Source organism: Paramormyrops kingsleyae, chromosome 13, assembly GCF_048594095.1.
Source record: "Paramormyrops kingsleyae isolate MSU_618 chromosome 13, PKINGS_0.4, whole genome shotgun sequence".
NCBI classification, from domain to species: Eukaryota; Metazoa; Chordata; class Actinopteri; order Osteoglossiformes; family Mormyridae; genus Paramormyrops; species Paramormyrops kingsleyae.
The window spans coordinates 15640804-15711465 of NC_132809.1; the positions used below are offsets into that span (position 1 = coordinate 15640804).

Below are 70662 nucleotides of genomic sequence, written 5' to 3' on the forward strand. Positions count from 1 at the left end.
TGAGGAACATAGAGAGTGTAGGTTTAGTTTAGCTGGCTGCTATACAAACTTCTTCATTAAATAAAGCTCTGCCATAACCCGTCCATTTTGAATTTAAGCTGTAAAGTTCATTAGCTTCATCAAACTCTTTCGGCTGCCCTGGTTGGCTGAATAGTTGGCAGCGACTTCATCGAGAGCTAATCCTTCTGGAACAAAACGTTAAATGCACAAGCATTACTGAATGAGGATTGTGTGACCCGATCTGCACTGTATCTGATGCATGCTAATTAAAAGTGTGAGTCGGAAAGCTTCGTTGGCCCCTGAAAGTGTCCTTCCGCCATGGCCTGCTACAGCCACCAGAGGTGCCATAGTGCACCCATGAACATAACACGCTCCTTCATGAAAGTACGGTATAAAACTTAAGATGGTAGAATGGTTACATGAAGCGGCTGATGAGACCAAATCTGTACAAACCGTTTTTCATTACCGGGGACGGGGAACTAATGACATTAAATCTGTTTTATACATCTGCAGACTGAATAACTGACAGCAGTATTTATTTTGTTTAAAGAAGATATACTAAAAAGAACAACACTCTCTTTACACAGGAGGCTCCCACACCTCTAGAGAAGCGAGTCGGAGTCTCTTTTGCGTATATGTCCATGTTCCACTTTGGCTTCTTCCCACCGTCCTGTAGTTTGAAGAAATTACTGTCTTATATTAACTGTTGGTGCGCATATTCCTTGCAAGAGATTGGCAGGACGCCCCCCTGTATCGTGTTCCCTATACAGACACCGGGCTGACCGAGACCCTGTACTGCTTCATTAAGAAGATGAGTGCTTCGTAGCTACCGCGAATAAACGGTACTTTCCTTAGTGAGATGTTATATGACATTAGTGGCGGCAGATGGCAGCATTATCACGTAAATCTTTTTTTAAATGTTCCGAAATGCTATCATCATTTCAGTGTCATGGTGGACAAGCATACTGCTTTTACTGATATTCACAAACAAGTCCCATCTGTTGGATACAACATTCTGGAAAAAGAAAAAAAAAACTAATTTTCCAGTTCCTTCTTTCCAAACTGCCGTTTTATACTGCGTGCCATTGACAGTGAGCCATCTATAGTGTCTGTGAAGAAAATTCGCGAGAAGAATGTTCTACAGCCTTTTGTATCTTCAGACCGGTTTGCAGGGTGCAGGGCATCAGTGAGTTTAATGAGCGTGGAGGTGCATTCTGCCCCATGCAGCCCATTTTACAGACTGTGATATTAGCCCTGTGCACGAAGCATACCTGGTGTCGAAGGCTGGCTGGCTCAAGGTACTTAAGAGTATATTTGTTTTCATACGCACTTAACCCGGTACCTTAAAACAAATTAGATTCCAGAGATGTGAATCCTCTTCTTGTTGCTCTGCGTTGCGAAATATCATACCTTGCAGTAGAGATTTATAACCTAGACGCTCGAATTTGTATAGACACGAAGCATTCACGGGCAAAACGTGTATTGCTTCATATTAATATATATTTATTTGACTCAAACTGCTGCACTAATGGAGTTTTTATTGACGTTATCTTCGCAATTCTTACCCTGATTATAACAGCAGTATGACTTCGGATATTCGGCTTCACAGAAATGCGCGTCTTTAAAGGCGACATGAAAAATGCATTTAAATACAGGTATGATATTCATTGCCTGCTCCCTCACTGCTGGCAGTATCATCATGAAACTCTGCAAAGTGCGCAATAGGTGCAGTTGGATTTGCAATGATCGGCTTCATACAACCATGACGAAATCTAAGGTTTTACGAGGCACTTCCAGTTGGTATATGCAGAGTTGGGCTGCGGGTTGTTATTGGTTGTCTTATTGGGAGAGTCGCCACTGGCTATTACTTTACAGTTCATTTTACTGTTTTGTACAGTATTTCGGTTTTTTCGCGAATAGTAAACGGGTACTATATATATAGATGTCAAGAAACACAAAATTCAGAAACTGCGTGATATTTTCTTATATGTAAAATACATATTTTGCTTCTGAAAACCATTTTATAATTTGATTATAAAGACTCTATTAATACGGTCTCTTATTTGGCCAATATAGTAGGCTAACAGTATGTATTCGGGTGTATTAGTTTTATTTTTAACTTTTCTGGTCTGCCAGTCGTTACCTTTTCGAGACGTTTACACAAACCACTGGGCTTTGCGGATTTCAGGGGGACATGAAGAAGCAGATAAACTTGCCTCAAAATATGGATATAACAATTTGGGTCAGGTAAGAGAATTCATTTATCTAGAAGTTAAACTTTTTGGCAGCGACAACTGAGACTGTCCGCTTTAACGCAAATCATATCGCCAAATGTTCAGACAGTTAGTCCAGAAATTATTTACGAGAAGAGATACTGGCTCAGGTTTCAATGTCTCGTTTTTGTAAGAGCAGCAAATAAAACAGTGTTTTCTGAGCGATTTATTGTTAGAGAGATACAATACTTGTTATAATAAAGAAGAAAACCAGAAAAAAACTTACAAAAATAGTACGTTGTTTTGATGAAGGACTTTGTTAATCGACAATGTCTAATTTTAAAGTAATTAATACCTTCTACCCTTAAAAGTTTGCTCATTACGTAACCGGTCTCAGGCACACGTGCGCGTGTGTATTTCTGTTAGAAAGGCGGTGATTGTGCGGTGCATGCGGGCATGTATGTGTATCCTTAAAATATTAATTTCGAACGGTTGAGGTGTTTTTTTTGGAGGGGGGGGGCGCTACTCAATCTTCATGCATTACATCGATCCTTCTAGTCATTTTTTACACCAAAACAAGTTAGATATTGTGGTTATATATAGATTCTCTGCACTACCATTCGGTGCTGGTGTGTCTACAGTATGACGTTGCTGCAGGGCGCCGGATAAATGGCCTGACCCTGCAATCGGACCCAAAGCTACGTCTCACCTGTACGTGTGTATGTGTCTGTGTGTGTGTGCCTCAAAGGACCCCAACATGGGATATGGGAAGAGAAGCATTCCAATGGAACTATACGCCTACTTGTACTAATGACAAATAATGTATCATATTAATTATTGAATTATAATTGAATTTCATGGAAACACATCACATCATATTATCGTTGTCAATAATTGCACAAGATAATATCAAATTTTGATTAAAGCACAAAGTCAAAATTAGGAAATATGAAAATGATGGCAGATAAATTTATACAATGGTGAAGGAGTCTGGAGTTCGTTTATTTATTTATGAATGGGTTTGATTAGCCCAGAATAACAGCAGTAGCTGCTGTTATTCCGAATACCATCGCCAAAAGATGGTCGATCTAAGAGTGACAAAGAAATTTCAGAAACTCTTTGGATTAAAGTCATGAAAAGTCACCGAGCAGAGCATACAGAAATCCACTATCCAGACCATCCTTAAGAATTGGAAGGCATCATGGCCATAGGAGTAGATTTGGGGAGGGGGGGCACGTCCCCCCAGTGTTGAGATGGAGGGGGACTATCCCACTCAGTATTATCACATATAAAATAGACTTAATGCTTGGTTCACAAAAACAACACACACGATCAATAAATCTCATAATTGAAAGTTTTTTTCTGACAGCTTACACGTAGATAATCCCTTCCCTCCGTTAAAATGGTTTAGTCTGAACTCCCGCTCCGGGATATGTTTGCCATACTCATATGTGCTAACATCAAGTAACGTAAATTCAGTTACCAAGAGCTCAGGATCAATTAGTTTATAAACAGTGCTGGCAGAAAGTCCCATTTATCGCTTAGAAGAGATTCAATAAATCCCCTGTATTTAGTTCTATGTGTCTGCAGGAGGAGATCTCCTAGTCCTAGCTGTTTTATGTGGGTTGTGTTTCTTTCCGGAAAGTTAGGATGTGTTTGTGAGAGAGACAGGCTGCAGGAGAGTGACAGGGGTATCATAGTGGACCCTGAGGTGAGGTCATTCTTCCACAATGCATGGCCTGACATTCGTGGCGGAATCTCGCGATTTGTGCATAAATGTAAATAATTCCCGCAAAATCAGCGCACATGATGTGGGACAGTACCGCACTTAATATTAGAGAAGATGAATATCGTTTTATATATTGTAACTGGAGCACCAATAGCTGACGAATAAAAACAACTAACTGTACATAGCGCGACAACAAAATCGCCCAATAATACGACGTGACGTCACACCTCTGACCCGGTATATAAAGTATAGTACAACCGAAATGATCCCACCAATCCTGCACTGAGTGAGGTTAGACCCGCCCAACTTGTTAACATACAGAAACAGAAATAAATAAATAAATGTAGAAATACAGAAATGTAGAAACAGATAAAATACACCCTGACAGTGTCTAGATCAGTGTTTCTCAACCCAGTCCTCAGCGAACCCCAGCCAGTCCACGTTTTTGCTCCCTCCCAGCTCCCAGCGCACCTGTACCAGCTATTCGGTGTTCCCGATTGGCTGGGAGCTGGGTCCTGCAATAATTTTTGTCAGACATTCTAGGGGTTTTGGACCTTTGTAGTAAAAGGTTTTGTGTCCTGATGGAATGAGGTGTTTTTTTAGTGTCAATGCAAAACACATCTGGCAAAAACAGCATGTCACTCTGATCGCAATCCCTGCTGTAAACGTTCTTTTCTGGGAGCGTGTCTCTGCATCAGACACTGGAGCACTTGTGAGGATAGATGGGAATCTGGATGGTGCCAAATGAAGGTTGATTCTTCAAGAGAACCTGCAGTTGTTTGCCAGAATACTGAAACTGGGGGGAAAAAAGTTAACCTTTGCACACAGTGACCGAAAACACAGTGCCACAGTGAGAGGGGAGTGCCTAAAGAACAGGTAAACATTCCGGAGCAGCCTGGGCAAAACCCTGACCTCAGTAGGATTTAAAATCCCCATGAAGAGGGCAGCCCACCAGCGGTCTCACCAACATGTGATGATGCCTGAATGGCGTCTTAAAGAGGAATGGGGAAAAAATCCCAAATCTAGTGCACTGTACAGTTGGACACCTACCCAAAGTTCAAGAAAAAGCTGCTTCTGCCGAGTACTAATTCAGGGGTGTGAACACTTACCTGAGATAGTATTTTCCAATTTGGTCTTCGGAGACCCCCAGACAGTCCACTTTTACTGGGAGCTGGGAGGGAGCAAAAACATGGACCGTCTGTGGGTCCCCAAGGACTGGGGTGGGAAACAGTGTTCTAGGGAGCTTAGCTGTATGTTAAACTGTGTGAATAAGGGCAGAAAATAATACAGTGTAGCGCCGAGCTTTGTATATCCCAGTATGCTTGTGGGCAATTGTAAATAGCCCCTGTCTGTGCACTGTAAATAGCCCTTGTTGTACTGTTGTTAATAGTTGTATTTCCTGATTGTGGCATGAATGTTTGCCCATGTCTTTTGTGCACCCTGTCCGATCCCTGTCATAGTCCTGTTGAAGACTGTAATAAAAGAGTGTGTTCTTCTTGGCAAGCAAGTGTCCTCGTTCTTTGTTGCTCTCGCGATGCCTCAGTCTGCCCAGTGCTACAATGTATTTTTGTCTTGAAGATGTCAATTTGAAAGAGGTTCATAGAGTTTACAGTGCATATAAAAATGCTTGAACAACAAAACCTACATATTTCAATGCAGACACTTAGAAAAAAAAAACAAACTTTGGCAAATTCTTGACCAGGGTGCATTGATTGACTTGTTGCTTTTAAGAGGGAAGGTCAATTAAAACACTTTTACCTCACTCACAGAGGTAATCGGATCTCTTATTGTTACCTGTGTGCATTTCTGCTTATGTTTCAGATAGGAGCCTTGAAGGACTATTATCATTTTCATCACAGCAAGGTGGTCAGAAGGTCAGCCTTCACTGCAAGGGGCGATCACACCTTTATCCGCATGAACCCCAAGGTGAGTCCAGCTAGTCCCCAGCCATAGGCTGCCTGTGTGCTATTGCTGCAGTAAAGAGCCTTTAAAGAATGCAGAGTGAAAAGCTCAGTACCGCAGCTTATTGATGTGTGCTGAGCTCATGTGAAGGTAAAATCTCTATCCTCTCTGTATGGGGGTGGGGCGCGGGGAGGGGGTGTGGTTTTGTCATTTGTTTTGTTTGATAGGGTATTGATAGATTGCTAGGCCAAACCACCCAGGTTTGATGCCTTAAATCTCACCTTTGCTCATATATTTGTTCACTCTGTGCCGCTTGGTTTTCCGCTGTGTAATCCGGATTCCTTTTGGAATATGTGCAGTTAGTGTAACTGCTGTCTCTAAGTTGCCTGTACTGTGTGCGCTCTGTGGCTGACTGGCCTTCTCCATGCTCTTCCCCTGCTGTCTGTCCTCTGCCACCTCATACCAGCTCCATGCCCCCGTGACACTGCTCAGGTTAAGCAGCTGGAAGACGGACTTTTATAGATAGAGGATTTTTATTCAAAAATGCATTTAATAATTGTGCATTTTACTGCAAGTGGAAAACGTCAGAGTATATCCAGCCTTTTTTCTTAGATAAACTCAGCTTGCGTATGAGTGTGGTTTTCTGTAACACGAAACAATTGTTTCTGTTGGCCTGTAGTGAAGATTCCCATTGCAGTGGGCACTGTACATCTCTTTGCAGGTCAACTGGATTCAGCAACAGGTGATTAAGAAGCGAGTGAAGAGGAATGCTGCGAGCGATCAAGACTATTTCACCTTTAATGACCCTAAGTGGCCCAACATGTGGTACTTTGTAAGTACAGGTAGCTGAGCAGCCTTAGCTTCTTGATTTAGGATCCAAACCCCTCTTTGGTAACAGTTCAGTTAATTTAGGGTACTTTACCACTGCACCAGGTGCCAAATTTTTGGTACCAAAGTCAATGGTTCTTCTTGTGATCATTTTCCACTGGTTTGAAAAACTGGTACCAGCACAAAAGGAAATCATCACAGCGTGAGGCAGGGTGTTTTGTACCAAACTGGCTAAACTGGCCGTAGTATATTATATGACTGGGCAATGTGCGATGTTAATATCAACATTGCCTGTTATACACCTGCAGTTCTCCCTTTGCAAGGATTGTCATAGCTGGGTTGAGATCCTTCATATTGAAACATACTTTCATATTGTCTCGACATTATAACATGGGGGATTTAAGTTTCGCCAAAACATTTGCACCCTCTCATCGGAAACAAAACTTACTCAGCTTTGCCGTTTTATGCACCTGAGGGATCTGGGTTCGAGTCTCTGCCAGGGTTCCTTGTGTGTGTAGTTTGTATGTTCTCCCTGTGTCATCGTGGGGTTTCCTCCAGTTACTCTGCCCCCCGCAGTCAAAAAACATGTTAAGGCTAGTGGAAGTTACCAAATTGCCCGTAGGAGTGAGTGTGTGAGTGTGCCCTGCGATGGGTTGGTGCCCCATCCTGTTCCCTGCCTTGTGCCCGTAGCCTTCAGGATAGGCTCTGGACCCCCAGCAACCCTAAACAGGATAAGCGGTTTAAGGAAATGGATGGATGAAAATATCGAATATTTATTGCAACAAAATCACACAGCAATTTTGACATTTTTTTCTATATGGTGCAGTCCTAGGAGATCTTGTCGTCATCATTTGTTCTTCTGACCTGATGGCAATTAAAACCTGGATCTCTCCATTTGTCCATGCATCCATTATTATTACTATTGTTGCAAGGCTGATTCAGGGTTTTGTGAGAAGGTTATGCTCTCGCTGACCAACAGCAATGTGAAAATACGAGTCACCAGTGCAGCTCGGAGATGAACATTCTGGGAGCATGGCGGAGAGGCTTCACGGGCAAGAACGTGGTGGTCACCATCCTGGATGACGGCATTGAGAAAAATCACCCTGACCTCGCTGCAAATTATGTAAGTATTGGTCGAACTTATAATGGAGGCTATGGTCACGTGAATTATACTGCGAACCTGGGCTCCGAAGATAAACAGGGATCATGCTGGGCCTTTGTATGGCATACTGGATGAATTTACTGAATTGTAGTAGGTAAACTTTTAGAGGGGTTGGGTTTGCTGCAGTAGATGAATGTGGCTCTGAATGATAGGTGGCTGGACCTTATTTGTGGCTTGGAGCTCCTCAGGGGTGGGGGAGTCACCAGGGCTGAACATTTCATGTCCAGAAAGTAAAAATCCAGACCAAGATTTTGTTTCAACTCAACTGGTTGACTCTGGGAGTCACAGCAGGTTGGCTGCTTGGCTCTCACCAGTTATCTCGATTCCATCCAGGACCCACTGGCCAGTTATGACATCAACGGGAACGACCGCGACCCCACACCACGCTATGACGCCAGCAACGAGAACAAGTGGGTGCCACTTAATGGAATGGTTGGGTTGCTTAACTGGGGTTTTCTTGACTTGGGGGGGGGGGTGGTCTCCTAGATCTTATTCTACTAGTAGTCCTGTTTACACTTGGTTTTAAAATGCGTCTTGGGCGATAGGAGCCCAAGTGGACAACCGAGACACATCACTGCACAGATCTGCACAGTCATGTATCTCTAAGGTATCCAGCTGTCCAGTTGTGTTCAGGTTTTGGTACTGCCTACATCACTTCCACTAGAAGGTCAAATGTCCACACGCACAGTTATTGTGATGGCCTTCTCGGAGATGCTTCCGGGCTAATTAACATTTACACCACAAAAGATATGTTATCAAATGCATCCCGGACCACCCCGACAAGTGGTTAGAGTGATCAGATCAGAATTCATCTTGGTGGTTGTTTTCACTTGTCTTTAGCGCTGTCTACTTATGATCCGATTGCCCAAACTGCATTTTAAAACCAAGCGGGCTACCTTAATTTATTATTGGTAGGTCTCTGTTTCATTCCATTTGCAGTAAATCCACAGTTTAACATATGGCGATTTAAAGGATTTCAGATGTAATGGGTGTTTGTGAGGAATGTTTGGTGGAGAAACAAACTGTCAGATATCCAGAAGCAAACGTTTTTTGTTTTTTCTTTAAATTATGTGCAAAATTATTTTAATGTGCAAAGCGGATGCTTCATGGAAGCTAAGGACACTTATGGAAATGGCACTTGCGAGCATACGGAGAGATTATCATCCATACACAACAATCTTCCGAAACACAACTGAGACTGGGTACCTTCTTCGAGCCAGTTATCAGGCCCAAACCTCACCCCACGCAGGCACCTCCACGCAAAATGGAGGCAGTCGCTCATCAGACAGGACCAGACCCTCCAGAGGAGACTACAGAATGTTCAGTTTGGTCTTCCTCTTAATGGAGGCTCGTAATTTTATCATTTATTGCTGTCTTTTAATGTATGATATGATATATAAGAAAACTTAAATGCAGCTGTCAATGTGTTTCAATATGTTTATTATTTAACAGACTATTCGTTTTATGTAGGCCCTACTTTATGGATTTCCGCATTCAGCAGACATATGGCGATATCAGACGCCCCTTCCCCTGATTTGCCAGTGAAATGTAGGATTCAGTATGAGGTCCTGTATATTTTTCTTGCAGCAGAGGTATTTGTGCAGTAACACTGCTCTGACATGTGATAAGGGACCTCTATATAGAAGAATCAAATTATGCTTGGCTGACTGCACTATGGATGCCAGGACTCCTGGACTTGTAGGACTGTAGGTCTCGACTTTTCTTCTCTGTCCCTCCCAATCACACATACAGGGATATCAAATGTGAGCGGCAGACTCTCAGATATGGGCACCAACCCTATCCTCCTCTCTGCCCGCCCCTAGGCACGGCACCCGCTGCGCAGGCGAAGTGGCAGCCGTGGCCAACAACTCCCATTGCATTGTGGGCATCGCGTACCACGCTCGTATCGGAGGTAGGGCGCTGCTCCTCTGTACATATTCGTGATGTGGGTGGACTCTGCTGATAAGGGGTAATCCGTGCATGTGGCGCATGCCCAGTCTACTCAGAGGTTTTCCAGTCCGCAGCTGTGCCTTTGAGACCACAAGGAATCTTTCCTGTTCCTCTCCAAAGCTGGAATGACTTTGGCTTGATGCAGCCGTGTTCCAATGGGATCTTCTGCAAAGCCCTGCATAAATGGGGGGAAGGTCCCTCGTGCTTCCCCCGCCTCGAAGATCACATCTGTCTGACCTTTGAACCGGCCGCCACCTCCTCAGTATCCCTGTATCCATGCTGTGACTGCGTTCAGGCTGAGATCTGTCCAGACTGCACAGCTCTGCAGATTGAATCGCACTCCTCTTCTTTTATTGCTTTAGGCATTCACAGACTGCAAGGGCAGTTGGATATCCAAATGATTGCCAGTAATTTATTTTATTTTTTTACCATTTTATTACCGAATACACAGTCTGGTGAAGTTTAATATGAGTTAAATAGAAACATTCTAAATGAGCTCAAGATATTCTGCATCTTGTGTTTTTTTAATTTTTTTATCACATTTCCCCTCTGTGCCTTTGATATCTGCCCTTGAATGTGAGTGCAGTGCAGGATAGCTGCAGAGTTTTTGTGAGCCACTGTGAAACAGTTAACCTGCAGATCCCTCTGTTGGGCACAGGGACTGATCTCTCTCTCGATGAATTTGCCTCTTGTACAGTCCCTGACATCCAGCAGATGTGTACTGTGTTAACCACTGGGCCTCAGACTTCATTCTGAGCAGAAGCAGCCTGGGTTTTTTCACGATGTCTTTAGGCTCTTGAAAAATGCAGAGAATGTTTCCCAATATGCATGCATATTGTGTAACAGGGACTGGCAGTCTGTGTGGGGTTTTTACAGGAATTTTAGAGTTGTGGGGAACATGAGATATTACACAATACAATGCTTATAGGATTTAACAGCGGGAAGCCGAAGTAAACAAAGACAAAAGACTAGGTTCCTGGGTGACAACGTCATGCTTGTCAGTGGTTTAGATTTAGGGTCTCTGCATGCGGAATACTAAGAGTGCCACAGCTTACATATATATTTGTTTAATTTTTTCTTCCACACATGCAAAACAATCTGCATTCAGGTGGACTAATTTTCAGGATTTCCCGCTTAATGAATTACTTACTTAATTAGTTAAAACCCAGCAGGAAAGATGCTGTAAAGTAATGCATTTGCTTTTCTGAGTGACTGCTACGTGATCAGAACGCCCCACCTGATACCCACGAGCTCGCAAGCTCTGCTTTGGTCAGTCTCTCAGCCTTTCAGAGCTCTGATTCGGGCTCAGTTTCAAATGCTCAAGCAGAACAGGCAATCACTCGCCTCGATGGCGGCCCAGGAATTCGGAGCACCTGCCTGCTGCTCAATGCCTCATTAGGTTTGTTTCAGTGTATCACAAATTTCTTCCTGACGTGAACTATTTTGAGAGAAACGCGAGATGGACTCTGGGAGTAAATGGTTGTAATTTGGCCAACTTTCCTGTAGAACAGTGTGTGTTTTTTTCACCTGGCTAGATTTCCGGCAAGATTGCCACTGTGCAGATGCAGACATCCGCAGGATTCTATCAGCCTGGTCTGACAAATAGATTCGTAATAAGCTACAGATGGCAGAATGCTCCTCGCCTTGCCTCTTGAATATTGCTAACAGCGAAATGTTGCATTCCTGTTCCAGCATTTTAAAGGCCCCACGTCCCAGGGCGGTAGCTAGGTTAGACGTTCTGGCTTCTGCATTTTCCACTCCCAGGTGTTCGGATGCTGGACGGGGATGTGACGGATTTGGTGGAAGCCAAGTCTTTGGGAGTCAGGCCGAACCACATTGACATCTACAGCGCCAGCTGGGGGCCAGATGATGATGGGAAGACAGTGGACGGGCCCGGCCCTCTCACCAAGCACGCCTTCAGGGAGGCCATTAAGAAGGTACGGCCCATGGGAAGCTTTGGTCACTGCTGAATTCGAAAGTATCTTTGGGTCTACGATGGTCAACAACATATCTGGTAGTGATGGACAAAATTACACTTCATGAACCATTTGCTGTATTTTTTGACTCCACTAGATGGTGCTCTGTTCAAAACAGGACACAAAGCATGCCCCAAAGCAAACCAAGACCACCATCTAGTGGGGTCAAAAAATATAGCAAGCAGTTCATGAAGCGTCGTTTTGTCCATCACTAATATCTGGGTAGGAGTGTGGGTGGATTATGCACGTTATGTGGTACACTTAGAGCTTCTCTCCTGGACTGGCAGCAGATAGGGGATTGTTTTTCTTGGTTACACAGGGTCGTAAAGGGCGGGGCTCCATATTCGTATGGGCATCGGGCAACGGGGGCAGGGCTGGCGACCATTGCTCCTGCGACGGCTACACCAACAGCATCTACACCATCTCCGTCAGCAGCGCCACAGAAGCCGGCACCATGCCCTGGTACTTGGAGCCCTGCGCTTCTACGTTTACCACTACCTACAGCAGCGGGGAGAGCTACCACGGGAAGATTGTAAGTGCTGGTTCACTGCGTTTAGCCGGGTCACTCGCTCACGTGGACATCTGGGCCTCATGCACTCTTCCTGTCAGGTGACCACTGACCTTCGACACCGCTGCACAGAAGGGCACACCGGCACCTCAGTCTCCGCCCCTATGTTGGCAGGGATCATTGCTTTGGCACTGGAGGCCAAGTGAGTACAGTTTCTGTAACTCAGTCTTGCCGTATAGGAGCTTTAGGCCTGTCCTCACTGTACTTAAAATGGCCTCTACCCATCCACTGATTCCCATTTATGTCCAGTAAGGGTCTCAAATTTGTACTTCCAGCCTCCACTAGATGTCACTAGATGTTCCAGCGCACTTCCCCAGCCTTGCATTCTCACATGTTTCAGACACACATCCCAGCCTGTACACATCTTTTCAGACTATGCTCTCTGTGCCAGAGGTCTTAGCGTGCATGCTGTGATTCTGCAGGCTGATCAGTGCGTAGTCTGATGCAGACTCCCTAAAGATACTAAAAAAATGTTCTGCTACAATAGTAGTGTAACTTTAAGTTCAAGGTTTGCCCAGGTTCCATTTGGTTTCGAAGGTTTCAGAATGGAGCTAGCCTCAGAGAAACCGAATTTATGTAGGTAAAAAACAGTTGAGGTATAAAACCATATATTCCATATATCATTTATTATGGAAAACGTCTTGTGTTGCCAAGAAAACAAAGTTAATTCCCAAAGAGATGCTTTATGAAAACAGATCATAAGCATAATAGAACTGTTTTCGCAATTTGTTGTTTGTACTCCTTCATAGTGCTGTCATGAAATACCAGAGTTATTGAGCTGTGATTAGATAACAAGCCTGTGAACAGAGGAGTGAGTCACTGCTATTCCTGTCAGCCACAGGAAACACTATTTTCTGTAAATATTTCACTTGGAGAAAAGAACACATTTTGGCTCGATATTCTATTTCGAAATGTTGTGTAAACAGATTTGAATTTGAAGTGGAACAAATACACACAGTGGATCATCTGTTCCGCTTTGAATTAGTACAAGCAGTATCGTTTTTGGAAATGTACCTTTGTGTACAGTATTGTGCAAAAGTCTTAGGCAGTTAGAGAAAATAATGTTTAAATGATCTTCATATTGATGTAAATCTCCTAAAGTCACTCCAGAATGTGCAGCAACCATCCAATACACCCATGTATTTTTTGATTCTATATATTAATATAATTCCCACCATTTCCTTTTACTAAATTAACGGTAAATTCAAAGAATGTTAACTGTTGTTTATTTGTGAAAGTGGCATGTCTTCTGTGTTGTATACGCTGTTGTATTGTATGATATGATTGTATAGTATAGTGTATAATCTAGCTCCTTCAATATTTTATATCCCTTTGAGTTAATACTGTGCATTATGTCATAACCTCTCCTGGAGCTGACACCTTATCGTGGTGGAGGGGTTTGCGTGTTCCAACGATCCCAGGAGCTAAGTTGCCCAGGGCTTTAAGCCCCTGGTAGGGTCACCCAAGGCGAACAGGTCCTGGGTGAGGAACCAGACAAAGTGCGGCTCACAAGACCCCTAATGATGAGTAAAAACATTGATCCACGATTTCCCTTGCCCGGACGCGGGTCACCGGGGCCCCCCCCTGGAGCCAGGCCTGGGGGTGGGGCTTGATGGCGAGTGCCTGGTGGCCAGGCCTGCACCCATGGGGCCTGGTCAGGCACAGCCCGAACGAGGCACGTGGGTCCCCCTCAAATGGGCTCACCACCTATAGGGTCCATTGTTGTTTTGCAGACCGCTGCTCACCTGGAGAGACGTGCAGCACCTCCTGGTGAGAACATCACGTCCAGTCCACTTGAAGGCCAATGACTGGAAGACCAATGCTGCAGGCCACAGAGGTCAGCTGTGCGTAGGCTTTCAAAAAGGAGAAGCTGTGTCTCAGGCCCAGCTGTGCAGTGTCAGAAAGTTCCATGGAGCGATGACTGATTTAATATTCGCCAGCCTTCCTTCCGCTTATGGAGTCATAGCAAGGCGGTGCGGGCCGCGGGGCAGAGGGACACAGGGCGCACTCCGACACACGATGCAGAGTCACAGCAAGGCAGTGCGGGGCAGAGGGACACAGGGCACACACCGACACACGATGCAGAGTCACAGCAAGGCGGTGCGGGCCGCGGGGCAGAGGGACACAGGGCGCACACCGACACACGATGCAGAGTCACAGCAAGGCGGTGCGGGCCGCGGGGCAGAGGGACACAGGACGCACACCGACACACGATCCAGAGTCACAGCAAGGCGGTGCGGGGCAGAGGGACACAGGGCGCACACCGACACACGATGCAGAGTCACAGCAAGGCGGTGCGGGCCGCGGGGCAGAGGGACACAGGGCGCACACCGACACACGATCCAGAGTCACAGCAAGGCGGTGCGGGGCAGAGGGACACAGGGCGCACACCGACACACGATGCAGAGTCACAGCAAGGCGGTGCGGGCCGCGGGGCAGAGGGACACAGGGCGCACACCGACACACGATGCAGAGTCACAGCAAGGCGGTGCGGGCCGCGGGGCAGAGGGACACAGGACGCACACCGACACACGATCCAGAGTCACAGCAAGGCGGTGCGGGGCAGAGGGACACAGGGCGCACACCGACACACGATGCAGAGTCACAGCAAGGCGGTGCGGGGCAGAGGGACACAGGGCGCACACCGACACACGATGCAGAGTCACAGCAAGGCGGTGCGGGGCAGAGGGACACAGGGCGCACACCGACACACGATGCAGAGTCACAGCAAGGCGGTGCGGGCCGCGGGGCAGAGGGACACAGGGCGCACACCGACACACGATGCAGAGTCACAGCAAGGCGGTGCGGGCCGCGGGGCAGAGGGACACAGGACGCACACCGACACACGATCCAGAGTCACAGCAAGGCGGTGCGGGGCAGAGGGACACAGGGCGCACACCGACACACGATGCAGAGTCACAGCAAGGCGGTGCGGGGCAGAGGGACACAGGGCGCACACCGACACACGATGCAGAGTCACAGCAAGGCGGTGCGGGGCAGAGGGACACAGGGCGCACACCGACACACGATGCAGAGTCACAGCAAGGCGGTGCGGGGCAGAGGGACACAGGGCGCACACCGACACACGATGCAGAGTCACAGCAAGGCGGTGCGGGGCAGAGGGACACAGGGCGCACACCGACACACGATGCAGAGTCACAGCAAGGCGGTGCAGGCCGCGGGGCAGAACTATTAGAGATAATCAGAGTCCCCACAGGAAGTCCAGACAAGTAGAGGGAATGTGCAAATTTCAAATTTACATCGCAGGGGATTCAGGATTCAGACCCTCAACACTTATCCAGTTGTCAACCAGGTTTAATATATTGGTATCAAGATGATTGGTTTCCATTGCAACTTAGTGTCTTCCTCAGAATGGCTGTTTTTGATAAGCAGATACTGCCAGCTGCAGTGCAGTCACACATGTGGTGCCCTAGGCAAGCCTCACCGCTGGCGCCCCCCCCCCCGCCCCCAGCAAACTTTACCATCCAGTTTCATTTTATGTCTTACCTTGTGCACTGGGGGGGGTGGTAAGCCGCTGGTGGTGAAACTGTCCTGTGTGACGGGGTGGGTGGGGTTGGTGGTTTGCCCTGGGTGGCCATCATGGATGGTCCTGTCTAGTGATGGACAAAATGATGCTTCAAGAATCATGTAGTGTTTTTTTTGGCCCCATTAGCTGGTGCTCTCTTTAAAAAAAAAAGAAGGTACAAAGCATGCCCCAAAGCAAGCCAAGAGCACCATCTAGTGGGGGCAAAAAATACAGCAAATGATTCATGAAGCGTCATCACTAGTCCTATCTGAATCTAGGGATCCATGCTACTTTTTAGTCCAGCCTATTTGGGGAAGGGATTATGCGGCTAATTTACATGATGGGGTAGCTTGCTTCTATAGGAGTTATGGGGTGTTTCTCAATATATGTACTTGACCGTACTTGTGTTCTCAGTTGTATCCTTGCCAAATGAGACCAATCCCATGATTCACTGCACCCCAATCTTGGGAGGGAAGAAAGAAAGACCACAAGAATGATCTTTGCATCCTTGGTATTGAGCAACACTCATGGAGGTATCTTTGCCTTTGTAGTCAGCCATCTATATGGTTTCGGGCTGGTGAATGCAGAGGCTTTGGTCCTGGAAGCTCAGACATGGAAGAATGTTCCCCCCCAGCACGTCTGCATCGAGACCCCCGACAACATGACCAGGTGAGAGGTGGCCACACTGAATCCCACTTCTTCCAGCACCACTCCCTTCTCCGGCCTTGGAGTGTCTGTCCATTCCAGGTAGTGGATGTCAAATGTTCTGTTGCCTAAAATGGTCACATTAAAATTAAACATGGCACCAAGTGTAGGCAGGTCTCATGGGGTGGCCCTGTAGAGCAGGTCTCATGGGGTGGCCCTGTAGAGCAGGTGTCATGGGGTGGCCCTGTAGAGCAGGTCTCATGGGGTGGCCTTGTAGGCAGGCCTTGTGGGGTAGCCCTGTGGAGCAGGCCTCATGGGGTGGCATTGTAGAGCAGGCTTCATAGGGTGGCCCTGTAGGCAAGCCTCATGGGGTGGCTTTGTAGGCAGGCCTCGTGGGGTAGCCCTGTGGAGCAGGCCTCATGGGGTGGCATTGTAGAGCAGGCTTCATAGGGTGGCCCTGTAGGCAAGCCTCATGGGGTGGCTTTGTAGGCAGGCCTCGTGGGGTAGCCCTGTGGAGCAGGCCTCATGGGGTGGCATTGTAGGCAGGTCTCATGGGGTGTCGCCTGTAAGCAGGCCTCGTGGGATGGCCCTGTAAGCAGGCCTCATGGGTTGGCCTTGTAGGCAGGACTCATGGGGTGGTTCTATAAGCAGGTCTCGTGGGGTAAAGGAAATAATGGAACATCGCCATAAAACTTTTTTTCTGATACATTCAGGACTTACTCCCGCCATTTTACATTTCTGAAAGCTTGTGTTCTGTTTGAATATGAAAGGGTCTATGGTCTGATCGAGAGGACTGACTAACATGTGAAATCTGCCATAACAAGGTCACCTCTGATCTTCAGTGTTATCAGCGTCTAACTCAGATCCTGTCCAAACCACAACTCAGCTCGTTTGATATTGTGGGAGCCGAATTTGGCCCGGTGTGGGGGGGTTAAGATGTATATTGCAACATTGCACACATTCAACAGCCATATTGTGAAAGGATGTGATGTAACATTTTTAAAAATCATTTTAATCATAATTTAAAATGAGAAAAGGGTGTAGATCCATATGATAAAATGAATCTGTCTAATGCAGGACTATGATCTGCACCGAATTTGCCTCAGTAACATGTGGATTTATAACTAAAGATCAGGAACGCGCTCTTCATTTGTTTTATCTGTTTCATCTGTATCATGACAGGAATGCATTAAATAGCAAAAGGTGCCATTATGAACGGTGATCACAGACCATAAAAATATCACATTATGATTTTTTCTCCAGTATTGTTCAGCCCTAAACGGATATCTGTTCATGTAATATTGTGCAGGATGTGGTGAAAGCTGTAGAGGGCAGAGGTCAAACTGAAGCTTCGTGGAGAATAATATGTGGTTTTAACTGAGTGGCAGGATGGGGAGGGGTGCCCCCCCTCCCCACTTCTGATGCACCTAGAACCAGCTTCTTGCGGATAAGGACAAGCTGACTGAAATATTATTATGACTGAACAGGTTATCATTTTATGCCTTTTAAGTGAAGGATCTGCAGAGATGATGGAATAAATGTTTTTAACGTTAATATTCATTTAATGTCCAGCGTGTATAAGAGAGAGGCTGTTCTCTGCCCCTCTGTGATCGGCCCATAAATATTTATGCACTTTGAGCTACTTTCCCCCTCAGCTATGAACATGACAAAAAAAGGGAATTTTAGGATGTATTTTGAAGACAGGGAAAACTCTATTTTATAAAAATCGGTGACTGCTATGAAAAAACAAAAGAATCTTGTATTTTGTTTGGTTACTTATGGTTATGGTTAGGGCAGGGTAGGGGTTAAGGTTGTCATAGTTAGCGTTAGCATTTTCCCCATAGAAATGAATGAGCAGTCCCCATAAGGATATGTTTACCCTACATGTGCGTGTGTGTGTGATTAAGTTTATATTACATTATGCAGGGTACTCGTTGTCTACCTGCAGGTTATTCATTAGCTCCCTGTAGCTCAAGGTCGATGCGTGGACGACCAGTCCGTCAGTGTGTCTGGCATGGTGCTCACCCAGTACTCATCAGCATGTTGAGCTCAGCGCAGAAGACTTCCACTTTCAGACAGAGGCTTCAGTCTCACAGCGAGATTTTCATTGTCAGAGAGTGTGGAGGATACAACCTTTACTCCATCCTGACAAAACAGTCACTGTCTAAGTCTAGAAGACAGGTTAAGTATGTATGGCTCTTTATTAAACATTGGGATTTGCTTATTATACCTGAATATAATTTGTCTGCTCTAATACTGTGTGATGAATGACATGGACCTTGCTCTCAGTAGCTGATGGAGATGCCTCTCCCTCTGGGCTTTATCTGCAGGTACATCCATACTGACCAGCTCCTGAATGTCAGCATTACCTCCACAGCCTGTATGCAGCAGCCAAACCACCAAGTGCAGTACCTGGAACATGTGATAGTAAAGGTCACAATTCTGCACCCACGGCGAGGAGACCTGGATATCAGCCTGGTGTCACCGTCGGGAACGCGCTCGCAGCTGCTGGTCAATCGGTATGCAGCCGGACACTGCGGCCTCAGGCTCCCACACCTGCTTCTCTAAGATTCTCCAGCCTAAAACCTTCTGGTCCCAGATCCCATCTCCCAGATTTCTCCTCCTCCAGACTCCCTGGTTTCAGGTACCCTGCTCTCAGGGCGTTTTTCCATAAAGTGCCAAAAGTATGGTACTTCTTTCGTGTCGGTTTTCCACTGGCGTAAAGAATGGTACCGGCGCCAAATGACATCATCAGTGACCGCCCCTGACTGACATCGTCACAAAAGCGCAGCTTAAATCATAATTAAAAAAAAAAAAAAACAGCCCAAAATTAAAACTAACAGTTTAGGCTGGAAAATGCCGTTTGTTGTTATGTCATGTTATGTCAGCTTCTATCACAGTATAAGATTCAGTAATATCCAAATTGTATGAATGCTGCCATCATTTACGTTTACGTAGGTACACGTACTTTGGCTAAGCCGATCAAAGCAGTAAGAATTAGCTTACTGCTAATTCAGTCTTTTGAAAGCAAACAAATTATTTAATTATGTTTTTTGATTTTCAAGCGGCATTGTTCGGTGTTTCGCGTGTGCCCCATTTCTTCCAAGCGGCTTGGTATTACGGTGTTCTGGGCAATTCAGTTTCCCTATGTTAACTCCTGTCTATCAGGAAATAATGTTTCCTCTAATATTAAAGCATAGAGGTATGTGAAATGTCTGAAAATCACTCAGGTACATTATTACATGTGAATACAGTATTAGTATTAGTACCGAGGCCCAGAGTTGCTGTATACCTGTTTTAACAGGGGGGAACCAAATATCCTGGATGTCAGGAAATAATGTTTCTCCTAATATTTAGGCAAATATGTATGTGAGATGTCTGAAAATCACTCAGGTACAGTATTACATGTGAATACAGTAGATCGTCACACATAATATAGTCTTATAAGCAATGCTATACCGTTTTCATCAAGAAATATCTCTATCCAGTGAATCAATTTCATTTATTATCTGTAAAAACAAAAAACATCGAAAAGGCATGTGATGTTTTAAAATATATGGCTTGTTTACCTCAAAAGCTTTGTAAAAAGACATGAAAACAACAGCGAAACTGTGTACAAATCAGCGCGCGACAGAGGAAACATGGGGAAACTGAATTTTCGAGTCGTACCATCCAAATCCCGCTGGATCTGTTCATCCGACCATATGGCGATTAAAGCCTGTGTTTCCTCGTTTGTCCATCCTTTAATTTTACTTTTTTATATTTTTGTTTCTCGCTGTTTGCTGTGTGTTTCAAAAGATGGTGGTTGTATTTTATGTTTCAGCGGCAGGCTATTTGCATAACCAATCAACAGCAAATACTTTTGCAAGTCCCACCGAAGTACTAAAGAAGTACCCCAGCTGGTTTGGCACTTTCGGTACTGGAACTTTAGGTACTGGTACTCGACCGGAAGTCAATGGAAAAGCGAAAGTACAATACCGAAAGTACCGTACTTTGTGCGGTGGAAAAGCGCCCTCAGATTTCTCCATCTCCAGACTCCCTGGATACAGAATGTCCCCTGTAATAAGAACTAAGACCAGATCTACCAGGTAGTACTTCCATCATAAACAGAACCAGAACCTATATAAAATATAACATTTAGACCACTAGCTTATGTCTCTCTGAGAGCACGTGTGTACAAGTCCACAGCTCACAATCCTCAGACTGGAAGGACTGCAGGCTGATATGGCCCCAGCTTTAAGGAACAAAACCGTTCGTTTTCATGAATAAAAGAAAGAAGGATTTTTTTGTTTTGGGATAAAATAATTTCAGGTTATTTCATTTTTATTAGGGGAAGCTGACAGACAGGGGCTACTAGAGAACAAAAAAGAAGTTTAAATCTCATATTAAGTTCACTAGGCTCCTGAGTCATCATCCATGGAGCCTGATGTCTCCCCGACATCTGTGCAGTTTGCAGGGTCGGATGGAGCTGAGGAAGGGTTAGGGTCAGCAGCAGGTGTCTGCAGGCAGTGCTGGATGTGAATTAGCGACAGGGGAGCAGTAATGAGAAACTCACAGAGCCCATTCACTGCCACTGTGACCACAAACTAGATTTATAGGTTAATCTTTTTCCAGAATGGGACAATATTCTATAAAGGAAAGACTGGCAGTGTGTACTACTGTAGGGACTGTGTGACAGGTCACCACGAGTGCTAATTTTCGGCAAGGGCCTGGTTCCTGAAAATGTTATTACAGACGTGATTGTCTTTTTTAGCAGGGTGTGAGTTCAGAGCAATGGTTTCTTCATACCTCCAGCTGTTTGCAAACAGAAAACAAAACTCTTTAAATGTCATTTGGGGGGGGGGGGGGGACAATCTTTATTTGCATATTTGAGTGAATCAGAGAGTGTGAAAGGGCCGGTTTGGCATTCCGCAGATCCTAAACATTACCTGTCCCTGTGAATGTGTCCAAACCTGCAGGCAACAAGACTGGTCCAAAAATGGCTTCAGGAACTGGGAGTTCATGACAGTCCACTGCTGGGGGGAGAAGGCAGAGGGTCTGTGGACACTGGAAATCAGAGACTCACCTTCACAGCAGCGTACCACAAAGAGTCTGGGTAAAGGAGCCTGCTCTGCCTGCTGGAAGATGTGACATAGTTTCCAGTATTATTACCAAATGCGTCTGAGTAAATGCAGATGGCCATTGCTGACCTCATGAGCAGAACCACATTAAATCGCGGCATAATTAAATCTACCACTGATTTTGTGAATTATCTACAGTGCTTGTTGATGTTAAGTTATTTCATGTGAAGCCTTGAGAAGAGTGGATTGTACATTTTTTATTCTTTGAGAGGATATATAGACATTCAAATTGTTGCTAACTGTTGGAGAAGTTTCATTTGAAGGAAACCTGACCTCCTTTCCTCCTGCCAGGTAAACTGATGGAATGGACACTGATCCTTTTTGGAACCTCAGAGCACCCTTACCGCTCCATATCCTCACTCCAAGCCATACCGGAGACACCCATCCCAGAGCAGCAGGGGGGGAACGAAGGGGAGGATGAGTATGACGGTAACCGTCGAGGCTAAGAAAATGATGAGCGACACCTTCCCGGAACCGGAGCCTGCTGCCCTGTGTGTGGCCTGCCCTAGGGCCCCGCTGACCTGTGTGCGGCCTGCCCTAGGGCCCCGCTGACCTGTGTGCGGCCTGCCCTAGGGCCCCGTTGACCTGTGTGCGGCCTGCCCTAGGGCCCCGCTGACCTGTGTGCGGCCTGCCCTAGGGCCCCGCTGACCTGTGTGCGGCCTGCCCTAGGGCCCCGCTGACCTGTGTGCGGCCTGCCCTAGGGCCCCGCTGACCTGTGTGCGGCCTGCCCTAGGGCCCTGCTGACCAGTGTGTGGCCTGCCCTAGGACCCTGCCACCCGGAGTGTGGGGAGAGCGGCTGCGATGGGCCCTCCGTCAACCACTGCCTCAACTGTGTGCATTTCAGCCTGGGCAGCCTGCAGACAGGCAGGTAAAGGAAGAGCGTGTGATGCGGATGTATCCCTCATGCAGTCCCTGCCTCACACACACACTACAGGCATTCCCTGCCTCACACACACACTACAGGCATTCCCTGCCTCACACACACACTAAAGGCAGTCCCTGCCTCACACACACACTACAGGCAGTTCCTACCTCACACACACACTACAGGCAGTTCCTACCTCACACACACACTACTGGCAGTTCCTACCTCACACACACACTACAGGCATTCCCTGCCTCACACACACACTAGAGGCAGTCCCTGCCTCACACACACACTACAGGCTGTCCCTACCTCACACACACACTACAGGCATTCCCTGCCTCACACACACACTACAGGCATTCCCTGCCTCACACACACTACAGGCTGTCCCTACCTCACACACACACTAAAGGCAGTCCCTGCCTCACACACACACTACAGGCTGTCCCTACCTCACACACACACTACAGGCAGTTCCTACCTCACACACACACTACAGGCAGTTCCTACCTCACACACACACTACAGGCAGTTCCTACCTCACACACACACTACAGGCATTCCCTGCCTCACACACACACTAGAGGCAGTCCCTACCTCACACACACACTACAGGCATTCCCTGCCTCACACACACACTACAGGCATTCCCTACCTCACACACACACTACAGGCATTCCCTGCCTCACACACACACTACAGGCATTCCCTGCCTCACACACACACTACAGGCTGTCCCTACCTCACACACACACTACAGGCATTCCCTGCCTCACACACACACTAAAGGCAGTCCCTGCCTCACACACACACTACAGGCAGTCCCTGCCTCACACACACACTACAGGCTGTCCCTGCCTCACACACACACTACAGGCTGTCCCTACCTCACACACACACTACAGGCTGTCCCTACCTCACACACACACTACAGGCAGTCCCTACCTCACATACACACTACAGGCATTCCCTGCCACACACACACAACACAGGCAGTCCCTGCCTCACACACACACTACAGGCAGTCCCTACCTCACACACACACTACAGGCAGTCCCTGCCTCACACACACACTACAGGCAGTCCCTGCCTCACACACACACTACAGGCTGTCCCTGCCTCACACACACTAAAGGCAGTCCCTGCCTCACACACACACTACAGGCTGTCCCTACCTCACACACACACTACAGGCAGTCCCTACCTCACATACACACTACAGGCATTCCCTGCCACACACACACAACACAGGCAGTCCCTGCCTCACACACACACTACAGGCAGTCCCTGCCTCACACACACTAAAGGCAGTCCCTGCCTCACACACACACTACAGGCAGTTCCTACCTCACACACACACTACAGGCTGTCCCTACCTGTTATTATAGGTATGTACTGCATTATTATTTTTCCTTGTAATCATATCTTTGTGGGGACTGTCCATTCATTTCTGTGGGAAAACCCTAATCCCACTGATGAGACCCTTAACGCCTACCCAGCCCTAACCATAAGCATAAGCAACCAAACAAAATACAGTGGTACCTCGGTTCTCGAACTCACTAGAACTCGAATTTATTGAATGTCGAGCAAACCAGTTTGACCTAGAACTCGATCTGAATATCAGAAGTCGAACCGTGAACGCTGACCTAATATAAATTGTACGCGCCAGGAAATGAGTCATACTACAATGCAATTCTTACTTGAATGCCTTCTTCACAGACTGGACGATTAACCAAATAAAGCAGCGCAACATTACAGTAACTAACAATAAATAAACCACTAACTTACGTGTACTATTACAGCATTTACGTCATTTATTTAAACTTTATTTTACCAGGTAAATTAACTGAAAACCAGTTCTCACTGCTTTACGTGATATTCGGGAGAAAGAGCAGATTACGCATCGGAACTGCCTGGGATACAAACGTCATGCGTGTAACTAAACTCTTCAGCCAATATGGGCAAAGGTGTGTCGTCACGGAGGTCGTTCCAGTTTGTGCAGCCGGGTGAGAGGTCACAATGCATCTAACCGTAATGCATTGCGTCAGGATCAGAATGCGTTGCTTTAAGCCAGTGCTGTAAGCAAGTCGAACGCACCCAATGACCGGACTGGGGAAACAAACTGAAATGCGGACTTAATACAGAGGACTAATGACAACAACCAGAAACAGCTGATCGCATGGGGATCCCACACGAGGTTAACGAGGGGGTGTGGCACACGGAAGGAACGGACGATCGGGGCAGGACAGGGGTGATGTTGAGATAAGATCTTTATCGTTTTGGAAGCCATTAAGAAAAAAATTCTCTTCTTGTTTTATCCTGTTCATTTTGTGTTTAAATGCTAAAAAAAAGAGAAAAAAAACATATTTAGGTGTAATTTTGGGGGGCCGGGAACCAATTAATTGGTTTTCCATTATTTCTTATGGGAAAAATTCGATCAGAACTTGAACTTTTTAGGATCCGGAACGGATTAAGTTCGAGAACCGAGGTACCACTGTGCAAGACTTTTGGCATTTTTACTTTTTTGATTGCATTTACAGGTTTTTTTTTAATTGAGGTTATCCAAGTGGGGACCTGAAGAAGTGTTTCAGGTTTTACTATACTTTGCCACACACACACACACACACACACACAACTTAATGATATAATCTGTAATCAGTTACATTCATATGGCTGAAGCTCTCTGCTGCACCTGGGATAATGCAGGGAGACTCTTTCGGGCTGATATGTGGGTAATAGGCCCAGGTTCTGCTACCTCACACATGTGGGGGTGTATTGCTCTGTCAGACTGCCCCACCATCAGAGCAGCACCTGCTTCTCGTACACAGGACGTGTGTCAGCCACTGTCCCGTGGGCTTCTATGAGGACAAAGCGGCCCGGAGATGCAGACGCTGCAGGCATGGCTGCGAGCGGTGCCAGGGCGGGGCGCCTGACCACTGTCACTCCTGCCGCAAAGGACTCTACCTGCAGCCCGAGAGCCACACCTGCGTGCTCAGCTGTCCCCTCGGTCATTACGTGAACTACGGTTAGTGGGCCTCACTGCCTTCTGGAAGCTGGGGTGCTAAGCTATTCTATTGTGCTGGACTCCATTATGATTGGATCTGCTGTGGTAGTGACAGAGTGATCATTTGTGATACATTGCATTGTGTTGGTGACAGTCCCGTTGTGACAGATCCCATTATGTTAGTGACAGACAGACAGTCACAGCATTGTGTTGGTGACAGTCCCGTTATGACAGATTCTGTTCTGACAGATTCCATTGTTATAGATTCCATTGAGATAGTGACAGACTCCATTATGATAAATTCCATTTGGATAGTGATAGAATCCATGGTGATTGATTCCATTGTAGTAGTACCAGATTCCATTAAGATAGATTCCATTGTGACAGTAGCAGACTCTTAGTAACACATGTACCATGATAGCTCATAGCCTGCTCTCTATACATGTGTGTGTGTGGCTTTTGAGTTCAAACCATGGTGTCCCTGACTCTCTGTCACCAGTCCACAGGCAGTGTGAAAGATGCCACGATAACTGCAGGACATGTTGGCATGATTTTGACACGTGTACAAGCTGCAAAGAGGGCTACAGGTAAACCGAAGAAAGAATCTTTAATAACACGCTATGTTGGCTTTGAATTTAAACCCAATTCATTCAGTTAACACAGAGGTAAAATGTATCCAAAATCTGTGTGAATGTTGGTCTTTTGTAGTTTCTTAATTAATTACTGACATAAACACTGACTTATTTAATTTCTGTGTGTTCAGGCTGTCACGTACCACCTGTGTGCTTGAGTGTGCTGATGGGACATTCTTAAGCCCAGAGGAGAAATGTAATTCTTGCCACCAGTCCTGTTCCACCTGCAAAGGTAAATACTTCTGTATTTCAGAGCACATCAGTCTCCCTCACTGTTCCACAAACCTAAAGACAGATACTCTATGTCTTTATGACTTTTAATGGATCATTAATGCATGAGTTCACAGGTGGCTGAGTAAGTGTTATTGTTGAGTGTTAGCAGTAATGTGTTAATTGGGTGGGTTGGGAACACGTTAATCTAGTAGGGCAAAGGTAGGGCAGGTTGAGTATGAGTAAGAGCATGTTAATTATGAGAAGTAAAGAACAGACCAACCCAGTGTATACAGTGCTGGAGTACTTCAAAATCCAGCTATGGAGATGAATAATGGCAGTAAGGGACGTGTTTGCCCAGTTCTAGCTGTTGGCTTCTTCCTCAGGACCAGGAAAAGAAGGTTGTATTCTGTGCGCCCCAGGCTTTCTGAAGGAGGAGTTGCTGTGTGTGTCCTCGTGCAGCCAAGGCTACTACACTCAGAGCACCGCTACAGGTTCAACGATATGCAAAAAGTGAGCATCTGTAACTCAAAAGTCCCTAGATCGAGTAGAAAGAGCAGAAATGATCATTGTAGCCAGTGATAATGGTAGTTATAGGTGCTGTTCTAATGGCAGTGATGGGAGTAAATGTGGGTGGGATTCCCTGATTCACAAAATTCTATTTCATATTAGTTACATTGTTTCCATTTCAGTTGAAGCAAGAGGTGATTGGTAGTACACAGCAGCCCCACCCATCATGCAGTTCATTGTTTATTATAAGCTGTAAGTTATGAACAATAGCGGTGACAGTGAGATTTAATGAGATTTTGTGATTTCTGCTCAAGCCTGAGCCCAAAGGCAGTTTAAAGAAAACTGTTTTCCAGTTCCACCTGCACACAGCACAGTGTGCCGGGACCACAGCTGAAAACCACATCTGGAAAAGCAGTAGAGATAGACCTGCTGTTATTTACCCACAGAGCACTTGTGCCAGTGGATGCCAGCTTTGAGATGGAGCTCACAGCGGGTGATGGTCCCTTTAGGATCCTGTGCAGCTGAATGTCACTGATGAGCTGTTTTCTTCAAAGTGTTCACTCTGCTTCCCTCACCGTCTCCTGTCTGCTTTTCTAGTTTCATTGTTTCTCCATTTTTGTTTGCTCTTCTTCCATTTTCCATTTCCATAATTTCCTATAAATCAGGGCTATTCCAGCAGAAAGGACTCATCTGAATCTCTCACCTGCACTGCGTGCATTGCATAATTTAGGGATGCCCTGAAGCACAGTACATCGCGGTGAATAAGTCCTAGATTTCATTTTTCCAAAAAAGCGTTTAATTTTTTATTAACAATAATATCATAAATTATTATTCTGATATTCCCTGCAAACGTACTACAGCAGTGAGGTTTGTGCCCGTTTCTCTATGTTTTACAAATTCAGAGGCAGCTCACAGGGCTTCAGGACAAGTCTGCACTCACATACACATACATTTACACTCGTCAAAAGCATCCATGCTGATATTTTCAGTGGACGCTAGCAAATCGATCATGTTCAGTGTGTCTGCAGACACAAATTTGCAGTGCAGCAGGCGTTCGTCTGCAGAGGCGCACAATGACGTCAAACACGTCATAAACGTTTGAGCGGACACGTCCGCTGGTACCTGTGCGGAGAAGTGTGAACCATACCTGCCATTTGTGAGAGCCTTGTGATACAGAGACGGAGAATGTTTGCCAAAGGTTTGTTGAATATGAAAATTTTGAACTTCAGAAGATACTTGACATAGTGAACATGACAACTCAAAAAAATTTGATGGATGTTATTAGCGCATGACAAAAAATTATATGGATCTACACCTAATTTCATTTTGAGACAAATCCCCCCCAAAACTGAAGCAAAGCCACTAGGTGGCACATAGTTGGCAACTGCAGAAGACACTTTTCCAAATGAGCAACTCTAATAGTATTTGCTGGTTCTTTTTCAAATTTCCCAGGAGCATTGTATTGGTGATGATCTGTGACCTATTTCATATTGAGACAATATGCACCAAAATTGAAGCAGTGTCACTTAGTCTTGATGATCTGATGAGCCTGATTATATTGAGACAAGCCATACAAAGTTTGACTTTTAATAAAGATTTTTTGGAGAGGTGGGGAGATTGTAGGGGGGTCAGAGACTGTAGAGGTTGGGGAGTGTGGAAGGTGTAGGAATTAGATGGGGGGAGGGATGACGACGCCATTCCGGGAATGAATTGTTGTGTCATTCCGAGAGCGTCTAGTTTATAGATGTCCATACGCTGCTCTTCTATTTTGTGGTATTATTTTTTTTTAACAAACTTGGATTGCATTTGTCATGCAGTAATCCAGAGAAGTACGAGCAGAGGTGGCAAGTCAGGGAATACGGGGTTTAATCATAGATAAGGCAAGCAAAACATAGACAGACAATACAATGACCGGACTGGGGAAACAAACTGAAATGTGGACTAAATACAGAGGACTAATGACAACAACCAGAAACAGCTGATCACATGGGGATCCCACACAAGGTTAACGAGGGAAAAGCAACAACATCAACGGGGCACAGGGAACAGCACGGACACACAGAACTGGCACAAGGAAGACAACTCAAACAAGCTACAAACCACGGGGAAGGTGGACAAATACAAAGACACCAAAATCGGAAACACAGGACCGGGGAACACTAAAGGGGACAATGGAGGAACCACACCAGAGAACGAAGGCACGGAAGGATGAAGAGGAAACACGGGGCAAATAGGGACCAGCAGGGGACAACGGCACGGAAGGATGAAGAGGAAACATGGGGCAAATAGGGACCAGCAGGGGACAACGGCACGGAAGGACGTGGAGCAAACACAGGGGGCACAAGAGGACTAGAAAGGAACAATGGTGGAGCAGGATGGGGAATAAACACAGGGGGTACAAAGGGATTAGGAGGGAACGATGGTGGAGCAGGATGGCGAGTGAACACAGGGGGCAAGGAAGCCAAGGGCAAGGGGTAACGTGGAGCTGAAGGAACCCACGGCAGGTGTAAGGCGGGGCCGCCGGAGCAGCAGGCGACCGGAACAGAGGCTGAAGGGGACGTCAAGAGTGGCGAGGAAGCAGGTAAAGGGGCTGGTGGAGATGGCGAGGAGGGAGCCGAAGGGGACTGTGTTGGAGGGGAGAAGGGAACCATGACAGGCGGAGGCGCAGCCACGAGTTGCAGGTGGGAGACCCGCAGGCGATCGACGAAGCGCCGGAGGCAGGGCCGGCTCCAGCTGACGAGGCGACATGGGTGAAGCAGAGGGCGATTGCCGACCTGAAGCCTGGGAGCCCACAGGTGACCACCGATCAGGAGCTGGAGGGCCTGCTGGTGACCGTTGAGTCGACGCCTGGTGACTGAGAGGTAGGGCGTTGACCCCGACGCCAGTGTCCTCTCCCTCTCTGGGAGACCGAAAGATGGGACCCTGGCTGGAATTTGCCATGATGAGGTAGCAGTCGGGGTGACCCACCAGAGGGGTGCAATGGGACAGTGAGGGTTATCCCCAAGGGGTCCCACTCAAGCTTCTCTGCCAGCTCCATCAAGGAGGAAGGAGCGATGGTCAGACCATCAGGCACGGGAACCGCTGGGGGTAGCGCGTTAACCGCCGGGACTGGAGCCGCTGGAGGTGGCGAGTCGGCCGCCGGGACTGGAACCATTGGGGGCAGTGTGCCGGCTGCCTGGAACTGAGGTCTCACCGGGCGCCGCTTCAGTCGCTGGGTCTGGGGCCTCGCAGGGCGGCGTGTCAGGGACCACGGGTGAGGGAACCTTGGAGGTGGGCACCTCGTCAGCCACTGGGACCGGAAACTCAAAGGACGGCACGTCAGCTGGCGGGACTAGGGCCTCAGGCACGGGCATCACGGGGATAGGAATCTCAGGAGCGGGCACCACAAGAACTGGCTCCTCACAGGGCGGCACATCAGCCACCGGGACTGGAACCACTGGGGGCGAAGCAAGAACTGGAGCCATGGGGGACAGAGCAGGAACTGGAGCCATGGAGAATGAAGCAGGGACTGGAACCACGGAGGATGAAGCTGTAGCCAGCGAAACAGGAACCCCAGGGGGCGTTGCAGGATCCGTCTGCGCAGGAACTTCAGTTGAGTGCTGCAGGAACCGCCAACACCGGCATGTCGAGGGGTGCTGATGGAACCGCCGGCACAAGAACCATGGGGAGTGCTGCAGGCACCGCCGGCACAGGAACGATGGGGGGTGCTATAGGCACTGCCGGCACAGGAACCACAAGTGGCGCTGCAGGCACCACCGGCACTGGAACCATGGGGGGTGCTGCAGACACCACCAGCACAGGAACCTCAGGGGGGCGCTGTAGGCACAGGAACCACGGGGTACTGAGCAGGAGGCACAGGAACCATGGGGGACTGAGCAGGAGACATAGGAAACTAGGGGGGCGAAGCAGGAACCTTGGGGGCGCTGCGTGCACCTCAGGCGCAGCGGTATCTCCTGCAGATATACCCTGAAGGGCGAAGAATCGCTGGGCCAGGGTCTCAGATGCAGATGGCAATGAAGCTGCAGGCAGACTATCCTGAAACGCAGGCGAAGCAGCAGCTGTGCAGGCTTTGAGCCCCGACTCGAGGAGGATGGCGGCAATGGAGACGTCAGGTGTCTGCAGCGAAGCGTCAGATCCTGGAAGGGCTTCTAACACGACCCCCCGTTTGCGATTCTTACGTGGCGGAGAGTTCGGGCTGCGTGGACAGCAGGGAAAGAGGCAGTCCACTATCCAGGGCCACCTGCCTGAGCATAGCCTCAGCTACCCCGCTCCGCAGCTGTAGCAGGTTCTGCCGAACTTCATCCATAAGGTTTGGGTTGGTAGATGGGGATATTGATTCCAGGAGGTTCCTTGTCCGGATGGCAAGAGCTCGGGTAGCGGGATCCTCCTGAATATCTGGCTGGTTGAACCAGTATAACACCTCAGCTGCCAAACCGAGATACTCAGCCTCAGTTAGGCGAGGCGTCTTTTTTGCGCGTCTGGTCATTCTGTCATGCAGTAATCCAGAGAAGCACAAGCAGAGATGGCAAGTCAGGGAATACAGGGTTTAATTATAGATAAGGCAAGCAAAACATAGACGGACAATACAATGACCGGACTGGGGAAACAAACTGAAACGCGGACTAAATACAGAGGACTAATGGCAACAACCAGAAACAGCTAATCACACAGGGATCCCACACGAGGTTAACGAGGGGGACGTGGCACACGGAAGGAGCAGACGATCGGGGCAGGACAGCATGTTAGTAGCAACATATAGTCTTTGCTTTTGTGCAGCAGGTTTGTGTACAGGGCTGCTCGCTTGATGAACAGCAAAGTTCTCAAACTAACCTGGACCCTGTGCTAAGCCCGAGGCTCAGAACAGGATGTCTGGAAAGAAGCTGTTAGTCGGTGAGCCAGCCGTGATTGTTATTCTCCGTAGTACCTCACAAATGCCTGAATGGGTAGGGATGACCCCATAGCACAGCAGTGCTCCGCAATGGTTCACCAAGTCTGTGCAGGTTGACCAGGAGGAAGAAGCCAGTGTGCCAGGTGAACAGTGTTATCTGTGGTTGCCAGGTGTCAGGACCAGTGCCTGAGCTGCAGCTCACCTGGGATTGCCTGTTCCAGGTGCAAAGAGGGCTACAGCCTCCTGGGTGGAATCTGCATTATCAGTAACATCTGTAGCAATGGTAAGATCAGTGAGAGCAAGCTTCCTGGTGTGCAGGAGTACTGCTCTAACAGTGGAGTTCTGAGGGGGGATACCTGGGCTGGGGGGTGTACAGAGGCCATAGGTTGTGAGAGGACTATTGAGAAAGCTCAATGGACCTTACGGTTTGGTATTCAGGCCACAATGAAGGTCACCCTGAGGCATCAGTGCAGCAATAATGGAGTGACAGAAGCTTTGCTTGGTATCTTAACCTTTTAAGGATCTTCTGCTGCTTCTTGCTGGGCGTATTTGCATGCTATAGGCTGCCATTGCCCAGTACTTTCCCAGGGGAAGAATTTGGGTCCAGCAGGCTGGGGCTGGGGTCTTAGCAGATGAGGGGCCCATATCTCATTTGCACCTAACCAACCATGTTTCACCCCTGCTCTGCAGCGGACGAGGTCTTTTGCGAGATGGTGAGGTCTAACAGACTTTGTGAGAAGAAGCCCTTCCGGCAATTCTGTTGTAAGACGTGCCACATGGGCTGAGGAAGAGGAGGAACACCACATCACACATCAACTCTATTGCCTGTTGTACGTTTTCTCAATCGTTAGGCTTTGATGAATTGTGCTGTGTGCTATGACACTTGCATAATCACAAGAGTCACCCCTTCATGTCATATGATCACAACGTGACTGAAAATGATACTTACATATCAAGGTTTTTAAAAAACCAGCACGTCAGGTGAAACCGATCACGGGGTTTTACGCAGTCTAAGTACTGGGTGTACTGACGAACTGATAGCATAATATTCTTTCAGCACTGCAGTGCTTGTAAAGCTTTTACAATCAAATATAAAAAAAAGACAACATTGGAATTGTTTGCAGTTTTTGTAAGAAAAAACCAAACTCATCAAAGATCACATTCAGTAGTATAGATTTATTATGGTACATTTAGTGGGATTGTAGGGGTATGGGTTTCAGAAACTATCCATCCCTTTTGTTATGCTTTTGATTTTGTTAAATGATCTCAAGACCAAATAAAAACAAGTAAAACATTTTTTTCCAAGTTTTTCTTATTCTCGCAGGAGCAAGTACCTGCACTGTGGCTTAGAATTGAGAGCACACTACTTCCTTTGAACCTATTTTTTAATTGAAATGGTTTTTTTAATCGACCAGTCATTTAGCCTGATTGATTCCCCTTCTAGGCATGTTGACAAGGCAGATGTCATTTGAATCCTGCCTAATGGTAATATATTTTATTATACTAATGTATTTCTATATACTATTGTGATATATAATTATGTAATTATCCACATGGTTCACATGCATTTTGGATTGTAACATTTATTTCTAAATGTATAATAAATTTCATAATTTAATTATGAATAAGTTTCATTTTGTTACATTCGGGTTTGGGTTTCTGCTTCATGGGACACCCCCCAGCTTTGTGGATGGCCCCCAGGATTTGGTGGTTAGCTAGGCAAGTGGTCGGATTGAAGGTATTCCACTTTAAATGGACTCTAACTTCATTCACTTTTATTTAGCCCAGAGTGCCTTAAATCCAACAAATTGTCTTGCAAACCCAAAAATCCATAATGATAATAATATATACACACACACACACACACTACTCACAATAAGTTAGGGATATTGTAATGTACATGAGTGCTTTTCCAATTTGCTCTGAATGTTAATGAAATATGTAAAAGTTCCCTTTGATATTACTAATAATGTATGAGAAGAAACACCATTGTCATTAGCTTAATATTTATTACCCCAAAAATGTACACAATAACAGGGACAGCCCCAAATAACAACAACTGACAATGTCAGTAGTGGGTGTTTCCACCATTTGCCGCAATGACAGCTTGACAGCGACGTCTCATGCTCCTCACTAGCCTCTGTCCTGAGGCAATGCGTTCCACTCTTCCACAAGTGCTACACGCAGTTCTGCCAGGCCACGTAGGGGTGGGGTACGATCATCCAGTCTCTGCTTCAACTGGTCCCAGACGTCCTGTATGGGGTTCAGGTCAGGGGACATTGATGGCCATACCATATGAGGCACTCCAACCTCCTGAAGTCGAGCTGTGACAATTCTGCCACGATGTGGTGGAGCATTGTCATCCATGAACAGAAAGTTGGGGGTGTGCTGGCGGAATTGGGGGATGGTGATGTCTCTGAGGTAAGAACGTGCAGTGACTGAGCCATGTACATTAACCAAATCTGTTTTGCGCTGACTGGTGATGCCTGCCCAGACTGCTGCACCTCCTCCACCAAAGCAAACCCTGGGGACCATGTTGACCTCAGTGTATCGCTTACCTCGCCTTCTCCACAACGCTGACGACCATCATTTCTGTGCAAGGTGACCCGACACTCATCAGTGAACAGGACGGTAGACCACTACTGCATTGTCCAGGTCACATGGTCTTGTGCCCACTGCAAACGTTCTCGGCGGTGTCTCGGTGTAAGTCGAGTCACCTGCAACGGTCGTCTGGCATTCAAGCCAAAGCGGTGGAGTCGGTTGCGAATGGTTTGTCTGGAAACCCTAGTACCCCTCGCATCTCGTAAACGGGCCTGCAGCTGTGTGGCAGTTGCATAACGATGTCTGAATGCATAGGTCCTTAGTTACTGGTCATCGTTGCGGTCTGTCACTCGTGGGGCTCCACTCCTGGGTCTGTCCTGAAGTCTGTCCTGTCCTGCCAGTAGTTCTGTGTCTTGATGCAAGTCTGCTGATGACACTTTGAGACACACCAAGTTCACGAGCAACATCTGACTGCCTGCCACCGACCCGAAGGCGCGCCATGGCCGTTAAGTGACGTCGTGTGTTCATGGCTGTTTGAATGATGAACTTGGAATGACTTACTGACAATACCAGCTTTTTATACCCACAGACTGTTGAAATTGATGCCACATTGAAAAAGGTTGTCTTTTGGTATTGGCCCCAATAAGGCACACCTGTACACAATGAGACCATTACATGGAAAACACAACATGAGGTGTGTCTATCACCCCAATACAATTGCCTCCCTATCCCAAAAATGTCTGAAGTGAAGCAAACACCGTATGTATGACATCCACTAAGTCTCTCACGATATCCCTAACTTATTGTGAGTAGTGTGTGTATGTGTGTGTGTGTGTCTCTCTCTCTCTCTATATATATATATATATCTATATATATATATATATATATATATATATATATATATATATATATATCTCTCATAACTATCAGCAGTTCAAAACTGGTGAGCAGTGACCTTGAAGTCGAGTCCTGGAGGTTCTGTTATGAAAAATAGGGTGGGAAAATGACTGAGCTTTTGTTCTCTTTCATTTCAATCTGAACAGCATTCTGTCAGTACTGGACCTGTTAATTATATTAAGTTACTGGCTGTCCAGCCAATATGTAGAAATGAAACAACTTTTAATTGGATGCAGTTAAAATGCAAAAATCTAAGACTAATTAGTTGAATTTTTGTCTATACGTGGAAAGACAAATATGGTAGGGAGTGTAACGGGGAGAAAAGATGGAGAAAAAAGCAAGTCAAAGAGAAAGGAGACAACCAAGCGTTGAGCTTCGCCCACTTTTTGCCCTCCTGGACAGCAGATGGCAGCACATCCCCGGCGAGGACCTTAGATTTTCCAATTCTCACGGTGTTGAATTCTGTGGCAGCCTACCAATGCATGCTGGGATGTGACTCTATATCCGGTAAGTGGCGTGTGGGAAGCTCGGCGCGTTTCTGTCCGGGAGTTTGTTACGTCTGTGTAATTTACAGTTTTCAGCATGGTAAAACTGTCGGCGGAGCTCATCGAGCAAGCGGCTCAGTATACCAACCCCATCCGGGACCGGGAGCTGGACCTGCGAGGTGCGCCGATTCAATTGTTTAGCATCTATAAAAAGCGCGGTAGTTCAGGCCCGCTGCTATTCATACATTTGCTGTTTTGTGTCTTTGGTCTAAAATCCAGTAAAATTATGCTGTCTGTTTCCATCTAGGTTATAAAATACCTGTACTTGAAAACCTCGGAGCAACTTTGGACCAATTTGACACCATCGATTTCTCTGAAAATGAAATCAGAAAACTGGACGGCTTCCCTTTGCTAAGGAGACTGAAGACGCTTCTGATGAATAATAATAGGATATGGTAAATACCCTTAACTCTTTTTCTGTTTACTTAGTTTGTGGTAGTGTTTAAAGCCTAATTTCCTATTCCTATTCACCCTAGTCGGATAGGCGAAGACCTCGAACAGTCGCTGCCCAATTTGAAGGAATTAATTCTCACCAACAACAGCATCCAGGAGTTGGTATGTCTGGAACCCAGAAGCCCCGTTTGTTGCTGAAAACTGCATTGTAGGCAGGGAAAGAGCTTATGTCGTTTTGTGTTCGCATTTTCTGAAATGTTTAAATGCACGGATTTCTTTATATTCCGAAAGGGAGACCTGGATCCTCTGGCATCCATAAAAAGCTTAACTTTGCTCAGGTAACATTCTTCTTTACTTATCGCACGAAATTCCGACACTTTGGATAACTAACAAAAATAATTGAAACATTTTTTTTCATCTTGCTTACCCTTTTTTCCTCAGCCTACTGCGGAACCCAGTGACCAATAAGAAGCACTACCGCCTTTACGTCATCAACAAAATTCCACAGTTGCGGGTGCTTGATTTTCAAAAAGTCAAGTTAAAGGTAAAGTGGGAGATGAACCGAGCATGCTGTAAGGGGCTTTGTTAGTGTCATGGTCTGAGAGGGTCAAGTTAAAGGTAAGCTGATGGAGAAACTCAGCAGGTTCTGGTGTAGTAGTTGCTGTTCTGTTTCTGCATAATCATGGTAGTTTATAATCTGCATTAAAAAATAAATAACCTGAATGGGGATGCTGCATGTATATTGTGTAATTGGGACGTTTCTTGGGATGGCGTGCTTCCCAACAGCAGTGGGAAGCACGGTGCCCTGGAAGTCTGGCTGGTCGAAAGCAATGCTCTGTAACTGTGTGACGTATCGCCATAGGAGCGTCAGGAGGCGGAGAAAATGTTCAAAGGCAAACGGGGTGCACAGCTTGCAAAGGATATTGCCAAGCGAACCAAAACGTAAGATGACTGCTCTTGCCTGCTCACAGACCTTCAGAAACACTGAGAATTGGCCTGTGGATTGGAGTGACCAAAATGGGCCAGAGGGGAGCACAGAGGCTTTTAAGAAATTGCTGATTGGATATTAATTCTCCGGACACATTTCTGCAAAAACCAAAACCTGTATGTCAGTGTTTCTAAGAGGGTTTTTTTTTGGAAGTGTTCCCTGTTGTATCAGTATATTGACAAAGATGAGATACTACACTGATTGCTCGGTCCAGCCGAGGGCAGACCGGAGAAGCTCTGCTGAGGAAAGTGGTTTGACCGCATGCTGTCTTTCAGGTTCACCCCTGGAGCAAACCTACAGGCTGAAAAGAGAAAGACGGGTCCCTCGCCCGCTGACGTGGAGGCCATCAAGGTAACGGCTGGCCGCGAAGTCCCCCTTGGGCTCCGGAGTGCAGGTTATGGGTGTGTCCGTGTTTGTGGAGATGCATGACCTAACGGGTGTCCTTCGGTTCTTCAGAATGCCATCGCCAGCGCTACCTCATTGGCTGAGGTGGAGAGACTGAAAGGGCTGCTGCAGGCCGGCCAGATCCCTGGGAGGGAGCTGAGGCAAGGTACGTATCAGGCTGGCATGGTAGAGAGGTGGTTAAGGAGGAACTGGTGGTCTCAAGCTACCCTGCTGTAGGAGCTGTGGGCCACGACGATTAGCCTTTTGTGTTTGATTACTGGTGTCTGTAAACCTTTTCCGCTTCAGACCCTTCAGGCATGGTGGAGGAAGAGGAGGAGGAAGAAGAAATGGAAGACGGTGCACACGGTGGCGCCGAAATGCCGATGGAGGGAGAAGCCATGGGTGATGGTGGAGGAGAGGATGAGGAAGGAGGGGATGAAGAGGAAATGGAGGACGACGGCCAGGCCAACGGATCAGTGTGAAGAAAGATGGGTGCTGGTGGTGACTCTAGTGTCTGCTTTCCAGGCTTTTAGTTTAGGTGGCGTTTTATTTTTTATGTTGTAAGATAATGTAAAATGCATTAAACTTTTCTGTACAAATGGCCGTCCTCTTGTTATGGGTTTTCGGCTGTGTTGTGCACAGCTCTGCAGTCTGAACTAATCTAATTTGGTGCATTCGGTTTGAGTTCAGTCACAGCCTTAAGGCGTGTTCACACTTTTTGGTGTGACATGATCATAAATAGCAGCTTCCTGTGGATTCATGGTAGCTGATAGCTTCAGTATGTGGTAGAGTAACAGCTGCAGATAAGTAGACTTAATTTTACACGGTTTAAGTTCTAAGTAGGGTTTTCGCATAGCTAAAGTTGGTGTGTTAAAGGTGTTTACTGGAACATTTTGGATGTCTTTGCGCACAGCAAAATGATTCACTGCCTAGACTGCAAGGATGTAGCTCAGCATCTGTCGTGGATATTTTAGACAATAATTTGCTCTAATAGCAACTACATTTAACCTTTAGTGCTGATATTACTAAATTTTTCTTGGATTAAATTCCCACCACAGCACTAAATGTAACCGTTTTGGGCTTGAGGTCCCATTTGAGGACTGGACAGCAGGGATTGTAATCAGGGTTTTTAGCAGGAATTTGGTGACAGGAATTATTCTTACGCTCAAGTTACGGTCATGGTCCACATATAGGACACATTTAGATTTTACTGGGTGAGGGTGTCTGAAGCTAAAAAGTAAATTTAGGCTTATTTTGTATTTAAGTCAATGTGGTGTTTTTTTTTTTTTTCTACCACTCGAACTTTTATGTGTGATGAAAACCCAATGAAGCATAATAACTGCCTGGAGAAACATCGGGGCTGCAGTACCCCAAAAAGCTGTTTCTTTGGTCGGGACAAGGAAACGTCAGCATAGAATGATGTATCTGCATGCAGAGAAATTGCTGAAGGATACCTGTATCATGCTGAAAAACAGTGAAATAAAATCCAGGAACGTACAAACACATTAATGTGCCTTAAAACGGTGCTTCCCAATCTGGTCCTTGGACCCACAGCTAATCTGTGTTTTTACTCCCTCTGTTCCCCCTCCCTGTTCCTAACCAAAAATGTGGACTATATGTGGCTCCCCGAGGACCGGATTGGGAAACACTGCCATGAAGCCAAGAAAACTAGTGTCTTAGAGCACTGAAACTGTACCATGTCTTGTGCATGGCTGTTCAATGGTCCCATCTATGCATGTTCCAGCTGCTTATCCAGTGCAGGGTCACTGGGGGGGCTGGAGCCTGATCCAGGTGGCATAGAGACTGGAGGAGAGTAACGCCTTGGGGCACCTGCACACTCACTCCATGGGTAATTCAGAGAGAGCAGACCGCCTGAATGCATGTCTTTGGACTGTGGGTGAACACTGGAGCCTCCAGAGCAGATCTGCAAGCCCTAGGGTGACCGTGAAGACTCCACACACACAGAGCAGAGCTGAGGTTCAAACCAGAGGAGGGGGACCCAAGGTGACATTACTCCTACACTACTGATTCAAACTCCCAAATCTGTAACAGTCCGTCTAACTGGACTTATTGCTCGATGCAGATATGCAAGTTTGTTGACATTCCAAATATTTCCAATAAATTACTGACATACTATAAATACTTAGGTATTCACTCAAAAGGGTCATTATCTTTAGTAAAAAAATATACATATGTTAAATGTACATTCCCATTCGTGCATGCATAAGCTGATTATAACATTAAAGACACCTGCCTAATTTTGTGTCCCCCTCATGTCGCCAAAATCAGCTCTAACCCGTCGAGGCCTGGACTCCACGAGACCTCTGAAGGTGTCCTGTAGGTTCTGGTACCCAGACGTTAGCAGCAGATCTGTCCTGTAAATTTTGAGGTGGGGTCTCCATGGATCAGACTTGTTTGTCCAGAACATCCAACAATTGGATTTTGATCTGGGGAATTTGGAGGCCAAGTCAACACCTTGAACTATTTTTCTCAAACCATTCCTGAACAATTTTTGCAGTATGGCAGGGCACATTATCCTGCTGAAAGAGGCCACCGCCATCAGGGAATACTGTTGTCATGAAGGGGTGTACTTGGTCTGCATCAATGTTTTGGTAGGTGGTACGTGTCAGACCAACATCCACGTGAATGGCAGGACCCAAGCTTTCGCAGCAGTACATAGCCCAGTGCATCACAGCGTCTCTGCCTGTTTGTGTAATCTCTTCCCCAGGCAAACAAGGCACAAATCCAGCCATCCTATCCCGAGTTAAAAGCCAAGCAACAAAAGTGTTTTTCAAACGGACTTCAAGTGTGACTTCAGTGTTCAGACACTTTCAGCATGGGCACTCTGACCAGTCTGGCTATGCAGCCTCATACACTGCAAGCTGCGATGCACTCTGTTCTGACACCTTTCTATCATGTGCAGCATTAATTTTTTCAGCAATTTGTGCTATCAGACAGGCTAGCCTTCACTCCCCACCCAAATCACCCATGACCCCATCACTGCTTCAATGGTTGATCTTCCTTGGACCACTTTTACTAGACACTAACCACTGCATACCAGGAACACCACACAAGATCTGCTGTTTTGGAGATGTTCTGACCCAGTTGTCTAGCCATCATAATTTGGCCCTCGCTCAGATCCTTATTTTTGCCTATTTTCCTGACAGTTCACTTGATTTTAATGTTCTGGCTGATCGGTGTAGATCAATTATGTCAATTAAAAGCCAAAATTGTAAAGACTATCCGCCAGATGGCGCTTCTGTAAGGCTTAGTTTTCTATGCAGATTAATGTGAGTTTGACAGATGCTCATCTTTGCAAACAACGCAAAAATGTTAACTTATTGGTTCTGATCTGTTTTGGCATTTTTTGCATTATCCTTCGATGATAATGATGTTTCATTCAGTTTTAAAATGCTACTTGTATGGAAAGTGCATATCATAAAATTTAAACATGCAGAATTTCATTCAGTTTTTCTTTTTAGATTTTTTTTTCTTTTTAGATTTTTTTTTCTTTTAGCCTTTAATATTTAAAAATGTCTTCGCTATCTGCACTGGGGCAAGTTTTCAGTTTTAACACGTAGCACTAGTGCAGCCAACGTGACCAATCAGAGCCCACCTACGGAAACACGGCGGGGCCAAACCATGCAGTTAGAGTCGCACGTTTGAACTCTGCACATTCTTACAATGGCGAGACGGACATGGAGATTGGAGCTCCTCGGGGAAAAGAAGAAACCTATCATTTCGGAGAAGCTTCTTTATTCCCAATGAATGCCAAAGGCCGTGTGCTTGATGATCGACGGGGTGACGTGAGGAAGGCGCTTTGTACGGTGGCTCTTCGCGGATGGATGTGAGGCGGCGGGTGCTGGGGGATCCCCTTTTTTAATCATGAAAGAGTGTGATCGGGGTACCTGTACGGTGCTGTGATCTGGTGTGAAAGGCTGCCGTGGAGGCTGGCCAGCCAGGGCGATCGCTGGGACGGAATGGCACCCCGAAGCCGGAGAGCATGGTGCAGCGTTCTCCTGGGCTTAGTGGTCGGATTCACCCTGGCTTCCAGATTTATTCTGCCGAGGGCCAGCGAGTTCAGGAAAGGTGGCCAGAAAGGCTCATCGAGCCCGGGGGGCTGCACGCTGTACAGGGCTCCCAGGAAAGAGCCGGACGGTGCGCTGCCTTGGCGGCGACATGGCACCAGATTGTCGGCGACTGACAAGCCTGTGCCCCCGTCCAAGAGTTTCCTTTTTGTCGGCGTTATGACGGCGCAGAAGTACCTGAAGAATCGCGCAGTGGCTGCATACAGGTAACCGAAAGCAAACCTCTTACTGTGAGCTAATGCATTGACAGCTGTCACTTTTATTTCCGCATATTTCCGTTTTTATGCATCGGGCAGAGCAGTGAGTTCCTCTCTCTGCGTCGCCTTTTAGTTCCTCAATTTCTTTGCACTGTTCTGTAGAATAAACGTATTAAACGACGCCATTTAATAAATTTGATTAGATTCAACTGTCTCATTGCAGGTTGTACAAGTACTCAGATAACGAAATTTAGCTGGCATATAATCCGAAATTGCAAAAGTGGTAGGATCGGCTTTACGGTGTGCTGCGTGAAAGTTGCCTGAGTTAGACACGTGTCGCCCGAAAGTAGCGAAGACTTACAGGAAAGAGCCGGATACGGTCCCTTTGCTGTGGATCTGGGGGCACATAACTGCGTTTACCTGCCCGGATCTGCGGAAAATCTGGCGGCCATGAGCTTTTTGCTGGTGTTTGATCGCCGGTGTGAATGACTAACACTGGATCAGCTTTCAATAATGTCTCAAACTGAGAAACCGCATGCCCTTGGGGGGGCATTTTTGGGACTAAAATCCCCCCTTCATCTGGGGGTAGGGAAGTCATCCTGGTCGCTTCTTTAAAAATACATTGGAAACCCTGGAAATAGAATTTTTCCTTCCATGAAGTTGGTTAATTAGGCTGTATGTGTAGACCTGTTTGTCAGGTTGTAAATTATGCTGCTAACTGAAAGCAGAAGTGGAGTGAAATGAGTTGATATCAGTGCCTCCGCTTTGCTATCTCTCCCCATAGGGAACATGGGAAATCTCAACTGAATTTCACTAAGTTGGCAGAATTACGTCCCTTCCCTAATGGAATAATGTCACGAATGAGCTGTGAAAGTCATAGGTGAATTGCTGTCTGCTAGAGACTTTCTGACGGATTAAATTCCATCTAGACTTTTCTTTTCTGCACCATCAGAGCTCACCGTTCAGTAAGAGGCATAGCATGACCCAGCTGATATTGTGGCATATAGGATTTGTTTATACCGTGAGCAGAGGGTGGATTTTTGAAAAACCTGTTATCCTTATCATTGATTGCAAGCCTTGTCTGTGCATACACACACAATATTGTACCAAAGTTTGGATATACTTATCCTTAGAAGGATTTATTTGTACTATTCTCTACATTTTAGAATAATTTTATAGACTTGGGCAGTTCTATGTACTATGGGACCCATATTTCTTCAGATTGATAGATTCAACCCAAGCAGGGGACCCAAAGTGACATTCTGTCATGGGGCCTAGAACTTTTAGTTATGCCTGTGGGTGAATTGGTTTGAGCTGGTCTCCAGTCTGCACTCAGTTGTTGTATCGGCAGGACCTGGGCCCAAACCATTCCAGGCCAGGTGGAGTTCTTCTCCAGCGAGGGCTCCGACACCTCCATCCCCATCCCCATCGTGGCGTTGAAGAACGTGGACGACTCGTACCCGCCGCAGAAGAAGTCTTTCATGATGCTCAAGTACATGCATGACCACTACCTGGAGCAGTTCGAGTGGTTCATGCGGGCGGACGACGACGTCTACGTCAAGGGCGACCGGCTGGAGGCCTTCCTGCGGAGCCTGAACAGCAGCGAAGCCGTCCTCCTGGGCCAGACGGGCATGGGTGCCCGCGATGAGCTGGGCAAGCTGGCCCTGGAGCCCGGAGAGAACTTCTGCATGGGCGGCCCGGGGGTGATCATGAGCCGGGAGGTGCTGCGACGCGTGGCGCCCCACATCCGCCAGTGCCTGCAGGAGATGTACACCACCCACGAGGATGTGGAAGTGGGACGCTGCGTTCGCCGCTTTGCCGGGGTCCAGTGCGTCTGGTCCTACGAGGTGAGTCCTCTGCAGCCAGACACCTTCCTTGAGTGGAAGCCGGAGTACAGAAGGCGTCGTGACTGGGTGGGGTGCTGATGGACCCCTGTGGAGGCGGGGTCACATTTCTTCTCATGTAATTTTTAAACTTGGGGGGTGAATGCTATTAGGCACGAATCCATTGGGGAAAAAATCCCATCCGGATGTGAAAGCTCAGAAGCCAACTCATCTGCTTCCTGCTTCTCTTGCTTTTATTTAAAGTGGCCAGCTGGAAGGGAGGGAGTCACTTGTGTTATTACCGCGTAATGGGACTCCATGCCCTCGTCACAGCAGGGACGCTGAAGCACTGCTGCTTTGTTCATACCCGTGCGTTGCCGCCCACTCCAGTGCAAATGGCGCGGCCCGTTTCTGCAGTGCCCGCCGGCACGGCCCGGCCCGTTTCTGCAGTGCCCGCCGGCACGGCCCGGCCCGTTACTGCAGTGCCCGCGGCCCGGCCCGTCTCTGCAGTGCACGGTGGCTCTCCATCCCCCTTCCCCCACTGGGGGGCCACCGTGTTCCTCTCCAAGGCCACAGTCGTGAGGCAGCTTTGTGAAAACCCACAGCTTTCCAGCGGTTCACTGCATTCGTGCTAAATTTATCAGCATCTATTTATACCTGGGCCTGGGACCGCATCCATGGTGAGCAAAGGGCTCGTCTAGGAGCGGATGTGTGCATGATATTTATCCTGCCGTCTGCCACAGCCCTGCTTTCTGCTCGAGGCGTCCTCCGTTAAGAGTACCGCCCCGTAAGCTGCGAATGCGAGATGCGTGTACAGAGGGAACCTCGATTTTTGTGATTCTATATGTGAAAAAAGCCTGAAGCAGAATCAGATTCATGATTCAAGATTATTTTTTTGTCACGTACATAGTTGGACAAGTACAACATGCAGTGAAATGTACCCCCCGGCCACTCCGAAGAAAATAGGAGCTATGTAAGGTATACACACTGTATGTTGCAGTAATAATATACCTTGCTATACAGTGTGCATATATTAAAGTATGTATTCGTGTATATTAAAGTGCAGTGTGCAGTTGTGCTGTGTTCTGAGCCATAGTACTGAGGCTAATGAGTCAGTTCGTATTATGAGACGGTGTTAAAGGCTTTGATGTCCTGGTTAAGACATCTTATGGCCTGACCATTGCACATCCTTGAAAAGCTCATCCAACTTAGAATTAATTTTCTTTATTTGTTTTTATTTATATACATTTCATGAACAACGACACTTGAAACCAGTACAGAATGTTCCGGGAGGTTGCAGAGATCACTGTGGTCGCTTATCGCCCTCTTGCGACAGCGCGGTCTGAGTGGTGAGCTTTCTGTCAACGTCACGCCCCAGACCTGGGGCCCTATTGCCGACGGCCGTTTCAGGGCATTGAATTCGGGAAGGGTGGGCCTGTTCCTCTGTGGCCTGTCTGTCTGGTGGCTGCCCCCCCCGACCGGTCTCCAGGCTGTGCTGTGTCAACGTAGCCCAGGCCAGCTGCTGCACGCCGCTCTCTCGCTGTCGAGTTTGAGTGTTGGCGTTGCCGTTCTGACCGCTGCCCTGGTTCTGCCCGGCCCTGTGGTCGGACGTGGGCCTGCTGTCAGATGAGCTGGCCAGCCCACGTGCCTGTATAAAATAGCAGATTCTTTTATTTAAAAAGTGATTTTTTTTTCTTTTTTGTCTCAGAATGCAGTACTAGTGGCTATCCTGACTTACATAGCGATTCTGTGAATGTGCGTGTGTGTATGTGTGTGTATGTATGTGTGTGTGTGGCTCATGTATATGTTACATTATGGGGACAAATGGTCCCTGCAATTTCATAAAAACCTGTTATTTTGACCTTTGGGGTAAATTTTTTGGGTCCCCACATGGGGAAACTCAATTTCATAAAAATACTGTGACTGCAATCAAAAAACAAAAAATCCCAAAAGTCCTGTATTTTGTTTGGTTGCTTATGGTTAAGGTTAGGGCTGGGTTAAGGTTGTCATTGTTGGGTAGGGGGGGGTTAAGGTTGTCATTGTTGGGTAGGGGGGGGTTAAGGTCGTCATTGTTGGGTAGGGGGGATTAAGGTCGTCATTGTTGGGTGGGGGGGGTTAGGGTCGTCGTTGGGGGGGGTTTGGGTCGTCATTGTTGGGTAGGGGGGATTAGGGTCGTCATTGTTGGGATTAGTGTTTTCCCATAGAAATGAATTGAGAGTCCCCTTGCGGATTAGAATATACACAGTTTGTTTGTATGCCCTTTCTGATAGTGATGCTTCTAGGACAATGAACCCCCCTTTTTCCTCTGCCTGACATGCTTCCCCTTTGTCACGAGCCACACCCTCCATGGGGTGACACCAGGTACAGTGAGGGGGAGGAGTTCATGAAAAGTCTGCTGATGCCAGGCTTGGGACGGTCTGAGGGAGGCCCAACTCCGATTCGGCTCCGTGGTGCTGCTGTGCCTGGCCAGGTCTCCACCCCATACCCCCCCCTCCCCCCCCTCGCATCTACCCCGCGACCCAGTGTGCTAGAGGCACGTAGCCCTCCCCGTGGTTTCCTCCTGACCCTCCTTTGTGGTTTCCTCCTGACCCTCCGTCTTGACAGGGAGCCCCCCCGCCCTGTTCCCACCTGGACCCAGCCCCCACAGCACCACCATGCGCTTTCTGCACACATGACTGCCCGTTTTTCTGAACGCTACATGTATGTTTTATCAGATAACTCATCAGTCCTGTTTTTTCCCCAACAAACACTCAGATCGTGCCCCTCTTTTTCTGAACACTGAGCCCACTGTTGGAGCTTGTCTGTCTGCCTGCCTGCCTGCCTGTCTGTCTGTCTGTCTGCCTGTCTGTCTCTGTCTGTCTGTCTGCCTGTCTGTCTGTCTGTCTCTGTCTGCCTGTCTGTCTCTGCCTGCCTGTCTGCCTGCCTGTCTGTCTCTGTCTGCCTGCCTGTCTGTCTGCCTGCCTGCCTGTCTGTCTCTGTCTGCCTGCCTGCCTGCCTGTCTGTCTCTGTCTGCCTGTCTGTCTCTGTCTGCCTGCCTGCCTGTCTGTCTGCCTGCCTTCTGTGCCGAGGCTCCTGCACATGCTGTCGGCATACCCCACCCACCCCACCCCACCCCGACCTTCAGAATGCTCTTCACCTGTCTCTTTCTCTCTCAGGGAGTTTGCTGAATCCTTACATCCAATTAGCTGAGATTAAGCACTAATAACCTTTGCCAGCTCTAGCTTTTTCTGTAATGTCTTCCTGACCTTTGCCCCCTTCTCTCCAGCCCCCCACCCCAGCCCTAGTTTGTCGTCTTCTTTACGACTCTACTTCACTACACGTGTGCTCTGGCGCCCCCTGGCTTTTGTTCCTCATTGGTAGTGGCCAGAGGCCTGAAGCAGACTTGGTCCCCATGGTAACAAGAGCCCTGAAGCAGCCTGGGAGGCCGGCTTCCTGCTCGATCCGGGCAGGGTGCTGGTCCTGCCGCTCTCAGGTGCCCCACATATGCCGAATCGGCGTGGTAAACCTCTGTTTCTTATGAATGGGCTCCTTTGTGAGTCTCCTTCTGAATAACAGCGTCCTTCCTCATCCAGCACGTTCCGTCCTCACGCTGGTGGAAAAGTGCTGTCCCACCAAGTCCCAGGATATCGCACTGGGGCTGTGAGACACAGGAAATGGTCTGAGAATGTGCGGCATCCCAGAATTCCCCAGCTTTCCCATGCGTCCGTCTCCTGGCTCGGGGCCAGGCTGACATTCCCGTAGCAGATCGCAGCCGCGCGTCAGCAGTGCGCCACCTTGTGGACTCGGCAGCTACGGTTCCTCAGTGCTGATTGAGTTCACTGGGTTTGTTTTAACCCTAGTTAACTCCCGTCTGCCCCGTTTTGTCCAGTGAGCTTCCTGCCATTCGTGAGCAGGATCGTGGAGACCCCCCCCCCCCCCCCTTCCCCTGACCCTCTCGCTGTATGGAGTCGAGTAGCACAATGACTCAGTACATAGTGCTGTTGTCTCATCATTCTAGGGTCACAGGTTTGAATCTTGCCTCTGTTTTGTCCGCATTAAGTTCACATGTTCTCTTTATGTTGTGTACAATCCAGATTCATGCAGTTACTTGATTTTGCATACATACACATTTGTGCTCTGCATTTCCCTGGATCTGTTCCAAGCTCCCAATGTCCTTGGTCTGGATAAGCCATTGGAATATGGATGGATAGCTGGGCTTTCATGGAGCGTGTCACTTACACCTTTTCAGCTTCCAGACTGCCCCTCGTGCTCCACACACGTATTCCGCAGCCAGGAAGGACTGCTACTCAGTGTGAACATGGTGCCCGCTGGCTCCTGTCCTCCCTGTTCCTGTCGGGACGAACGCGGCACGCTTGCGTCACCGACAGTCACCATGGCCTGGCCCAGAGGCACGGATGTCAGCGTTTTGCTGTCGTTTCCATTCTGCATGGTCGCTTCCCAAAATCTGGCCCTCGAGTTACGTTTTTGGGCATGCCGCTGACAGGCTGCTCATGGACAAGGTCCCGATTTGTTCTTTTATGGTCATTAAACGCAAAGGGCCTTCATTCTTAGATTCTTACTGGTGCCAAGTAGAAGTCATCAGTCATATGTAGGAAGGATTGTTTGTGTGGACATACCTGTCTGTTGTTCTTTTTTTGTTTGTTTTGTTTTGTTTGTTTGTTTTTCCTTGTTGGCACTCTGCCCGGTATCTTCTTCCTGGGTGCTTAGTGCTCTCTGCTTCTCCTCCTTCCTCTTAGTCACTCCTTTTTTCACAAATGCACTATGCACTAGGTGTCTTTTTGTTGTTATTTTTAGCTAGGTGGATTTTTTAAGGTGGTCCCTTCTAACCCCACTGTCTTGCAGTATCTCCATAAATCCCCTGCCACCATAAAACGCTGGGGCTGTCCTGCCTGTCCCAGAAGCTTCCCTGTCTTTATGTTGCTGACTTGCTGAAAAATGCCCTCTTTGATCGCAGACAGCTGTGCCAACCTTAGTGGATGCTAATGCGCTGCCTTCTTTCGCTCCTCCCTCGCCGGCGGACGTCGAGCAAACGCCTGGGCAGGCTGCGCAGACAGGCCAGCTCACGTGCCTGGCGGCATCCAGCGGCCTCCTCCCCCCGGGTTGGCCCGCCTCTGGGGTGAATCAGTGCTGGCAGTACCCTTTGGGAAGGAGGAAACGGCCCTTTGTCAGAGATTCCCTCATTGTGGAAACGTTCAGCAGAGCTGCTCTGGGACAGAGCACAGGCATTGTGACGTGTCATGCGATGGGTTATTTCTTGATCTGTCTAGACCAGTGTTTTCCAACCCGGTCCTCGGGGATCCACACACGGTCCATGTTTTTGCTCCCTCTTAGTCACCTGCCAGACAGTCCACATTTTTTCTTCCTACTGGGAGCTGGGAGGGAGTAAAAACATGGACTGTCTGTGTGTCCCCGAGGACCGGAATGGGAAACACTGATCTAGATGGAGCTTCTCATGGAAACCATCCTTTTGTGGTGGTGGTTTTCCCTCCTTAGCCGCCCGCCGGCTCTACCTGTGCTCTCTAGGTTGGTGGTTCGTAGATGGTAGTGGGCCTGCAGTTATCTCTGGGCTCTCTGAGGTAAACCCTGTGCTGTGCCCAAGGTCCTGGGTCTCCAGAAGTGTCCCGTCATCTTCAGGCTGTCCTGTGGGTGGGGGGACGGCAGAATACCCCTCTTCCTTTAGTAACTCTTTTCCTTACAAATCCACTTTACTCCCGCCTTGTGGCGGTGAGAATGGGACTCTAGCCATCTAACCCATTGATTACACTTGCATTAAATTAATTTAACTGCTGCTTTTATCTAAAGGGACAAACATTTATTTTGAGACACAGGGTCACCCAGCAATTGGGGGTTAATTACCTTGTTCAAGGAATTGCTTCTGGGATTTGACCCGACAACCTTCCGATCACAGGCACTGCATTCTAACCTGCTGAGCCTCGCACTACCTCTCGATGTGACTGGCTTCTCCTTGTGCTGGTCCTCTTTCCCAAAAGCCTTACAGCCACAGAAACGGGTGGATGATGTCCGGATCGCATCTGCACAGCTGTATGCTGTAGCTATATGCCGGCCTTCATCGTGTTCCTGCTTATCGGTGCGATTGGATTCGGGTAGGTCATAACCTCTCACCCCCCACCCCTGTATTGAGTTGCGAGTGCTGATAGAATGTTTATTCCAGCTTTATGACGCTTTACCCCCCCCCCCCCCAACCTCCAGGCAGGAGAGATGAGTGGACCAGTACTGTGTCGTTACAGAGAGTGTGTGTATCTCACTAGAGGGAATTTGGGTAAATTCTATGTTAAATGCCCTCAGAAAGACTCCTGGAATTGTGATGAAACAAAGATTATTTTTAAAAAGCTTTTTATCTTTTTGTTCTCAAATTTTGTTTCACGAAAGAGACGGGGCCTCGGGTGCGAGTCTGTAATGGTCTCCCCCCCCCACCCCGCAGTGGCGTCATGAGCGGCTCTCGGATAAGCCGCCATTTCTCTTCCCATTTTGGTCTCCGGTCTCCATCCTACCCGGGGACGTGATGTCAGTGCTGCCTGTGCTGCCTGTGCTGCCTGTGCTGCCTGTGCTTGCCTGTGCTGCCTGTGCTGCCTGTGCCAAACTGGCACTTTTTACCTTTTCCAGCCTCGAGTGAGAATTTTTTATCTGAGTGGCTGGCAAGACTGAGACGACCTTGGGCGAGGCAGTAAAGTGAACAGCTCCGCTTTGATGGTTAACCGCCATAGCGGCTTCCGTAAGGATGAGCTCACCGAAAAGTTTGTGGGGAAGGAGAAAAGGAAAAGGAGGTGTCATCCAGCAAATCTGCACCTCCCAAGAGAACCCGGTGACCCGGGAGTGGCGGAGGCGGCGCGGGGTCTAGGATCCGCCCCGCGGGCTCCTGCACATGAGGCTTCCTTGCTGCTCTTCCCTCACTTCCCCCTCTGACTCGTGGCTTTGGGCTCGGCTCTGCCGCAGCACCGGTGCCAGGGCCTGGAAACGCGAGAGCCGCCTTCCACATGGCAGCTGTCAGCGCTGCCGACCCGGAGAACCCGGCCCCCCCTCCCAGCACAAGTGAGTCCTTATGGGGAAATGGCAGGAAGACAAAGAGCCCTTTGCTTCGCAGTTAATTTTTGGGTTGGGGGGGGTTTGTTGTCATTCCATCAGGCTGCCCTGAATCACACACCCCCCCCACTCCCCCCGATGAAAGAGCCCAGCCTAAATGAGGTGGAATATCCACCCTGTAATTGCTGTATATCTGAATTATATTTGGCTGTATAATTGTATACTGTTAGTGTTTATACCTCATTTCAAGCTATGCTTCTGTTAATGTTCTCCATAAGAGCTAATTCCAGTTTTTTAATATTCAATCTTTTCAAATTTTTGCGGTTCTTTTAAATCTTCAGGGCTTTGTGTGTCTGTGTGCATGTGTTTGTGTGCGTCTGCGTCTGTGTGGGTGCATGCCAGTCTGTGTGCGTGTGTCTGTGTGCACATGTGTCTGTGTGTGCGTGTGTCTGTGTGCGTCTGCGTCTGTGTGGGTGCATGCGAGTCTGTGTGCGTGTGTCTGTGTGCGTGTGTCTGTGTGCGTGTGTCTGTGTGTGTGTGTGTTACAAGTAATCTAGCAAATCCAGGAAGATTCTTTTGCAATAACTAAACATTTTGTGAATGACTTGCCAGTGGCTGATGCATGGAGTCCCTGATTGATGCCTGAATGCACATGTCATGAAGCACAATGTCAAATACAATGTGCATGGGGTAAATGAATCCCTTATTCATAGGGATGGTAATTAGGGGCCATGTCAGCAAAGATTTGTCACTGAATCCCAGAACCCGATGTTGGTTGTCTCCCCATGACTTATCCTAATGAACCTGTTAATCCCACTTCTAGCTTGGCCGCCCCGAGGATGCTTTGATGTTCTTCTCCAGGCAGGCCAGTGAGGTCTCCATGGGCCACGTCCTTCCTGCTCTGACCTTGTCCCCGAATGATCTTGCGCTGTGACAGAGCATCCCTGCCCAAACGCTTAAGGCTCAGGCTGGTCAGTCGTGTGTTTCTGAACAGCATAGCAGCAAAACCGCTGGTGGATCTGAGTCAGAGATGGCAGCGGGGCATGGAGCCCAAGGATTCAGGCTTTCGGGAAACGTTAAACAGACGAGAGGTCGGCCGTTTGCCAGACAGCCCTGGCCAGCGCGGGGCCTGAATTGGGCCTGGCAGTGCCAGGATTCTGGCTTCTGCTGCCGATGGCCACATGGCACGGTCAGACGGGCGTGGGCAGAGCCAGCGCTGTCCCGGTTTAGCTCCGTCTGGCTGGTTCTGATGCGCGCTGACTGTACGGAGAGCCAGAGGTGCAGATGTGTCTGAGAAAGCGAGAGACGACCTCGAAAAGGGGCTCTGAAAAGGCCCGGCCAGCACAATCGCCGTTTGTCCTCCAGGCAGGCCGAGAAACGTTAATGATTGTGAAAATAGGTTTTTACTTTTCCGTTTTCCCCTGTCCTTATTCAGTTCTGATTGGTAATGATGCGTTTGTTTGTTCTCCATGTCGGCAGCAGCCAGGTAGGCAGCTCTCCTTCGTTTTTGCAAGTAATCGTTCGCTCTCCACCTAGTTTAGGAAATTGGCTAGAATTTACAAGAAGCCATTTGGGCCCCGAGAGCTGCAGACCTGCTGCTACTGTTTGTCACGGGCTGGACAGGGAAATGTGTTCATCCGGCACCCTCAAGGCCGGACCGCTGCGCACGGAGCAGTGCCGTCCTGTAGGGTGCGCTGTAGTCAACGGTTTGCCATCATGTGCCATGTGGTTCCCGATCGTCAGGCTGCTTCTGCTGCATCATGACCTTTGACCCTTCACGCATCACTTCCTGTCCAATGCATAGTAGCCAGCAGAATTACTGATTGACATATATTCATCGATACACAGTCTAATTAAGCTAGATTCCCCTGTTCATTAAGCAGCAAGGCTGTGCTGTGAGTGCAGCGTCTTAGAAGTGCAATGCGTTAAGCAATAAATGCATGTTTTTTCTGGCCCGGACCCCTTTCGGTTACACATTGCAGCCAGAGGCCTGGCAGTCTGTTATTAGCTTTCCGTTTGGACTTCTTCTCCACCCCTAAGGCTCCCTTTCGTGGATCTGATGAGAGGGTGATGGTTACTCAGCTGTGGCAGGGTGGAGGGAGGATGGGGGCTGGACAGAGTGTAGGGGGAGGAGGACACGACTGCCGGCAGTCAGGTGTACAGTAAGGAGCTGGAGGTTTTTGGGGGAAGAGGACATTAGCTTTACTTTTAGCTTTTTAGCTTTGCGACAGCTTCACTTTTAGCTTTAGGTTAGCTTACTTTTAGCTGTACTTTTACCTTTGCAACAGTTTTAGCTTTACATTAGCATCACATTAGCTGTACTTTCAGCTTTACATTAGCTTTACTTTCAGCTTTACATTAGCTTTACTTTTAGCTTCCCTCCTGCCTGCACTGCTCAAGAACCACAGGAAATTGAGCCACTGTCCGCTAGTATCTTTTCAATATTTTCTTTCATAGTTACCTCAGGGTGAACTTGCACATAGTGAGTATCTGAGGTCACGCAAACGAATGTTATTTTTGCACGTTATCAGGGTATCTACCTTCAGGTCCAGGGACCTCAGTCAGGTACCTGGTTAGCTTTGGCCCGAGGGCCCCACATTCCCCTGTGATCTCACTGTGCCGGATTCCTCACCGGACCGCTGCCTTGCTTCCAAGCTCTGATCTCTACAGGTGACCGACTGCTTGAGACAGCAGGACTTGATTCATATGAACTGGACCTGTTGGCTCTCTCTGTGTATGGCTGCTGTAAGTCGATACTGGAGGGACATCCGCTCGACCTTATCTTTCTCTGGAAGGTTCCTTATTTAAAGTGGGAAACTACTGAAAAGGGTCTGTTTGGAGGAATCGATGTCCTGGGGCTCTGGTCCAGGGAGCTGTGGTTCGCCTGGGTGTGAGGATCTGGGTCTTCTGGACATGGTTCCTCGGGGATGAGGAGGACACACATGGTTAAAGAGTTTTAGGCCGAAGGTTTTTAAGCTACTAGTAGCTTAGGAAGAGGAATGTGTGGGTCCTGGTCATCTATTAAAAGCACCTGTGAAGTGACTGTGCAGGACAAAGGATAAATTAAGGGTGTCAGCTTCCTGCCTCGTTTGAGTTAAATGAGGAATCCAGATTCTTTCCCCTTAAATAGCTCCAAGGAAAAATGCCCCTGAGGTAGATGCGAAACATAGAAGACAATGAGTGCCTCTGTGTCTCATCAGTCGTGTCACTGTCATGTTTGGTTTTGCTTTTTTATTTTTTTTATTTTGGGATGGTTTTGTGAAGCCCCCCCCCACTGGCCATCGCGTCCTTTGGCATGGGGACCCAAGTGCCTTCATTAAATATTTTAAGGGTGGCCATTAATTTGTGCCTCATAAATATGAGCCCCGTAAATCCAGATGAGTGTAAGGAGTCACGCACAGGGAGTCGCATAAGATTACGTTTTCATTTGGCTTAATTCTGGATTATTCCCTATGTGGAAACCTGGGGTATTAGCCTGTGTGTGCATTACATTGTGGGGACATTTGTGATGATAACTTATTTTGACATTGTAGGGACATTTTTCAGTCCCCACAAGGGGAAAATCAATTTTATAAAAATCTGTCAATACACTCAAAACTAAAATTGTGAAAAGTCTTATATTTTGTTCAGTTTGGTTACTTATGGTTAAGGTTAGGGCTGGGTAGGGGTTAAGGTTGTCATAGTTGAGATTAGAGTTTTTCCCATAGAAATGAATGGACGGCCCACACAAAGATATGAAGACAAACCTGTCTGTCTGTCTGTCTGTACCATTCTGTGCCTCTGACAACCACATTACCCAGCCTGTTTTCTATTAATTCCGTTCATTTTCTAAGTAATTTTATCTCACTCTTTTACTACCATTGCTGTTCACTGGTTTTACTCATGCTCCTGGGCTAAATGAACACTCTGGTAACTGGGAGTGCTTCCAGACGATGATTTAGTCCAGATATTAAAGGTAGTGGAGTGGCATTCCTTTATATGATTAAAATATTTATACCAAGTTTGCTTTGAAAGCAAAAGGGCGTGTTAAGAGACGTGCGGGGGGGGGGCGTGTTAAGAGACGTGTGGAGGCGTGTAGCAGTCCCCAACCTTTTTTGCGCCATGAACCAATTTCATGTAAAACAATATTTTCACGGACTGGTATAGAAACAACTAAAAACAAGTTCAAAGAGAGTTCACGTTTTTGCTCCCTGCCAGCTCCTGGGAGCAAAAACATGAACCGTCTGCGGGTCCCCAAGGACCAGGTTGGCAACCACTGGGCTAGATTGACGGTTGTTTCTAGGCTGTTGAAAACTTCCTTCTTGTTGCCCCAACCATGGAACCCGAGTATTGAGACATAGTTTGCTTAATAATTTTTTAATAAACTCTCTTTTTTTTTTTTTCCCCTACCCCCGATTTGCCCCCCCAGATGCAGCAACTGTTCTACGAAAACTACGAGCCCAACAAGAAGGGCTACCTCAGCGACCTGCACAACAGCAAGATCCACCGGGCCATCACGCTGCACCCCAACAAGAGCCCACCCCACCAGTACCGGCTGCACAGCTACCTACTTAGCCAGCAGATTGCAGAGCTGCGACACCGCACTGTGCGGCTGCACCGCGAGATCGTTCAGGCCAGCCGCTACAGTGGCAACGCCGGTGACTTGCGCAAAGAGGACCTGCATTTGGGCTCCGCCCCCTCCTTCATGCGCTTTCAGCCCCGCCGGCGGCAGGACGTCCTGGAGTGGGACTTCCTGACAGGCCGCCACGTCTGCTCAGCAGCCGATGGGCAGCCACCGCGCCGTGGCATGGAGACCCCGCAGAAGGCGGCCCTGGAGGACATTGTCATGCAGTTGATGGAGATGATCAATGCTAACGCCAAGACGCGTGGCCGTATCATCGACTTCAAGGAGATCCAGTATGGTTATCGGCGAGTGAACCCCGTCTATGGGGCGGAGTATGTGCTGGACCTGCTGCTGCTCTACAAGAAGCAGAAGGGGAAGACCATGACGGTCCCTGTCAGGAGGCATGCTTACCTCCAGCAAACCTTCAGCAGGATCCAGTTTCGTGAGGAGGAGGAGCTTGATGCCCAAGCTTTGGCCAGCAGGATCAATCAGGACTCGGGCTCCCTCACATTCCTCTCCAACTCCCTCAAGATGCTAGTGCCTTTCAACCTGGGCGGCACCGACTTCAACCACAAGGAGTCGAAGGAAGAGAGGATCAACATTCTGGTACCGTTGGCAGGTCGATATGAGATCTTTGTCCGATTCATGGCAAATTTCGAGAAGGTTTGCCTGATTCCTAACCAGAATGTCAAGCTGCTAGTGCTGCTGTTCAATGAGGACAGTGACATGGAGCGGGTGAAACAAGTTGAGTTGATGAGGGAGTACCACATTCGATACCCTAAGGCGGAGCTGGAGATCCAGCCTGTGTCGGGTCCATTCTCCCGGGCTGTGGCTTTAGAGGTGGGGTCTTCCCACTTCTCCAACGACTCTCTGCTCTTCTACTGTGATGTTGACCTGCTTTTTACGGCCGACTTCTTGAACCGGTGTAGGAGTAACACGATACTGGGGCAGCAGACATACTTTCCCATCATCTTCAGCCAGTATGACCCCAAGGTTGTCTACGCAGGGATGGTTCCAAGCGACAACCATTACGTCTTCACCTCCAAAACAGGACTGTGGAGACATTTTGGTTTCGGCATCGTCTGTGTCTACAAGCAGGACCTGGTTGGGGCTGGGGGGTTTGACATGTCCATCCAGGGTTGGGGCATGGAGGATGTGGACCTCTTTAATAAATTCGTCCAATCAGGGATCAGACTTTTCCGGAGCACAGAAACTGGTATAGTGCATGTACATCACCCCATCTTGTGCGACCCCAACCTGGACGCCAGGCAGTATAAGATGTGTCTGGGCTCCAAAGCATCATCCTATGGGTCAGCACAGCAGCTGGCTGAGATCTGGCTGGAGAAGAATCATCTGGGCTTTGGGAGAACCGGCAATAGTGCCAATAGGTCAAGGGCAGCATGAACAAGCCAGTTCAGGCACTCCTTTTTAGCAACTTAATTTATTTTGTACACAAAGATAGACTGTGGATATATTTTTGGAAATGTTTTTTTTAAAAACATTGATTTTCATGTGGGTATTGTGCATGAAAGGTTCTTCTTGTGGCTGAGCCTAAGAGAGCCGAGACCTAAACGACCATCGTGTTGGGTTTCGTGTGCGGCAGTAATCTGCTACGCTTTGGTGTTTTGACAGAATCAAACAAAAAGTCAGTGCCATTTACTTGAGTCAGATATGGATTTTTGGAGTTACTACTACTAAATCTTTTGTTTTGTTTTTTTTGTTTCTCCTTCTTAACGCGAGTCTGCATGTAGGTAATGATGAAGCTTGACACCTAGTTTTAATTAAACACCATAGATGATTTTTTTTCGTATCCGTGCAATTAAATGTCTGTTTCTATGATCTGAAATGCTGGATCTGGTATCTTCCATTTCTTCACCGGTATGTCTAATTTATTAAATGTTTGCTTTTTATAATATATGAGCTTTTGTACAGTGTTGAATGGAAAGGATGTAACGTTTTTCACCAATGGTTTGTTACCGAAGACTGTTTGCTAGCTGTGTATGTGTCTGTGTGTGTGTATGCAGCATTTGTGCATGCATTTTTGTAATTGTTACATTGTGGGGACTGTAACTTTTTACCTTGTGGGGACATTTTTTTGGTCCCCACAAGAGGAAACTCAATTTTATAAAAATCTGTGACTGCAATCAAACAACTAAAAATGCCAAAGGTCTTTTGTGTGGTTACTTATGGTTAAGGTTCTCATAGCTGGAATTAGAGTTTTTTTCCCCATAGAAATGAATGGAGAGTCCCCATAAAGATATGAATACATGGACTTTGTGCGCGTGCATGTGTGCATGTCTTCCTGTGGTCTATTTGTGTCTGCACCCACACTTGTGTTCAGTGACTGTGTTCAGCTGGAGGTTGTGGATGCAGAGGGCGTTCCAGCAGGCGGCAGTCCCATCCGGCAGGAAAGATAAACAAAGCCATGTTCAGCCCTAACAGAAGTGTCTGGCATTTGTGTTTGGTAGTGCTGAAAACTGCACTTAAGGGCCCGTGTCCATTAAAGCTGAGGAATGGCGCTTTTCCACTGGCATACAGGAACCGAGCTGTACCAAGCAGTTACAGCGTAGTTACAACGTGGTTACAGCTCTCTTCAGGGTCTGAAGGGTCGGCTCAGTTAAGGTCGCGCCGGGCATTATTATTATTATTATTATTATTATTCCAATCCACATTTTTTCAGATTCCGATACACAACTGCCGATACCAATACAGATTCTGATACAAGAGCTCTTTTTACTTAAATACTTTTAAGTATACTAGTACATACTGATGAAAAATGTATGCCAAAACAAATTTACTTAGGCTACTGGAAATATACATTACGTACAAACGAGGTGGAACAGTACACGTTTTTGAGGACTTTGCAGTTCATTTTGAATATCCCCCCAAGCGAGGATAGGCAAGTAGTGAATGCCTAAACAACCTAACTGAGGTAAGCGTCACTTACACTTCCTTGCCATAGCATCCCCTCGTGTATCACAAGCTGTAGCAGGTGCGAAAAAACAGCCCAAGCGAGCGACTCTCAAATCATCCATTGCTTGTTCGTATTACTCGCGTTGACTCTGACAATTCGTGTCCTTTTTTTAGTGGGATTTTCCACTAAACGCTTCTCTCACCTCCCAAAACTTTGTTTTTACAGCGACTGAAAATCGCTGTGCTACTAGTTGCTATTAAAAGCATAAATGCTTCCAAATCGCCACCCATTTTCTGATGTTCTTACGCTCCTAGTACTGCTAAGGGTTTGCGCATGACGTCACCGCAGGCTGAAGTCCCTAGGCCACGTCATTGAGTGGCAAACAGACTGAGCCTTCAGTTTGCATGCAGCAAAAAAACATCTAAAATGTTAAAGAGCTGTGGTGCGATTGATTGTACAAATAGATTTAACACGAAATAGGAGATATCTTTTTAAAGACTGCCGAAAACAAAATAAGTAAGTATCGGACGTGGATCGGTCACGTTGGTCGATACCCGATCCGTCAAATATTCTGGAATATCGTATCGGTCATCTTTAAAATGTATTATTATTATTATTATTATTATTAATTTATTGCATGCTAATTTCTGCTAGCCCGTCTGTGAGAATCGCAGTGTTACGCTAGCGGACTTAGCTGCATGCATAAATTTGCATTATGATTACGAACATTACGTTCAGCTGTTCTATAGTAGTTTTTAAATTAGATTTTCTAGAATGCACAAGTACACTACTAATAATGAATGAAATATACGTTTTCCCTTCAGTGAATCCTCGTGCAGAGCGCCGACATCGCCGTTCATTTTGACAGATGGCGGTGACGCTACCAGCTTGGTTTAGGCACGCCGCACGGGTACGGGCTGGGTACGGCTCGGTTCCTGGTGGCAGTGGAAAAGCGCCACCTACGTACCGTATGATGGTGAATGTGAAGCTAAACCGTGGATGCAGCCAGAGCACAGAGCTTGCGTTCATCACCGACACACGCTTTCTGTACGGAGCTCACTCTGAGGGTAAGGTACGTGAGTCCTATAGATCAGAGGTGGGCCCTATACAGTCTCCTGGAGGTACCCCACCTCTGTGACGTATGTGTTTTTATCCTTTTATGCTGAAACGCAAAGTGAGTATTAATAGTGTACGTAGGTCTATATAAGTCTGTCATATGTCCGTGTGTTTATACACACAAATGGCAGAACGTAATTAAATATAGATCTGAAGTCATTGTACATACTGTCTGTTACTCGAATCGACATCTTCCTCCTTCTGCTCCTCTCTTCCCTCCCTCCAAATTCTGCCCGTCTCTGTTGTCTGGGGCCCACATGGCCTCTGTGCTCTCTAGTGGAACCAGAAGTTCCATTTTTTTCTTTACATTTTAAACCTGGCTGTGATTTCTGAGCATGGGCACCAGTTGAAATGTGTATCCTGATGTATGACCGCGGAGACCATTTACATGGGTTATGAAAATAAGTTCAATTACGCGTCACCCTGCTTCTTCTGGTTTTGCATTTATTTTCGCAAACGAGTGAAAATTATTTTCTCTGGTTTCTGTTGGAACACTTCTTTCCCCCATATTTGCTCAGAATAAAATTAGACCTGAAACGCATTTAGTTTTAATGACACACCTTATTTGGAGTCTTTGTCTTATTTACTTGCTTGTACGCTGATGCTGATTGGCTGACAAGGTTGGGTTGATAATTATCAACAGCATCTGTAATTTCACTGATATTCACTTGTGTAGTAGTGTTCAAGGATACCATGGGATTCGAACTGGTTACCTTCTGGTGAAAATCCACACAACAGCCCTAGTGCACAAGAGTCCCTACAGGGGCTTGTAAAGCTGCCTGCCCCTACTGGTACTGACCATGTGACCAAGGCAGGGGGCCAGCCTATCGCTTTCTGCACGTGTCTCCTGTCTGTTGTTGGGTCTTACTCTGCGGAAACCGGGGGGCTGCAGTCACACAGCTGCTTGTTTTCCTTCCTCTGTGCCCCCACCCCCATGGGGGGTTCATTAATTCAGAATCATTTTTATCCATTTTGGATGAAAAAGCTCCTTGGATGGAGATCAGAGGATCGCTCTTCCAGTTCGGTCCTTCCAGGTCAGGCCATTCAGGGGAACCAGGGCTTTACTCTGGTAATCACACGGCTTCATGTAATTCTCCTGCCACCTTGTTAAATATATCAGTGTCTCATTCACTCCCCACCACCGAAACACAGCAAAGTCCTGGTCTCCTGTTTTGCTCAATTCTCCCATTATCTCCAAGAGCCTCTTTTAGCATTTTTTCGCTGTGTAGTCGCCCTTCTATTCCCAAAAGAGATGGGCTCCGTGATCGAGACCCAGGCTGCGTAGTCCGTCTGGTGAAGCTCTGTCTGTCTCCTCCTTCCCCTTCACCAAAGCTGCCAGAAGCATCTTTCATTGCCTAGAGTCTTTTTTGGGAGAAACACAAACAGCGTCTTATCTCATTTTACACTCCATAAAATACCTGTCATTATTCCTCATAAACTAGCGATTGGAGTGATAAACAGCTTTGGAACTGCAATGCAATTCCAAATAAAGACATTTTGAGCCACTGAAGTTGAAATGTTGAACTTGCGATGTTATATTGATCTCATTTCTATACATCCTGAGATGTTTGTGGGGTGGAGATCAAGTGAACCCTTCTCCAGGAAGACGCAGAGATCTACTTCTGCAGATCCAGAGGCCCTTTACATAGAGTTCCTCATGGTATGAGGAATGGTATGAGTTCTCACTTCTGTCAGGAGAACAACAGAAACAACGGACATATTATGGCATTTAATCTCTGGATTGAGACCTCAATTTTGAAGCAGTGAACAAATTGTAATAACATTCTATATGAGCCAGATAAAAAGAAAAAATAAGGTTGTTTTTTAATCTAAAAGCTGATAAGCGTTTTGCTTTCTGCTCACAAAAGCCCAATAAGGCATCAGGAACATGCCCAGCCAGTCCACGGGCTCCCACAATGCAGTGCTTCCGTAGCTGTCATATTATCACACTGTCGTGGAATGCCTTTACCATCGCGCCCACCCAGCCTTCTGCAGACGGCGTGTGCTGCATCAGTTGATCATCTCCGGGCAAAACCAGGAGCTGTAATCCCTGAAGCCCTCAGGGCGTCTTAGCGTGTTGGCACATGATCCCGAGTGGGTGAAGTGGAACTGGGGAAAAACATTTTTTTTGTCTTTTTTTTTTCTGTATCAAGTGTCAAATGGAAAGAAAAGAATCAACAAAGAGAGCAAATCTAAGAAACCACTGTAATAAGTTATCAGATGGCCTTGTGGAGCTGTGATTGTTTAGCACAAGTCAATTAAATGCTGTCTTTCTCTCTGGGCTTGCAAAATAGGCCCCCCCAGGGCGATTCTGGGCATCTTTGGCTCCTTGGGATTATCCCGCGGAGCAGGCAGCCCTCCTGCAGGCGATTAACAGCCCTCATGATGACTTTAAACTCATTCCATGCCCAGGCCCTGCGCGCGTACAGCGGTGCTTTCTGTCAGCTCAGCCGCAACTGCAGAGCGGAGGCATTGGAGGAGGGGAGAGGTGTGACCATTAACTGGCAAATACACCCAAGTAACATCATTTTTAAGAACAACAGTAATCTGAAATTGTGAGTTTGCCAGAGTGCACTACGGTTAGAAGAAAACATGTAGGTTTAGGAGCACATAGGAGGGAGAGAGTGAGAGAGAGACAGAGGATGAGGGAGACAGAGCATGTGTGTCTGTGTTTGTGGTTTTACAGGGCATAACAATCCCTTAGTCTGTTTCTGTTGATGCTTAGGAGACTGTAATCTGCTGACATCTGTTGTAAGGTCAGGCTCTTGGATGGAGCTGCTCTCTGATTGGCTAAGAGTAAGCGTGTGCAGACCAGTCCCCGACTATCTGTCTGCACTTCACTTCACCTACTAGTGTTGACGACCCTTCAATCTGTTTGAGTCTTTCTGACTGGTTGGCGGTTTGAAGAACCTAGTTGGTGAAAGTTCTTTCGAGGTGTGTTTTCTTTTAAAGAGGCCCTGAGTAGCGGTAGGGCTCTCGCTGGAGAGGCAGACTCTGATTACGGGGTTATTAAAGGAAACAATGCTGGGCTTTATGTCAGTGCTTATGGCTTTGGGGCAGACATTCGCGTCGCTAATAGACATTTTCATTTGTTCGTTTTATGTTCTGCCTTGCTAGCCTTGCACATCAGTCTCAGTCCGGCAAGAAGCTCTCCTTAAATGTTACTAAAAATATTTCAGTACACAGACGTATGTGACAAATAAAACAAATAAAAAATAAATGACTTCAGTAAAAGCACAAGACCTTAGAGCAGAGCAAAAGTAGGGAAAAGGCCTGTCACAGTGAGAAAACCAGGACATTTCAGTCATTGGTTCTGGTGCAGATCACAAAAAATCATCCCTTTTATCCATTTCTGATGCTATAGTTCTTGATTATATACTTTATGGCTTTTACAGAGAGGCCAGACCTATGGGATCTGGTTTCCAAAATGGTCTTGAGACTGTAGCTGCCTCGGAAAGGAGGTGCAGGACTTGGGTGACTGTTTGGGTTCTCTGTACTTCAGGTTCTCCTCAGGGAAGTCAGACACAGGAAAGTCTGCAGCAAGTCATCCAGGCCGGATTCAACACAGTAGGTAACGTGCGCACCCCCCCCCCCCCCCCCCCAACCCCAGCCCCGGCTGTGTGGGTCCTGCCCAACAGGCAGATATTTCAGCTTCCGAGACACTCAAAGTTGGTGGCTGCACTGAGCCTCTCTGCACGTGTGACCGGGGTCGCTAATTGCCTTCATTCGATGCTCTGGGTAAGGTTATTAACAGCCAGAGTAATTGTGCTTTATGTATGCGATTACTCAAAGGCTTGCATGACTGTGAAAGTGCGTTCCTACTCTTTCATGGTTCGATAAACATTCCTCAGCAGGCATTTGAACTTGCCGGAAAAGCAGTGTTTGTCTTCTGACATATAAATCAAAGTGACACTTGGGTTCTCTTGCCGGTGTCCTTGAAGCATTCTTTTACTCTCTGTGTAAAAGCATTCTTTTACTCTCTGTGTAAAAGCATTCTTTTACTCTCTTTTACTTAGCAAGTCACTACTTGTCTCTGTGAGCTAGCCAGAGGCATGAATAACGAATGTACAGGACAGCAGACGGTCTTGTGGGGGGGGGGGGGCAATAATTAATGTTTGCCGCGGGGAGGGAGTGACACCCTGTGAGTAACATTATCTATCGCTTTTCTGTACAAATGTGCAAATTCAGCGAAATCTGGTTGGATGACCCCCCCGATTTGTGACCTGGTTGAAACATGTTAATAGTGATGCACATGAGGCTCAGCGTACACTGTGCAGGAAGCCCACCAGACTCAGCATAATGGACTCAAAGCTGTGCAGTGTCAGCCTGTATGTGGGAAACACAAAGCTGACAGCAACCTAAAGTAATTGGAGTCATTTCACTGCTTGTTGCACTGCAGTGAAACTGGCCTTGAATGTAAAATATAAGTACGAGTAAGAAGAATTTAACTTGCCTATACCTGTAGACGCCCTGTAGGGGGCGCACCCCAGCTGTCCCCGGCACCCCTGAGCGTGACCTCACTCCCTGCCAGCTGAGCTGTGAAGATGCAGTCACCTGTGCAGCTGTCCACTTTTCCTAAAGCGCGTGTCTCCGGAACTTTCTGCCAGCTTCCTGCCTCCCTCCCTTCCAGAACGCAGTGCCCTGCCTGATGGTTGCTGTGGCAGGATGCAGACGTTACCAGTGACCACGTCCCAGCTCTGGGATGACTGTTTGCAGCCTAACGTCGTGCTCATGCACGTCTCCGAACAAAAGTCCCTTCTGACGGGCAACAGCTGCAGAACCCTTTATAGGAATAATTATAGAGGAGAGGAGACTATTAAGTACACGATGAATCATCTTAGTGTGCTTTATTCCAGCTGAATCGGCAAATTAATCACTTCTTTTCTTCACTGAGCAGCAAAAAAAGATGTTTAACAGATCTGGGGTATTACACAATGACCAAGGCTGTTTTTTCCCTTGGTACTGGGGGAACGTCAAGGGGAATAGTTATGGCGAAACACACAGCATTCCGACTTGACGGCTTTGTTCCCTAGAATTTCAGATGAAACTTTGGCTGTTTCTTGACTCCCTGTTGATGATTTTGGCTGCCTGGTTACAGTACAGAAGGTGCTGGAGAATGCGGGTCAGTGGAGAGATGTGAACGTATGTAAAGAGGAGGTGTTGCTTTGGAGGAGCACGTCTCCTGAACTTTGTGAGGTCCTGTGCCGACTATGATCAGAACCTCTGGGCCTTATCTTTAAAGGGCCAGCATCGACCCACCTGACCAGACAGACACGCTGAACAATCGCCATGCCTGTGGATCCGAGCCGCCTCCCCCAGTCCGGATCAGCCCGGCCCTCATCAGCCTCATTTCCTTCTGAAGCACATGCTGCTGATTCCAGAACATTCAGCAACGTACAGTAGTGGACAATCTTTAGCTACAGAGACTTCAAGTCAAGTGGCTTTTTACTGTCATTTCAACCGCATACAGTTAGTCCAGGACACAGTGAAATGCAGCTGCGTTCCTCCAGGACCAGGGTGCTGCGTACAAAAACAGGATAGAAGGACTTAAGGGGGTGTTTTTCTCTATAGGTAGCTTTATCGAAAATAGGAACTAATATTAATATTCTCCATTCAGCAGAATCTTAAATGCTCAAGATCTGTGCAAAACAAGGGCAGAATTTCAATAATTTATACAATAAAAACAGACCAGGTTTATTATAGTATGACAAGCTGATACAAACATGGCTTCTGTTGCTAATGTTTCTGTCCTTTCTATCCCCATCAGACTGAAAACCAACAGAATCAGATCTGTCTCTTTGAGTCCAGCCAGAAGGAGGGATGGTCTCCCTGTGTGGTCCTGGACCGACAACAAAGTGGCTTCGGAACCTGAAAGGAGGTAGTGATACCCGGAGCACAGCCAGATAGCTGGACGGTTCCCCAAAACATGCATATGTACTATTTCCGTGTCATGCTGAGTCTTTCTGGAACTTACCGTTACTGGAACTAATCGCCATACTTTGTGAGAGAAATTGTGCAAGTCAGTGAGGTTTTTGACCTGCTCTGCAACAGAGGCAGTTTCTGTGATAGGATCAGTCATCGCACAGCCAGGGAGAGAATATTTATCATACTGCTCATTTTAAGTGTTTGACTTTTCAATTAATTATTGTAAAATCAATACATCCATCCATTCATCTATCACTGGGGTGAAAGTAGTACTGTTTTTAAGTATTTAAGACTGAAAATGTATCTCTCTTTTAGTGGCGATTTGTCCATTTGTTCATTTCATAGTGCTGATACCGCTTGTAGCTGTTGCCATGTGACCGTGTCTTGGACGATGACAGAAGCTCAGCAGACTGTCTCGACTAGCGCCATAGCTTATTCATGGGAATAAGCGGTCTGCCCTGTGCTGCAGATCGTAAATGGTTCTGCCTTTGTGATCAATATAAAAACCGTGAAATGGCCAATGGGTGAGGATTTCTGCAGGAGGGGCAGGGTTAAATCGGGATTAAACATCAGCCCTGGACTTTGAGGTCTCCTACGATGTTTGCTGGGGGGCGGTGCATTATCACTTTTAGCCAGAAATAAATTTTGCCAACAAGTGGGGGCACCAATGCTGCCCAAGTTGTCGCAGAAGCGTAATAACATCGCCCTGCTCCTTCCCCCGATCACCACGTCCCTTGGATCTGACACCATCACCAGGTATCAGGCATCAGGCACAGCTCGGGATGCCCTTTGACCCACTCTGATGTCGCTTCCACATCAGCTAGCATTCCTGACGGACACTCATGACGATTGGATTTAACACGTTTAATCCAATTTGCTGTAACTGCAGTGTCTCTGTAGCCACACATACAATGAGTGATATTTCGTAGAAGAACGCAAGCTATGCAAACCTCTCACCACAAGTCAGTGAAACAAACGGCAAATGGCTCTTTTATGATTCTCCTCCCAGCCTGTGTATACAGACTATACTCTACAAACATCGCTGAGTAAACTTGTGTCAAGGATTTTTCCAGAATACAAGAACCCTAACTTCTGGAGATTTCTGGATGGTCTCCTTCTCCAGGTTAGGCTCTTTCTCTGATGTCTTGATTCCCCATGATGGGAAGTGGATGGCCCACCATACAGGTACCATAGCCTTTCTGAAGCAGGAAGCAACAACGCCTCAAAGCCCGCAGTGGGTGGGATTGCCATACCTGCATCTCGGCAGTAAGCAGCAAAGTGTGTGAATCCAGCCTGTTCCTGATGGTTTATGGGGGCTAATACTGGCCTGGCTTCCTAAGGACCAGTTCTCCTACCAGACACCGCGACGTGGAGTACGGCTTAGCAGAGCCCACTCGCCCCTCTGCTTTCCGAGGCAGTATCCAAGGCAGTCAGCGGGTGGTACTGGGGCTCCTCGCGAGCCAAAAGAAGCTTGATTTCCTCTTGGCTTGAAAGAAGCATTGGCCTTCTCTTTCCCCAAGAGGCCAGCGAGGGAGAAGGCTACGTTGGTAATTACTACAACCTGTGCTTGAGACCTGGTTTTACAATGTCGAGATTGTGGCCGAGTACCCAGCAATGGTACGTACTTGCGAAGCCGTAATTGCTTCCAGCACCAGGGGAGTGTCCCCTGGGAGCTAGGCGGGGGATCCCCAGTGCTTTGAAGAGCCATCCTGGGCCAGCTGGCTGTATCATTCATCGGAATGAATGTACACGTCTGCAGAGAGGTCTAAACCAACAGGGGACATTTAAACTCTCACCGCATGTAGTTCATACATTAGTGGTGGGGACTGGGCCACATTAAGCACTTGTGGGATTTTTACTTACACAAAAATGTTCTGAGGGCAGAACAAAAAAAAATTATTGCTTCAGAGAGATAACCAATCAGATTACAGAGGAGGCAGGTCCAAGCGTTTGATTGGTTGGTCTGACATCTGACCAAGATCTGACTGGTTATCTCTCTCTGAACCGATCATTTTTCGTTCTGCCCTCAGAACATTTTTGTGTAATTAAAACTTCCATGAGCGCATTAAGCTGATGTTATGCGTGGCATTCCATACAGAACCATGGTTCTGTGTCCATTGTCACTCTGGCTGCTTGTGGCAAAGGAAGAGAGCTGCCTGGCCGGGCTCATCCACTGATACATCCAGAAGGTGGCTGCCTTCCCACGTTCCCATGGAGATCGCATGCAAGTGACATCATCTTCAGGGATGTTCGTGTTAATCAGGAACATGTCTCAAGAAGGACGTTGTGGGAGAAACTGGTATGGTTACTGGGATACTGTTATTTGCTGCGCAGGAAGTAACATCTGAGCAGAACCAGCCTGGCTCTTTCCAGAACTGCTGTATAGAGTCTTGCTCTTTAGACAGCCCGAACACTAGGGGGCACTAGCAGAACACTAGGAGAAGCTGTAGTGGGTGGTGGGGTCTATGCAGTAGCTTTATTGGGCAGCTCATTCACTCACACACTCGCACACACACACACTGACGTTTGTATTCATATCTTTGCGGGGACCGTACATTCATTTATATGGGCATAGCCCTAGTCTCAGCAATGGCGACGTTAACCCCTACCCAGCCCTAACCTGAACCATAAGCAACCAAAGTACAAGACTTTTGAGGTTCATTGTGGGGCTCAAAAAAACGTAAAAGTAAAAACTTACAGGTTTTTATCATATTGTGGGGAAATCTGGTCCTCACAATGTAATAATTACAAACATGCGAACACACACATGCACACATACCCCTTCCACTAGGGATGAAGCTCTCGCTTGCACATGTGAGTTATGAGTATAACTTCACATATTTCAGCTTCAGGTGTGGAGAATGACAGACAGTCCAATACCGCAGAATGAATTCAGGCTTTTGGCAGAACTTGTAGCCGGTAACTATGCAGGAGCTCGTCTCGGTCGCTTCTCTCTGAGTGGGGCTTTCTTGAGGTCATCCCTGGCTGCTGAACCAATCATGGCGAGGGGGGGGGGGGGGTGTGCACATTAATGCATCCCTGGAAGTGAAAAGTTGGGGCACCCTGATGAATTTCAGAAGAGGGACTAAGTGTGCATCCCCAGGACTGAGGTCCAAAGTCCAAAGACGTGCAGCTGCCTCCTCCAAATTGCCCGTAATGTGTGTATTTATGTGGCTGTAATGGAAGGGAATGCCACACAGGAAGCTCTGCAGCCTTAAGCCCTCTCCTGCCTGGGACTGGCTCCCAACAATCCAGCACAGCGTAAGTGGCTCGAAGATGGATGCTCGTTTGATAGGATTTAACAAAAATATTTTGCTTTAGCTACGAGTGCTTTGTGCAAGCTCAGTGTGTAGTACTTGATTTTGGAACAATCTCCAGCATTTGATTGACTGGATTTTGTTGGTCTGTTAAATTTTTAAAGACCTCTATGCTGGTTACAAATAAAATTGGAATGTATTCTTCTGGAAAACAACACAATAAAATAACCCCCCCCCCCCACCACCCCCAAAATACAGCCATTATGAGCCTGGAACAGGAGCACACAGGAGTTACGTTTGTCCCACCAGTTCCTCTGCATCTAGGGAACAGCACCTTATTGGCCAACGTGGACCAGCTCCCATCATCCTCGGCTCCTACCCTCTGTATTTTACACTCCTGTCCACTCTATATACTGTTCTGCACATACCCCACCCACTGTCTGTACCCTACTTTTTGTTGTCACAACCTTGACGTGACAAGATGTCCCCCTGCTTGGGTTAGCGCTTTCAAACTGAAGATATACAAGTCCCTGCAGCACATAGAATTTCCCGGTGTATATCTTTGGGTCCCCTATAGAGCGTGCCTGCACTCACGCTCAATTTGTCTGTGCCAATCCTGCCCAGGCCCCAGCAGTGAGGAAACAGGTAGTGCTCCCTCAGATCCACATACTGCCGGTGGTACACTGCACTTCACTGCACTGCACTGCTTTTCCACTGCACCAGGCACCAAAAGAAAAGTACCAGAATACGTTACATCAAGGTGTTGGTTTTACTCTGACGTAAATACTGATACCGGTGCTGAATGATGGCACAATGCGAGGCGTAGTGTTTTGCACTGAATTCGAAACATGCCCGTAGTAGGACTGAATGACGTGCGATATTATCACCAACATCACATGTGATACACATCCAATTCTTACATCTCAAGAACCGCGATAGTGAGCTAGGCTGAGATCAGGCTTTTTATACTAACCTCACAGACTGTACAGATATTATAGTGCAGGGGGTTTAAGTTTCAGTAAAATATTTTTTCTGTCATAAGAAAAATATTAGCAGTTTCAATTTAAAGTGCTACCTAAATCACTCGGAGACAGATCTGTGAGAAAAAATTTTATTATATCAAAATCACATTGCGATATTCAAAAATTTCCTATGCGGTCATAGCTTTTTCATTTCATCATGCCGTCCTGATCTTGTATATGTTCTTCCAACCAGATGGCAATTAAAGTTTGTAACTGTCTTCAAGGTGCCGTTTGCATTGTGTTTCAGAAGCAGGTAATTTGCATAACCAATCAACAAAGAAAGCGTTTCCTGTCCCACCCCAAAGTACCAAAGAAGTATCCCTGCTGGTTTGGTGCTTTAAGTACTGGAACTTTTGGTACTGGTACTCGACCGGAAGTCAGTGGAAAAGGGAAAGTAGCAATATCTAAAGTACGGCAACTGGTGGCTGAGGTTTAGCCAGGAAAGGGCCACAGGCACTCAGCTGAGGACCACCAAGGCCCAGTGGCTCCCAGTGGCTTGTCGGCAATGTGGCATGCTCTAACTCGCCATGCGCCGCCTGCCCGCTGCCGATTAAAGGCCGGGGGTGCCCCAGACACGCGCCCTTTTATCAGGCCGGCGGGGGCGTCTCCTCTACCCTTCCTGTACTTATCTGCCCGGCTCTCTGTAATTAGCATGCCCTTTAAGCTATCGGGACACCGAGCCGTCCGTGGCTGTGGGTTCTTACGATGGGGCCGCAGACAGAAAACGCTGACTCACCGCGCCGTGAGAAACGTCCCGGGCGGATGACCCACGGCTGTTTAATCTCTCAATAAGACGCCATAAAAAGCCCAGGACCCGCCCGCCTCTCATTTGGACGCCACGGAAGGCTCCCGTCTTTTTCATCTCTCATTGTAATTATCATGATACGGGACCTTCATCTGCTTCCAGCCACACAGCAACGCTGGAGGCAGACGCTTCAGGCCCCAAGCTGCTCCTGAGTGGTTTGACGTGTCGGCGGGGGAAAGATCAGGGCCGGCAGAGCAACTCCTGATAAACATACGGTAATGAGCAACAGGTCAGGATTTTACATTAAGGCATCCATCATGGTAAAAGTCACATGGTAACGGACTCTGTGTCAGCTTGTTGCAGTACATCCTCAGTTTTGGGGGACGGGTTCAAAATGGCCATGTGACTGATACTGGCGGGGGGGTGAAGTCCAGGACACAAATGCAAAATGG

The 70662-nt window shown here is 47.4% G+C and overlaps 3 protein-coding genes across 5 annotated transcripts; all 3 read left to right on the top strand.

The window, feature by feature from the left end:
• Positions 1–1172: 1172 nt before the first annotated feature.
• Positions 1173–33349, top strand: LOC111859916 (proprotein convertase subtilisin/kexin type 6-like). Of its 3 annotated transcripts, none has more exons than XM_023843061.2 (21): positions 1173–1298; positions 5764–5868; positions 6566–6676; positions 7652–7795; positions 8168–8244; positions 9658–9746; positions 11549–11721; positions 12080–12292; positions 12370–12470; positions 14062–14165; positions 16406–16523; positions 18830–19018; positions 21458–21594; positions 21911–22048; positions 22385–22487; positions 25316–25512; positions 25991–26078; positions 26255–26355; positions 26720–26846; positions 31902–32014; positions 32422–33349. In XM_023843061.2, the coding sequence occupies exons 2-21, from the start codon at positions 5857–5859 to the stop codon at positions 32514–32516; spliced, it is 2430 nt and encodes an 809-aa protein (XP_023698829.2). In that variant the 5' UTR covers positions 1173–1298; positions 5764–5856; the 3' UTR covers positions 32517–33349. The 3 variants fall into 3 exon arrangements, with proteins under 3 accessions (XP_023698829.2, XP_023698827.2, XP_023698828.2); XM_023843059.2 differs by lacking the exon at positions 1173–1298 and adding an exon at positions 1739–2247; XM_023843060.2 differs by lacking the exons at positions 1173–1298; positions 31902–32014 and adding an exon at positions 1739–2247.
• A 2297-nt stretch (positions 33350–35646) lies between these two features.
• snrpa1 (small nuclear ribonucleoprotein polypeptide A') lies at positions 35647–38078 on the top strand. The gene is made up of 9 exons (XM_023843037.2): positions 35647–35833; positions 35962–36109; positions 36191–36269; positions 36399–36445; positions 36549–36651; positions 36970–37049; positions 37371–37446; positions 37552–37645; positions 37786–38078. The coding sequence occupies exons 1-9, from the start codon at positions 35752–35754 to the stop codon at positions 37959–37961; spliced, it is 885 nt and encodes a 294-aa protein (XP_023698805.2). The 5' UTR covers positions 35647–35751; the 3' UTR covers positions 37962–38078.
• Positions 38079–41115: 3037 nt separating this feature from the next.
• LOC111859927 (chondroitin sulfate synthase 1-like) lies at positions 41116–59802 on the top strand. The gene is made up of 3 exons (XM_023843095.2): positions 41116–41773; positions 43116–43611; positions 55037–59802. The coding sequence occupies exons 1-3, from the start codon at positions 41460–41462 to the stop codon at positions 56633–56635; spliced, it is 2409 nt and encodes an 802-aa protein (XP_023698863.2). The 5' UTR covers positions 41116–41459; the 3' UTR covers positions 56636–59802.
• Positions 59803–70662: the final 10860 nt, after the last annotated feature.

What these genes read in the sequence shown, in the direction of transcription:
- LOC111859916 (XM_023843059.2), top strand. Translation starts at nt 2,089, where the DNA reads ATGTATTCGGGTGTATTAGTTTTATTTTTAACTTTTCTGGTCTGCCAG. An exon ending in GGCCCAACATGTGGTACTTT is followed by an intron (nt 6,677 to 7,651) that starts GTAAGTACAGGT and finishes GCTGACCAACAG; the next exon opens with CAATGTGAAAATACGAGTCA. An exon ending in CAGTAACATCTGTAGCAATG is followed by an intron (nt 32,015 to 32,421) that starts GTAAGATCAGTG and finishes CCTGCTCTGCAG; the next exon opens with CGGACGAGGTCTTTTGCGAG.
- snrpa1 (XM_023843037.2), top strand. Translation starts at nt 35,752, where the DNA reads ATGGTAAAACTGTCGGCGGAGCTCATCGAGCAAGCGGCTCAGTATACC. An exon ending in ATGAATAATAATAGGATATG is followed by an intron (nt 36,110 to 36,190) that starts GTAAATACCCTT and finishes TATTCACCCTAG; the next exon opens with TCGGATAGGCGAAGACCTCG. An exon ending in ATTGCCAAGCGAACCAAAAC is followed by an intron (nt 37,050 to 37,370) that starts GTAAGATGACTG and finishes GCTGTCTTTCAG; the next exon opens with GTTCACCCCTGGAGCAAACC.
- LOC111859927 (XM_023843095.2), top strand. Translation starts at nt 41,460, where the DNA reads ATGGCACCCCGAAGCCGGAGAGCATGGTGCAGCGTTCTCCTGGGCTTA. An exon ending in CGCGCAGTGGCTGCATACAG is followed by an intron (nt 41,774 to 43,115) that starts GTAACCGAAAGC and finishes TTGTATCGGCAG; the next exon opens with GACCTGGGCCCAAACCATTC. An exon ending in AGTGCGTCTGGTCCTACGAG is followed by an intron (nt 43,612 to 55,036) that starts GTGAGTCCTCTG and finishes TTGCCCCCCCAG; the next exon opens with ATGCAGCAACTGTTCTACGA.